Below are 72,089 nucleotides of genomic sequence, written 5' to 3' on the forward strand. Positions count from 1 at the left end.
TATTGTCACTGCTGGATGGAATGTAACTGTGCAGAGGACCAAAATGTTTAAGGTTGTTCAAAAACTGAAGGGGCTTAGACAGAAACCGAAGGAACTTAATAAGGAGCAATTTAGTGATATTGAAAACTTAACTCATATCACTGAACTCTCTCTGAAACATTTTCAAGAAATCTTAAAGATCTGATCCTCTTAATGAGATGCTCTGTGCTGCTGAGAAAGAATGTGTCAATGAACTGAAGTTTCTGATCAAGGCAAGGAGTACTTATTTGAGTCAAAAGGCTAAACTGAAGTGGCTTGACATGGGAGATGACAACACTAAAATTTTCCATTCAAGTATCAAAAGAAGGAGATCACGAAATAAAGTTTATCAAATAAAGGATATGAACAACAATCTTTGCAGCACCTATACTGACATTAAAAAAGCTTTTGAAGAGTATTATCAACATCTGTTGGGTACTTCTCAGGAGGTAAAGTCAGTTAATGGAAGGGTGGTTAGAAATGGTAGGTGCTTAAATGAAAGACACCATGCTATCCTTTTAGCACCTATTAGTGATGATGAAGTGAATGCAGCTATGTTTGATATCCCTGGTAACAAGTCCCCTGGACCAGACGGATATAGTAGTCAGTTCTTCAAAGACAGTTGGCATATTATTGGGAGAGAGATCACTGAACCCATAAAAGATGTGTTCAAGTCTGGTAAATTACTTAAACAGTGTAATAATACCATTATTACTCTTGTCCCAAAGGTTGATATTCCTGAGACAGTTATGCAATTCAGACCAATTGCATGCTGTAATACAGTTTACAAGTGCTTGTCCTAAGTCATTTGTAGTAGATTGAAGAAGATCCTCCCTGACATTATAAGTCCTTCTCAGAGTGCTTTTGTGGCAGGCCGTGATATTGTTGGCAACATCTTAATATGTCAAAATTTAATCAAGTTGTACAACAGAAAGAATTGCTCACCTAGGATCTTGATGAAGTTAGACCTTCAAAAAGCTTATGACTCGGTGGAGTGATCCTTTGTGCATGATATGTTGATCAAGGTTGGCTGCCCTGAGCAAATAGTAAGGCTAATTATGGAATGCATTTCCTCTCCTTCTTATTCTATTTCTCTGAATGGTGAAACATTTGGGTTTTTTAAAGGCAAGAGAGGATTGAGACAGGGTGATCCCCTCTCTCCTCTTCTTTTTACCTTATGCCTAGATTATTTGAGCATAGGTTGATGGAGATGCAGCAGCATGAACAATTTAGATTTCATCCTTTATGCAAACGAATAGGATTAACTCATCTTTGCTTTGCTGATGATTTAATTTTATTCTGCAAGGGTGAAAGGAGATCTATTGAGCTTATGCTAAGTGCCCGTGATAATTTTTCTTAAGTATCTGGGCTGACAATTAACAAAACCAAGTCTAGTTTTTACAGTAATTGTAATACCCGCCCTTTTAGAGACCCTTTGACCAGCGTTGACTGACCTTGAGAGCGGTAATAGTCCTTAGAAGTGCGTGCCAAAGCTATCTTGGGTTGCGAGTTATGTGTGGTACTCGATAGAGTAGAGGCTACTCGATCGAGTAGCGTGGTTACTCGATCGAGTAGGGGGTCACTCGATCGAGTATGTGGGACACTCGATCGAGTACCGGGTTTTCAGCGAGGGTTTTTAGTCGCGTTTTGTTAAATCCGAAAATCATTTCCGCCTCATTCCTTCAATCCTTTAGTCGCCTCTTTCCCTTCCCTTCACCATAAAACCTCCATGGAAACCTTTTGAAGGTCCTTGTGCCTTAGGAGAGCATAGCTTGAGTCGGGTAGCGGTCTTTTGCCGGGTTTCTCCTTGTAGGTATGTCGTCATCATCATTCGTATCCTTGTCCTTGTAATTAGGGTTTGCTTGATAGTAATAGATGATTGTGTTGTGGTTATAGGCATTGCTTGATTGCTGGATATGTCGTATGTTGGCATGGATTGGTTGCAGTTGCTTAAAGGTAGGTTCGCCTACTCAGTTTCTGTAGATGGTCTAGTGTGTCAGTTGTTGTGTCGTTGTGGTTGTATTGTGGTTGTGTTTGTTGGTTGTGTTGTATTGCAGCGGTTTGTGATTGTTTGTCTCTGCTTCTCGAGATGCGTTCTCGGCTGAGTGGAGTCACTTGCGGGAGTGGCTTCACGCCCTAGTTTCGCCCTCCGTGGAACCCGCCAAGGGAGGGGATGTGCACATTAATGGGACAGGGTTATCGCTCGGTATGATGAGCGGGGATTTGGTGGGTACGGCTGCGGTCCCCCACTGTCAGGGCTGGTCCAGTGGACAGTCGGTGACGGAGATTGATTGGAGTGGGTGTGATTGTGTGTGTGACTGATTGTGTTATGTTGTATTGCTAGATGTCGTTGGTTTTGCCGTGTCTTATCTCAGTACTGACCTTGTGTGGTTGTCTTGTTGTTTTATGTGTCTGACGTGATCCCTTATGGTGAGCAGTCTGTCTTAGCAGGTGTTGATGTCGTTGATAGCTGGAGTCCGGGCAGGGATGAGTCTTCACGAGATTTGATAGTAATAGCGAGTAGCCTTTGAGTTGTACCTTTTATATCGTCAGTTGGTTTTAAATCATTTGTAATATAACATAATAGTTCTTTTATCGACATTTTATTATTACTGTCCTCGGGCAACCGAGATGGTAATGCCCTTATATGCTAAGGAAGGCCTAGTTAAGGCTCCTCTGAATATGGGGGTGTTACAAAGTGGTATCAGAGCGACGATTTTGGAACCTGTAACAAATAAACTTAATGAACGTAGTGAGTCTAATAAAATGAACCTGGTGTATGTATAATGGGAGCCCCGCTGATGCTAGATTTTGGGTGAGTAGGCGCCCTCATTTCAAAATCTTGGCCCCATGATACTTAAGCCAGTCACAGGGTATGGGAATGTGGAGTCCGTGTGTATATACATGATGTATATGTTAGTTGTGTCGGAGTTATTTGTGGTTGAGTCTTTGCTAACGTAGAGATGGGTATATTAGTTGCGTTTGGATGGTGTGTAGTGAAGTTTTGGCATAACTAGTGAGCTTATACGATGATTACGAGAAACGTGACAAGAGTATATCTGATAGAATGCGTGAAAATGTGAAAGTGTATGCCGTAATATGAAGGTGATCATGTTAGTGTCTGCTTCAGGTTGTTAAAACGGTAATCATATATGAGTTATAATATGAGAAGTAACATATAACAATGCGTATATGCCTTACATATTGGTTGCAACTTTCCGCTGCGTGACGATCGATTTATGTAGAATGATTTGCTTATGATTGAAATTGGAACATGATAGGCCCTAATTTGCCATGTAGAGTATGCATTTATATGACATACGAAAGAATGAATTAACGTTAAATTATATGTTTCATGTTGATGTGAACACGAGTTTGGTAGTAATGTGGTAAGACAAGTTTAAGTGTGGTATGATGACGTGATTATGCTTTTGAATGACTCGGTATCAGGTAAACCGAGTTGGGTAATTGTTGTAGCGTATTAGGACATAAAACTTATTTGTTGAGACGATATGGTATGCTTGAGTAATAATGGTAATGCGTGATCGAGCATGATAACCAGTGACGAATCCGAACTTAGTTTGGAATCGACACGCGATATTGTTTTTGTAGGAATCTTCAATTTACTTCATATTTCTGACCGTGTACCTAACTATACTTGACCGAGTGCGAGTGCTTACTAGACCCAGTAGACCTCACTCGATCTATTTAGGAAGCTATGACGTCGGGATGTGGAAATTTTCTGCAGATACTCGACGAAATAGCGCCTACTCGATCGAGTAGAAGGCACTCGATCGAGTACCCAAGACACTCGATCGAGTAGGTTACTGTACAGGGATTCTGCGGGTTTCTTAAAACCCCTAATTCTTTCTATTCTCCTCATTCCTTCTTCTTTATTTCAACTCATAAGCTCTTATAATCCTCAAAAACTCTCACAACCGTGTAGTGTGGTGACTGATTTTGGGTTGTTTCCTCTTAGTTGTTTGTATTCTTTTACTTTCCTACTTAATCAAGGTATGATTTCTTCCCTATTTACATGTTTTTCTCACTTTGAACTTGTTAGAATGGTAGGATTAACTGAAATTTCGATTCATATGGTCAAATTATTGCTTTTAATTGTTGAAATATGATTCACATGCTTCCCTTTCATGAATGTTGGTGATTAATTGCTGTAAAATAGGCTAGAAATTGCCGATTTGGGGGCCGAAATTTTCTATGGTTACAAAATCATAATTTTGTTTGATTGTTTTCTACATGTTGGATGATGAAATTGAGTATTACATGTTGTGTATGTAATACTCCGTATTTATAAGTCTTGGGGTACTCTATCGAGTAGGCCTTACTCTGTCGAGTAAGGGTAAGTTGCGTTTTAGAAAAGTTTCTGACCTGTTGGGTACTCGATCGAGTAGCTGGGGCACTCGATCGAGTAAGGGGGTACTCGATCGAGTAGCCGGTTTTACGGGGAGTTTTCTCGGGTTTTGTTAATTATGCGATTAAGGTATATAAGCTTTGTCGTCATTATTCTAAATCACTTTTGCAAAACCTAAATTACTGTTTAAGAGAGAAAGCAAGCAAGTTCTTCATCCTAATCGCATTATTAGCAATACCCGGAGTTTGGAAGGTCAGTTCTTAGCGTTGATTATACCGTTGAGTTCCTTGAGTCGAGGGTAAGATCTATGTACCCTTTTTATTGTCTTTCCTTTGATTTGGTTAAACCCTAATTTAGAGATTTGGGGGTTTTATGTGTAGTATGTGATTTGGTAGCCTTTATGTGTTGTATGATAGGAGGAGGGTTCATAGAGGAAGCTTTTTGATTCGGCGGAGAGACCGTCTCGATTGTGTGCTTACGGGTAGGATTTCTACTCGGTATTAGTCCCATAATGGGATATTGGTTGATGTATTGTGTTTGGTTGTTTGATATAGTAATTGTATTGTGATCGTGGTTGTGATCGTTGTTGATGGTTCGCGAGGCGTGGCCTCTACCGAGTGGGGTCACTTGCGGGAGTGGCTTCACGCCCTAGTTTCGCCTTTCGTGGAACCCGCCACGAAAGGGGATGTGCACATTAATGGACAGGGTTATCGCTCACTATATGGAGCGGGGATTTGGTGGGTACGGCTGCGGTCCCCCACTGGCAAGGCTGGTCCAGTGGACAGTCAGTGATTGAAATGATTGGATTTGGCGTGATGGTGTGTGTGTGACAGTTAAGCTGTCTGTTTATCGTATTGTTAGTATATATTGAATTGTGTGATTAGTACTGACCCCGGTGTTGTTTTGTAAACCTGCGGTGATCCATTCGGGAATGGTGAGCAGATATTGAGCAGGTATTGAGATGAATCTTGGGATATTTGGGATGGCCACGACATGATGATAGGAGTCTTCATTGTAGGTTATTAGTTATTTACATTTGAGTTAGAAAGTCGGTTTGAGAACATGTATTGCATTTTGGTTTGGTTTTGAGAATTGTACTCTTCACTAAGTATTTATATTTAAACGTTGTTTCTTCATTGTTTATTTGATTATCATTGCCTCGGGTAACCGAGATGGTAATGTCTTCATACCTGAGTGGTCCTGGTAAGGCACTTGGAGTATGGGGGTGTTACAAATGGTATCAGAGCGACGATCCTGAAACCTGTAACCAATGAACCTAATGAACATAGGGAGTCAACTAAAATGAACCCGGGGTAAAGGTTGTAGGAGCTAATGCAAAGGCTTGGGAGACGTCCTAAAGTCGCGAACTTTGAACCGGTCACATGGGGTAGTGTCTGTCAAGTTGTATGTGTTGTTTGGTTAACTTGTGAGTGAATGTGATGAAGTGTGTGTGATTGTTGGGTGTTGAAGTAGAAAGTTGAGAATGTGAAAGAAAAGTGATGATATATGGAAACTTGTTGATGGAATGATAACATGTTGAATGTTTTACAATGTGGCATTTAATAATATGATGAAGTGAGCTCGTAGATCGTATGAAAAGATGCGTAGCATGTTTAGTTATGATATAATGTGGTTTTATAAAGTTTAGCATGTTAGCATATGACGTAGCATGCGGGTAGCTTTTATGAGTTGGCATGACTCGATCGAGTGGGACTGACTCGATCGGGTGGGTTTTTGACGATTTTAAGTCCAGAATCGTGTTTTTGGGTACTCGATCGAGTAACTAGGGGTACTCGATCGAGTAGGGGGTCACTCGATCGAGTAGCCTAGCTACTCGGTCGAGTATGTTAGAGATCAGAAGGTCTGTTTGGGGTCTGATGTTTGGGTACTCGATCGAGTATGTTGGGCACTCGATCGAGTAGCCCGTTACTCGATCGAGTGTGTTTGGGAACTCGATCGAGTAGGTTCTGGGCAGCGTGTTTTCATGTTTTGAGGTTTAGTACGTGTGTTTATGTCTACCCCTTTCTTATATATAGTTTCAAGATGCCGCCCAAGAAAAATGCTTTGTACGCGAGGGCTGAGCTTATGAACATAGATGACATCGTTAAGATGTTGGAGCATCAGGATGCTCTCACTGAGGCTTTAAAGACTGTGGGGAAGGATAAGGATAAGGATAAGGAGAAGGAGGTTGATCATTCTAAAATCAGCCTCTATATCGCGAGGTTTAACCCGAAAGAGTACAAGGGAGTTGGGGAGCCTAACCTTCTTGATAGTTGGCTGAGAGAGATGGAGAACATATTAGATTTGGTTCTGTGTCCGATGAGATGAGAGTGGAACAGGTTGCGTTCTATCCGAGGGAGGCGGTGGCAAGTGGTGGGATACAGTGAAAGTGAGTGCTAAGGAGATATATATAAACCAAGGGTTACCTGCTATACCTTGGGAGGAGTTTCGTAGGGCTGTGAGGAAGGAGTTTGTACTAGAACATGTGAGGAGTAAGTTGAGGGAAGAGTTTGACAGTTTTAAGATGATTTGAGATGTACGTGGCCGAGTACTACAGGCGAGTTCAATGAGAAGTCTAGGTATCTTTGAGGACATGGGTTTGAGTGAGGAGAATCGGCATTGAGGTTTGAGAGGGGGTTGACCCCTAAGATTATGGATAAGTTACCCGTGGGGATCCTTACTGATGTTAAGGAAGCTTATGAGAGGGCTGGGAGAGCTGAGAGGTTGGTGGAGATGGCTCAGGAGAGGTTAGGTGGTGAGAAGAGGAAGTCTAAGAGCGAGGGTGGTGGCCAATCTAATCACAAGAAAGGCAACCACAATCAGTCTAAGGGGTTTTCTTCTGGGTCAGGGTTCAGTGTTGGGGCTTCCTTTGGGCGTGTCCGTGGAAGTGTTAGTGGTAGTTGGGGAGTGACCTGCTATAGCTGTGGTGGTGTAGGCCACAAGAGACATGAGTGCACAAGTGCACCGGGATCTTTCCAGAGACCTGCGCAGAGCTTCGCGAGCAACAGACCGGCTGGATCATGGCCAAACCGGGGAAGTCAGAGTTACCAGAGTGGAGGCAACCGCAACGGCGGTAATTCTTAGCATAAACCACCAACGAACAACAACAACAACAATCAAGGGTCGGGTGCTAAGCCGACCACATCAGCCAGTACTGTCCAGGGAGGTGGGCAGAAGACCAGTGGCAAGTTATTCATGATGGAGAAGAAAGCAGTTGAGGAAGATGCGCACGTTATCACCGGTACTTTTCTTGTAAATGGTATTCCTACCTTTGTTTTGTTTTATTCGGGGGCTTCTCAGTCGTTTGTGTCTTCGAGTCATGTTAAACAGTTAGGTTTGAGGGTATATGAGTCTGTTAGTGAGCGAGTTTTTATACCTTCGGGTGAGTCTGTATCATGTGGGAGATTGTTTAGAGATGTATCTATGATAGTTGGGCAAGTTGATCTACCTGTCGACTTGCTAGAGTTTCCTTTTGACGGTTTTGAGATGATAGTCGGGATGGATTGGTTAGGAAAGTATAAAGCTAAGATAGACTGTCATCAAAAGAAAGTGTCTTTAAGAGGTCCTAAGGGCGTTAGTGTGTCTTATCGTGGGTTTCTAGTCAAACCCAAAGTTAAGTTGATTGCAGCTGTCACCTTGAAGTCTTATCTGAGGAAGGGATGTCCTTTGATCTTGTGCCATGTGAGAGATGACCGGATAGAGAGTCCGGCAGTGGATGAGATACCAGTGGTGGGAGAGTTTGCCGATGTTTTTCCAGAGGAGATTCCGGGGTTGCCGCCGGGAAGGGAAATAGATTTCACAGTAGAGTTGAAACCAGGGACGGGGCCAATCTCTAAGGCACCGTACCGCATGGGTCCTAAGGAGATGGAGGAGCTTAGAAAGCAGTTGGATGATTTGATAGAGAAGGGATACATTAGACCTAGTGTATCGCCGTGGGGAGCACCAGTTCTTTTCGTGAAGAAGAAAGATGGGAGTTTGAGGTTATGCATAGATTACAGGGAGCTGAACCGAGTGACGATAAAGAACAAGTATCCTTTGCCAAGGATAGATGACCTGTTTGATCAGTTGAGTGGTGCATCAGTCTTTTCTAAGATTGATTTGAGGTCGGGGTACCATCAGGTGAAGATTAGAGAGGTGGACATACCAAAGACAGCTTTCACGTCGAGGTATGGCCATTATGAGTATGTGGTGATGCCGTTTGGGTTGTCTAATGCACCGGCAGTGTTTTTGGATTTGTAAATAGAATCTTCAGACAGTTCTTGGACCAGTTCGTAGTGGTATTTATCGATGATATCTTAGTCTACTCTAAGACTAAGAAGGAGCATGAGGAGCATCTGAGGATCGTGTTGCAAACTTTGAGGGATCATGAGTTGTATGCTAAGCTATCCAAGTGTGAGTTCTGGTTAGAGAAAGTTGCTTTTCTGGGGCATGTGATCTCTAAAGATGGGGTAGCTGTGGATCCGGCGAAGATAGAAGCAGTGACAAAGTGGGAAGCACCAACGAATGTTGCCGAGGTTAGGAGTTTCTTGGGTTTAGCTAGATACTACAGACGGTTCGTGAAGCATTTTTGCAAGATAGCTAGACCTATGACAGCGTTGATGAGGAAAGAGAACAGGTTCCGTTGGGATGAGAGTTGTGAGACGGCGTTCCAAACATTAAAGGAGCGTTTGACCACAGCTCCTGTCTTAGCATTGCCTGAAGGGATCGAGAACTTTGAGGTTTATACAGATGCCTCAAAGAATGGGTTGGGATGTGTGTTGATGCAGAACGGTAAAGTGATTGCCTATGCTTCTAGGCAATTGAAGCCTTATGAGGAGAACTGCCCTACTCATGATCTGGAGTTGGGTGCGGTGGTGTTTGCTCTCAAGATTTGGAGACATTACCTTTATGGAGCAATCTTTAAGGTATTTTCTGATCACAAGAGTCTCAAGTACATTTTCACTCAAAAGGAGTTGAACATGAGACAGAGGAGGTGGATGGAGTTGATTGGCGATTATGACATGGAAATCATCTACCATAAAGGGAAAGCCAATGTTGTTGCTGATGCTTTGAGTAGGAAGAGTGTACATTCTCTGTGTACAGCTCTATCTTTGATGAGGCTGAGAGATGAGGTAGCAAGGTTTGGGATACATATGATGCAGAAAGGAGACACCATGGGTGATATGACAGTACATCTTGAGTTTTATGATGATATTCGAGGTAAGCAGGCGTTGGACCCTAAGATGGTGGAGTGGAGAGCTGGAGTAGAGAAAGGGACAGTGTCCCGGTTTTCTATTCATACAGATGGTAGTTTGAGGTTTGATGGTAGGTGGTGTGTTCCTAATGATGAAGAGTTGAAAAAGACTATCATGACAGAGGCACATTGCACACCATATTCAGTACATCCAGGTGGTGACAAGCTATACAAGGATTTGAAGAAAACGTTTTGGTGGCCTGGGATGAAGAAAGAGACAGCTGAGTTTGTGTCCCGTTGTTTGACATGCTAGAGAGTTAAAGGGGAACATCGACGACCACAAGGTAAGATTCAGTCTTTAGAGGTACCTGAGTGGAAGTGGGAATCCATTTCCATGGATTTCATTGTGGGTTTGCCAAAGAGTCAACAAGGTAACAACATGATTTGGGTAATAGTGGATCGACTGACCAAGTCAGCTCACTTTGTTCCAATGAAAGATATATGGACTAAGGCACAACTGGCTATGGCCTATCGAAAGAACGTGCTTAAGCTACATGGAGTCCCTAAGGACATAGTGTCTGACAGAGATGCGAGGTTTATATCGAGGTTTTGGAAGGAGTTGCAGGAATCGTTGGGAACAACTTTGAAGATGAGTACAGCATTTCATCCTGCGACAGACGGGCAGACTGAGAGAACAATCAAGACTCTTGAGGATATGTTGCGAGCTTGTGTGATGGATTTTGGTGGTAGCTGGGAACAGAGGTTGGACTTGATATAATTTTCTTACAATAACAGCTATCACACTAGTATTGGTATGGCACCGTTTGAGGCTTTGTATGGAAGAAGATGTAGGAGTCCAATCTGTTGGGACGATAGTGCTGAGGCAGTGGTTTTAGGACCAGAGATGGTGCATGAGATGGTGGAACAGATTAAGATGATCAGGGAACGGATGAGGGCAGCTCAGGATAGACAAAAGAGTTATGCAGATCTACATCGCAGGGACATAGAGTCTCAAGTGGGGGACAAGGTTCTTTTGAAAGTGTCTCCTATGCGCGGGGTTATGAGATTTGGGAAGAAAGGCAAGCTAAGTCAGAAGTTTATAGGGCCGTATGAGATCTTAGAGCGGGTTGGGGAAGTTGCATATCGTCTGGCTTTACCAGCTGTATTAGAGAGAGTGCTTAATGTGTTTCATGTATCGCAGCTGCGGAAGTATGTGAGTGACCCGTCACATGTGTTAGAGGTCGAGACCTTAGAGCTAGATGAGTCCTTATCATATCTTGAGGTGCCTAAACAGATTCTAGACCGAAAGGTTAGAAAGACTAGGAGTGGTGAGACAGTTCTGCTCAAGATCCTTTGGTCTAACCACGAGACCGAGGAAGCTACATGGGAGCCAGAGGAGGCTATGAAAGAGTTTTAGGGAGGTAGGAGATGATCGCGAACAGTTTCTAAGAGTTTTATACCCCTTTTGTATGTTGTGTCGGGATGTTTGTCGGGATGAGTTGGGTTTGTAACATGTTTTATGTTGAATGTTGTTGTGGTTGTTGAGTCGGGAATGTTATGGGAGTACCTTTGTTTAGTAGTGGTTTGAACTTCGGGGACGAAGTTCCTTTTAAGGAGGGAAGACTGTAATACTCCGTATTTATAAGTCTTGGGGTACTCTATCGAGTAGGCCTTACTCTGTCGAGTAAGGGTAAGTTGCGTTTTAGAAAAGTTTCTGACCTGTTGGGTACTCGATCGAGTAAGGGGGTACTCGATCGAGTACCTCGGGTACTCCATCGAGTAGCCGGTTTTACGGGGAGTTTTCTCGGGTTTTGTTAATTATGCGATTAAGGTATATAAGCTTTGTCGTCATTATTCTAAATCACTTTTGCAAAACCTAAATTACTGTTTAAGAGAGAAAGCAAGCAAGTTCTTCATCCTAATCGCATTATTAGCAATACCCGGAGTTTGGAAGGTCAGTTCTTAGCGTTGATTATACCGTTGAGTTCCTTGCGTCAAGGGTAAGATCTATGTACCCTTTTTATTGTCTTTCCTTTGATTTGGTTAAACCCTAATTTAGAGATTTGGGGGTTTTATGTGTAGTATGTGATTTGGTAGCCTTTATGTGTTGTATGATAGGAGGAGGGTTCATAGAGGAAGCTTTTTAATTCAGCAGTAGAAACCGTCTGATTGTGTGCTTACCAGGTAGGATTTCCTACTCAGTATTAGTCCCATAATGGGATATTGGTTGATGTATTGTGTTTGGTTGTTTGATATAGTAATTGTATTGTGATTGTGGTTGTGATCGTTGTTGATGGTTCGCGAGGCGTGGCCTCGGCTGAGTGGGGTCACTTGCGGGAGTGGCTTCACGCCCTAGTTTCGCCTTCTGTGGAACTCGCCACAGAAGGGATGTGCACATTAATGGACAGGGTTATCGCTCACTATGTGGAGCGGGGATTTGGTGGGTACGGCTGCGGTCCCCCACTGGCAGGGCTGGTCCAGTGGACAGTCAGTGATTGAAATGATTGGATTTGGCGTGATGGTGTGTGTGTGACAGTTAAGCTGCCTGTTTATCGTATTGTTAGTATATATTGAATTGTGTGATTAGTACTGACCCCGGTGTTGTTTTGTAAACCTGCGGTGATCCATTCGGGGATGGTGAGCAGATATTGAGCAGGTATTGAGATGAGTCTTGGGATATTTGGGATGGCCACGACATGATGATAGGAGTCTTCCGCTGTAGCTTATTAGTTATTTACATTTCAGTTAGAACAGTCAGTTTGAGAACATGTATTGCATTTTGGTTTGGTTTTGAGAATTGTACTCTTCACTAAGTATTTATATTTAAACGTTGTTTCTTCATTGTTTATTTGATTATCATTGCCTCGGGTAACCGAGATGGTAATGTCTTCATACCTGAGTGGTCCTGGTAAGGCACTTGGAGTATGGGGGTGTTACAGTGTATACCTTGTTGAAAGTTGGATTTTGGTGATTTTCGTCTTAAAACTTGCCTTAAAACTCCGTCTGAAAAGTGCCCCAAATTGAAATTCGTTTGTTATATATGAAATTGGTGTTGCACATGATTGTTTAAGTAAAGGTTCAACTTCAATGTCATAGTGACGATGTTAATTGATGAAGAATATGTCAAAATCATTACAGCTGTAGAGACCGTCTGACAAGTCTAAATGAGTTGTTTGTTTCTAACATTGAAGGTTGATGATTATATGTTTTAAATTAATTTTCTATGAATATGGAAGAATATTTCACATGTCATTGAGTATGCACCTAGAATAGCATTTGAATCATGCTAGGATGTTAGAATTGGTTGAGTATATTGTGTTTATCATGCTCAACTTTTCACAACTAATGAATATGAGTTGCTACAAACTGAATTTGCATATCAAATTGGGAACTTGTTGGTGAGTATGTGTACCTAGCTGAGTATGTGAAGTTCAATTGCGTGAATTGTATGCCTTACATGTTTATGCAAGCTTGTTTAAGTTATATGCTGAAACAGATGCCGAGATTGAACATAGGGACCGGACAAAGCAAAAGGGGAAGGGCTTCACAGCCTGAGAAGGGGGAAGGGAGTGGACCCGTGGTACCCGCGGTACCGGAGTACCCTTCTGTAGTGTTTGTAGATTTTAAACAGAGAGAGCGTTTTGTGGCTTTGCAAAAACGCAAAATGAGGCCAACTCGGTGTGTGGATACCACACTTCTGACTGATTTGAGAATAGAGACGGATGTCCGACACATATTTGAGACCTTGGGCTTTACGGGGTTGTATCGGCTGAGGAAACATTCCTACCCTTTCCTTACTTTGGAGTTTATGAGCTCCTTTAGTTATGACCCAGCTGCCCAAGGATTCTATCACTGATATTTCTGCTGAGTGTGGTGTCTGCCGCCTAATGCCTTGTCTTACCGGAAAGCCAGCTCCCACCTCAAGCAACATGTTGATTAATGATGTTCAACATGTTACCTTGAGGATCTTTCTTCGTTCTCTTTCGAACCTCCTTTATGATAGACCGGATATCAGTAAACTAAACAATCATGAGGTGTTGCTTCTGATGTCTTACTTGAACCCGGAACGGGCCAAGAGGGTGATCTTTAATGCTCCTGCCATCGTCTGCGCTAGCCTTGCTTTGATGGCTACTGCCACTTCCCGGTACCTGAGTTGTGCCGCTGTCGCCACTCGGTTAGCTGAAAAGCTAACCTCCTTTGAGGCTTCTTCGGAGTATGTGCCTCTGGCTACACCGGTGCCTACGATGGACCGTGACTACTATCTCGACCTGAAATGGTTGAGAACTTTAGCTGACGGTAGCCTAGCCTGGAGAGTGTGGGGGATGAGTTGGATGGGGATCCCGGCTCCTGAGCACCTTCCACCGACCGAGCCGTTAGAGCCGGTGGTGACAGCTGTTGACTCCGACGAAGAGGAGGAGGATGATGACGTACCCCGCCAGTTGCAGACCTACCTCATTGATGACACGATTCTCCAGGTGATGCCCGAGCCGAAGAAGGGGGAGAACGCGGCGGTAGTGGAGGAGAGACCCAGGTTGGGGAGAGGACCCCGTCGAGTGAGAGAGAGGACCGCTGAGACTAGACCAAGGCCGGTAGCACCACAACAGCAGCACCCTTTTCCGTGCTACCCCTACCTTGACACCCCGGAGACGCGATCGAGTTACTTGGCAGAGATAGTGTCATCTACTTTGACACTCAGGAATATGCACGAGATGGCGTACACTCAGGGGATTGGGACAGGGGGACCACATCCGGTATGGTGGAGTGGAGTTGGGGACTATAGTGGGGGTTTCCACTCTTACGGGGTGGATCAGTCAGCTTGGGGAACGCCTCAGTCCTTTGCCTTTGGCGGCTTGACCCCGTGGTACGTGAGTCCTGGAGCTGGAGCGGGGGTTGATGCGGGTATTGGGTCATCTGGAGCGGGCACATCAGGAGGCGATGGTGGTGGTGATGAGGTGATGGAGGAGGAGCAGCAGCAGCAGCAGCAGCAGGAGTGATACTCCTATTTCTTTATCCTTGTTATGATCGTTGATGTTGGATGTTAGTAGTTGTTGGTTGTTAGAACTTCTATCTTAGATTTGTATGGTTGGCCATAAGGACGGATTTATTAGCTTGGTTTGATTGCAGGGTTTTGTGAGTCGGGAAGTCATCCCGACTCAAGCTATGTGACGATTATGTATATATACATGCGGGTTATGATAGAATTTTCCATGAATTTGACCTGTAGGTACTCGACAGAGTACCTCATACTCAGTCGAGTAGCTACAGGTGTGGCAGATTTGAGGCATTCTTATCTCAGGGCTACTCGATCGAGTAGCCAAGACACTCGATCGAGTAGCGGGCACTCGATCGAGTACCACTACATACTCGATCGAGTAGCACTGTTACAGGAACTTTTCAAAAATTAAAAATTGTTTAAAGATTACATAATCGCATGTTTGATGTTTAGCATGGTTATTGATGCTTGGTAACACCTTTGAACCGTTAATTTAATATGTTAGAAGTCGCGCTTGGGTTTTACATGCATATTTGTAACAAGTAGTGAAGTGGTGATTGTTTCTTGTTGCTTTAATATTACATCCGCCATATTTACTATCTATTCATCGGAGTTACATCTTTTCTTACACTTGTGCATATGATATTACCATGCTTTCTCGACGGCGGCTAGTTATTCGGGTGGGTTGTGTATGTTTTCTAATTTAATGAGTATATGATTAGTGAGTAATGTCCATAATAAATAATATGGTTTTAATTTATGGCCCGATACAAGTAATAAGTAACATGTGTGATAATTTGGTGGTGAACTTCGGAGACGAAGTTCCTTTTAGAGGAGAAGAGTAATGTCGCAAAATAAAAAGGCTGATTGTGAAATTATGTTGTTGTTCGTTTAAAATGTTTTGTTGTTTATTTACAAAGTTCTCTATTACTTTGGTCACGTTGCTTGTATGAAGTTTGTAATCGGTTACTTTAGTTCGTTGAGTAATTCATGCGTTGAAGTGGAAGTTGATAGTATGTTTTAAAAAACGGTCATAAAGAGACAGTTGTGGTGCCATGTGTTGTAATGGAATCGCGTTGTTGAGTCACAGGGTGGTATAGTCGTGCGGCATGAAGTTGATATGAGATATGTTTCGTGTTGATAGTTGTTACTAGTGAGTGGGGTAATCTCATATATGATGGGTGATCGTTGTTTGTGCTGGTTCGTATTGCGGGATTGGTGTTTTATATGATAGTTGTAAGGGTCTATATGAATAGGGTGTTAGAAAGTGATGATGATGACATGGGGGGGGGGGGGATTTCAGGGGAATAGTGAACTGTGTCGGAAGAGTAGCGATGTCGTTGTGTTCCCGTGTCTTGTGCTTTGAGTTAGATGAGTTGAACTTCGGGGACAAAGTTCTTTTTAAGGGGAGAAGACTATAATACCCGCCCTTTTAGAGACCCTTTGACCAGCGTTGATTGACCTTGAGGGCGGTAATAGTCCTTAAAAGTGCGTGCCAAAGCTATATTGGGTTGCGAGTTATGTGTGGTACTCGATAGAGTAGAGGCTACTTGATCGAGTAGCGTGGTTACTCGATCGAGTAGGGGGGTCACTCGATCGAGTATGTGGGACACTCAATCGAGTACCGGGTTTTCAGCGAGGGTTTTTAGTCGCGTTTTGTTAAATCCGCAAATCATTTCCGCCTCATTCCTTAAATCCTTTAGTCGCCTCTTTCCCTTCCCTTCACCATAAAACCTCCATGGAAACCTTTTGAAGGTCCTTGTGCCTTAGAAGAGCATAGCTTGAGTCGGGTAGCGGTCTTTTGCCGGGTTTCTTCTTGTAGGTATGTCGTCATCATCATTCGTATCCTTGTCCTTGTAATTAGGGTTTGCTTGATAGTAATAGATGATTGTGTTGTGGTTATAGGCATTGCTTGATTGCTGGATATGTCGTATGTTGGCATGGATTGGTTGCAGTTGATTAAAGGTAGGTTCGCCTACTCAGTTTCTGTAGATGGTCTAGTGTGTCAGTTGTTGTGTCGTTGTGGTTGTATTGTGGTTGTGTTTGTTGGTTGTGTTGTATTGCAGCGGTTTGTGATTGTTTGTCTCTGCTTCTCGAGATGCGTTCTCGGCTGAGTGGAGTCACTTGCGGGAGTGGCTTCACGCCCTAGTTTCGCCTCCGTGGAACCCGCCACGGGAGGGGATGTGCACATTAATGGGACATGGTTATCGCTCGGTATGATGAGCGGGGATTTGGTGGGTACGGCTGCGGTCCCCCACTGGCAGGGCTGGTCCAGTGGACAGTCGGTGACGGAGATTGATAGGAGTGGGTGTGATTGTGTGTGTGACTGATTGTGTTGTGTTGTATTGCTAGATGTCGTTGGTTTTGTCGTGTCTTATCTTAGTACTGACCTTGTGTGGTTGTCTTGTTGTTTTATGTGTCTGCCGTGATCCCTTATGGTGAGCAGTCTGTCTTAGCAGGTGTTGATGTCGTTGATAGCTGGAGTCCGGGCAGGGATGAGTCTTCACGAGATTTGATAGTAATAGCGAGTAGCCTTTGAGTTGTACCTTTTATATCGCCAGTTGGTTTTAAATCATTTTTAATATAACATAATAGTTCTTTTATCGACATTTGATTATTACTGTCCTCGGGCAACCGAGATGGTAATGCTCTTATATGCTAAGGAAGGCCTAGTTAAGGCTCCTCTGAATATGGGGGTGTTACAGTAATGGTGTGGATGAAATGCTCATAAATAGTGTTGCAATGGCTACAGGAATGAATAGAGGAAAGGTTCCATTTAAATACTTGGGTGTAAATGTTTCCTCTAAGAGACTATCAGTCCTTGATTGTGCTTGTTTAATTGAAAAGGTGGTTGATAGAATACGTGGGATGGGCTCAAGACACCTCTCTTATGCTGGCCGTATAGTCTTAATTAAGTCTGTACTTAGTTCTCTGCATAATTACTGGGCAAGAATATTTATTTTGCCTCGAACAGTCCTTAAGCAGATTGAGGCTGTGTGTAGGGACTATCTATGGCATGGGAAAGAGATCAAAGGTAGTCCAACTCTAGTGGCATGGGAGAAAATTTGCAGACCTAAGAGACAAGGAGGTTTGGGCATAACTGATCTAGTAACTTGGAACATTGCTGCTCTAGGAAAGTATGTATGGTGGGTGGAGAAGAAAGCTGACCATGTAATACTCCGTATTTATGAGTCTTGGGGTACTCTATCGAGTAGGCCTTACTCTGTCGAGTAAGGGTGAGTTACGCTTTTAAATAGTTTCTGACCTGTTGGGTACTCGATCGAGTAACTACGATACTCGATCGAGTAGGGGGGTACTCGATCGAGTACCTGGGCTACTCGATCGAGTAGCCGATTTACGGGGGTTGTTTTCTCGGGTTTCGTTAATTATGCGATTAAGGTATATAATCTTTTCGTCATTCATTCTAATCACTTTTCTAAAACCTAAATCACTGTGAGAAGAGAAAGCAAACTACGTTCATCACCTTAATCGCATTGTTAACAAATCCCGGAGCTTGGAAGGTCGGATTTCACTTGTCTTTACACCGTTGTAATCCTTGCGTCGAGGGTAAGACCTTTATACCGTTTTTATTGTTTTTCGTCAAAGTTAGTTAAACCCTAATATTGGGAATTGGGGATTTTGTTGTGTTATGTGCATAGTAGTAATTATGTGCTTGTATAATTAGGAGGAGGATTCGTAGAGGAAGCTTTTTACTTGTTTGTGAGATCGTCGACAATTGTGCTTTCCGGTAGGGTTTCCTACTCGCATTACTTACATGTGGTGTGGTGTTGTCTTTGTAATTAGTATAATTGGTTGATTGACGATGTTGTGATTGTGATTGTGATTGTTTGTCTGTGGTTCTCGAGATGCGTTCTCGGCTGAGTGGAGTCACTTGCGGGAGTGGCTTCACGCCCTAGTTTCGCCCTTCGTGGAACCCGCCACGGAAGGGGATGTGCACATTAATGGGACAGGGTTATCGCTCGGTATGATGAGCGGGGCTTAGGTGGGAACGGCTGCGGTCCCCCACTGGCAGGGCTGGTCCAGTGGACAGTCGGAGACGGAGATGGAGTGGAGTGCTTGATCATATATGATTGTTTGAGTTGTGTTGGTTATTGTATTGTTGATTATACCTCTTGTGTAAATAGTATCGACCCGGTGAATGTTTTGAAAACTGCGGTGATCCCATTCGGGGATGGTGAGCGAGATATTGAGCGGGTATGACATGAGTCTTTGGGATATTTGGGATTGCCACGATCAGATGATAGAAGTCTTCCGCTATAGTTTAGTAGTTTTCATATACATTTCAGTTAGTTCAGTAGACAGCAGAACATGTATTAGTATTTGGTTTGGTTTTTGGATTGTAACCTTTCGCTAAAGTATTACTATTTAAATATCGTTTCATTATTGTTTATTTGATTATCATTGCCTCGGGTAACCGAGATGGTAACGTCCTTATACCTGAGTGGTCCTGGTAAGGCACTTGGAGTATGGGGGTGTTACAGACCACCTGTGGGTTAAATGGGTGCACGCTATTTATATTAAAGGGAAGGATTGGAAGGACTATCAACCTACTAATAGCATGAGTTAGACATGGAGAAAAATTTGTCAGGTGAAAGATATACTTAAGGATTTTATGTATGGCAATTGGAGACAGGGTAATGTTCAATATACTATCAGGACTGGCTACTCTTGGTTAAGACCTGAAGTTGCAGCTGTGGACTGGCATCCTTGGATCCTTAACAGATGGCTGATTCCAAAGCATTGCTTTATCAGCTGGCTCATCATTCAGCAGAGGCTCCTCACTCGATAAAAATGCGAATTACAACTTCTCAGAATTTATGCTACATATGTGGTTTGTATCCTGAAGATCATAACCACCTCTTTCTCAGTTGTGCTTTGTTGGAGTTAGTGTCCTCCACAATAGTGCGTTAACATAATAAGTCTCATTAATGGAATATCATCAGATATTTAATTATTTGATCCCCGTGAGTTGATTAACGTAAATCGATAACGGTTGGCTGACTAGAGTTTAACGTTATTGTCGTGAGACGGCGGTGATCAACTGACCCCTTTCGGTCACACTTAAAGGAACAAACCCCAATTGATAACTAATTAATTGTATGAGATACAATTTGTTTAGTCCCTTGATTTATAGAATACGAGATTAGTCGATTATTTTTAGAGAGATTTCGAGTTGCGAACTCGAAGAGCGGCAGTTATTATTTAATTATGCGATAATTAAATAATAAGTTTTGGGAAACGGGTTTTAGTTAATTAACTGTTAATTTGCTAAAATTGTACTAATTGATTAATGTGATTAATATTAGTACGTAAATAATATGTGTAGTGATACACGTATATTTACGGAGTGAATTGGACGAATTAATTATGGAAGTATTTAAACATGATACGATGTTTAAAATAATAATTACACGGATTTGTGCGACAAATATAAGAACCAACATGGACCCGTAAATGGTCAAGTGGACCGTGTAAAATAAGTGTAGTTGATGATTACTCACATAATCATTTACCTTATTTTGTATACTACCATAATTAATCTTATACAACATTTTGCATGTGATGTAAGATAAAATATAAGACAAAATCCTCCACTTCCATACTCCACCCACCCGCCACTTTTCCTCCATATACTCCATCATTTGTTCACATTTTTACACTACCTCATTTTACACTCTACATTTTGCATGTGAACTTTTCTCTCTATCTCTCTACAATAATAATTCATCAACTAGTATACATTAATAATATTACTAAGATAAGTTAGTGATATTACTAATATTTATCAAGGAAGCAATATTAACAAGTTACTAGTACAAACTTGTTATTATTATTGGGTTAGTTCTTGGGTGCAACTTGAAGGAGACTTTCTTTTTGAAAATTTTTCAAGGAGGATCATCCATATCATTTTAGCTCAAGAACAAACTAGTAAGGAGAACTAGTTTGTGCCCATTTTACCATATATTCAATGTAAGGAAATTGTTTTTCCTTATACCTTCTTTTTATGCTTTCATATTAGCATGCATGTTACATAGATCACCTAAATAGCAATTTATGAGATAAATTAATTTTATTAGAGAGTCTAATATGGATCTATGATCTTTCAAGTGGTATCAGAGCTTAGGCTTGTAATTTGCATGTTGATTTTAAACATTTTAATGAATTATGAGATAATTAGTAAAAACTCAAAAATTGTGTTAGAAGAGGTTTTAGCACGAAATTTTTGGGACATGCATACCTACTGATCTCAAAAGGTTTGTGGAATTTTTTCGTGATTTTTGAAGTTATTTTGCTATTTTTAATGTTTTTTGGTAGAAAACCGAGTCAAAATGTCGCATTTTAGTGAAAAACTGACTAAAATTAGTTAAAAGTTGATTCGGTGCATGGATTTTTTATGGTAGTTCATGCATGTTTTCTACTGATTGTATGCAAAAAGTTGAAGGTTGGTTCGGATTTTTGCATGTTTATTGATTTTTTGAGTAAAAGGTTGGTTTTAGTAGTAAAAAGTCCATTCTGGGAACCATAACTCCATTGCATTAGATCAAGCAAGTCAAAGTTACTGAGAGACAAATGCTACTCATGGTATTTGGATGGAGAGAAATAGGCGCATCTTTATGAATCAGGAAGGCTCAGTTCAAACAGTGGTAAATAGAGTTAAGTATACTGTTGCAGTCCGTTTGTACATGAATCCTAGATTTTCCAAATTTGTTTCTCAACTTAGTGATTAGTTTGCTCCATTGAGGGTGCTCATTTGTTAGAGAATGGTTTTGCTTAAGTTTAGTCTTAGGCTATTATCTAGTGTGATATTCTTGCAAAAAATTACTTGTAATTTCTTTCTTCATTGAAATGAAATGATAATCTTTTGCAAAAAAAAAAATTAATCATAATTTCAAAATTTTTGATTCTGCCCATGATAAATTTATGTACATTTAAGAATATTATTTAAATGTCAAAAGTGATTTTGCATGTGTTTTTTCACTTTGTTTTGATGTTTATTGGTTTTAGTAGTTAAAAACCAATAAATATCGATCTTTTTCTTCACAAAATTTATCCGGACCTTTTTGGGTATTTTTCTGACTTTTTGGTGTTCTTGGGAGTGTTCCAGAATACTAAAAAAATTTGTTTCAATTTTTTGGGTAATTTTTCAATTATTTTGGATTTTTACTTAAATATTATGATTTTACCGATTAAATTAGCAAAATATCACCAAATCAAACTAATTATTTATCATAAAATTAGTGAGGACTAATTTTGAGGTTCAAAACAGTTTGGACAATTAGTTTGGACTTAAATGAGATTTAAGAGTTAATTATTGATTTTTACATGTTAAAAATCGATTAAATCCACAAAAACCGAGATGAATACCAACGATTGATAGATAGGGCGATTTTGGAATCATATTTACAGCATTTTAAGCATATTTATTTAAGTTGAATGAACGATTGTCATTTATTTAAAGTATTTATCTTTTTGTACCTAGTATGGCCTAGTTAATTTTAATCGTTATTACCCGAAATGAATGGGAATATCGATTTGTTTGTAATTAAATACGATCTCGTATCGTCGGTTTGTAATTAATTAATAGTTTCATTTATTTTATTAATTAATATATAATAGGAATAGCTATGTAATTCATTTATAATAGTTATTTTACCGGTGTTTCCAAAAGACGGATTACATCGAGAGGGAGTCTATTTTTGGAAGGTGTTCCAAATCCCACAAGGAAGAGCCACTTATGGAATGAAGAGGCAAGGGACCAAGGAGTTGGTTTCTGAAATGTAATAGACTAGTTTTTATTAACTAGGTGGCCATACTAGGATTTATTCATATGCTTACATGTTTGCTTGTTTTATTTTCGCGCATGCCAAAATCGCCATTCACATGCATTTTATTTTCGCGGTTGTCAATTCACGTCATTTACATTCACCGAATTAATTCACTTATATGGAATTTATGACTAAATTGACAAGATCCCTCACATAACTAAAATTGAGATTAGCCTTACCAATTAGTAACACCTATGAATCTCTTGTTCATTAGAACCACGCTCGCCCAAGCGGAGTGTTCTCTTTTTACCTTGGGTAAGTAGGGTGGTAAGCGGTTATCACACGCCAAAATTGGTTGGACTCAACGGGATAAGACGGTCTTGTGTTCCGGGGCTAGTAGATGAATTTGAGGAAATTCGTCGACCAAGAGTTCTAGAGGTAGAATTAGTCAACGTGACTTACCGAATTTACGCAATTATGGGATGTTTTGCCCAAGCGATGCTCATTTTTATTTAATATTTGGGTCTTGGAATCATTTATATAATTTAGTGGGAGGTCATTATATAAATGCTAAAACTTGCTAAACATGTTTTTTACAAGTAATTTTTAAAACAATGAATGTTAATTTTTCCTTTTTGTTGTAGCATTTTAATTCGCAATGGCAACTTCATCAACTCCATCGACTACTTCATTAGGCAAAGATTCATGGCTAAGGTCCGTAATGGACAAATGTATTTTAAAAGATGACGGTAGTAACTTTCTTGAATGAGAATCCAACATCAAAAGTGTCGCGTTGTCCGATAATGTGCTCACTTACTTGACTGATGCTCCTCCAATCGAGCCCGGTGCAAGAGCTTCATCGGCGGTGCGGACCGCCTATGATGACTATGTGATGATGTTGAATGATATCAAGAATGTGTTGATATGGTCAATATCGCCAAAGCTCAAGCTATCATGCATTTCTTTAAATGCTTACGAGATATTCACTCGTATGATCACTATGTTTTCACAAACACCTAAAGTCCGTCAATACGATGCGGCGGCACGCTTCTTTGAAGCTAAGCTTGAGAGGGGCCAAAAGGTTGGTCCCCATGTACTTAAATGGTCGAATATGTTGACATCCTAGAGCGTCTAGGGTGTAAGATTCCTAAAAATAATGTGGTGGATCGAATCCTTCACTCACTCCTCACCAAGTTTGCCCACTTTAGGGTAAACTACAACATGAATGACATGGATAAGAGTTACCATGAAATTCATGCACTCCTCTCCCAAGCAGAGAGGGATATGGAGGCTAGTGGGAGTGAAAAGGGAGATGTTTTAACCATGAAGTTAAAGAACATGTCTCTTGGAGTCAAGAAAGGAAAAGGGAAAGAAAAGTCCCAATTCAAGAAATCGTCAAAGAAAAATGACAAGGGAAAGGGGAAGGCCGTTGAGAATGGCAATCCCAAGGCAAAAAGTGTCAAGCTCTCCGAGGCCGAATGTTTCCATTGTAATGGGAAGGGGCATTATAGGAGGAGTTGTCCCAAATACTTGGAGGATCTCAAGGAAGGGCGTGTGACGCCTATTGGTATGATTTCCTCTCTCTATGTGATAGACATTAATTATGCGTGTACTTCCACTTGGGTACTTGATACCAGATGTGGCTCTCACCTTTGTAACCATTTGCAGGGTATAAGGGATGTGCAAGCACTAGGAAAAGGTGATGTGGATCTCCGCATGGGCAATGGAGCTAGAGTAGCCGCCGTTGCCGTAGGGACCTATGTGCTCACTTTAGCTAGTGGTTTAGAGTTATATTTAAATAAGTGTTATTTTGTACCAACTTTAACTAAGAACATCATCTCCATTTCCGCGTTAGACGCGGAAGGCTTTTGTTTTATGATTAAGGACAAGTGTTGTACTTTTTCTTTAAATGATGTGGTTTATGGTAAGGCCATTTCAATTGGAGGCATTTATGTTTTAAATGATGTTAATGACGTTTATCATATGGAAACTAAAAAGCTCAAAAAGGGTGATCCAAACGAATCCTACCTTTGGCATTGTCGTTTAGGCCACATAAACGAAAGACGCATTAAGAGACTTGCTTCATCAAAAGTGCTCAAACCATTTGGTTTCGAATCTTATGGTACATGCGAGTCTTGCCTTCTAGGCAAGATGACTCGTGCACCTTTTGCGGGAAAAGGGACACGAGCTAATGAGGTTTTGGCTCTCATACACACGGATGTGTGTGGACCATTAACCATCACCGCTAGAGGAGATTTTCACTACTTCATTACTTTTACTGATGACTTAAGTAGATATGGGTATGTCTACTTAATGAAGAACAAGAGTGAAGCTTTTGACAAGTTCAAAGAGTTTCAAAAAGAAGTAGAGAACCAATTGGATAAAAAGATAAAGACTCTACGGTCCGACCGTGGTGGTGAGTATCTAAATATTGAATTTGATTCACACCTAAAAGATTGTGGTATAGTATCACAATGGACTCCTCCTGGCACACCGCAATTAAATGGTGTGGCCGAAAGGAGAAACCGAACTTTACTTGATATGGTTCGGTCAATGATGAGTCTAACTGAGCTTCCTAGTTCATTTTGGGGTTTTGCCCTCTTGTCTGCAGTATTTTCATTAAATCGAAGCCCGACTAAAGCGACCGATAAGACTCCATATGAGATATGGACAGGGAAAGTCCCTCATTTGTCATTCATGCGTATTTGGGGTTGCGAAGCATACGCTAAAATCAAGTCTGACAATAAGCTTGTACCCAGGTCTGACAAATATCTTTTTGTAGGATATCCAAGGGAAACACGTGGCTATTACTTCTACAATAAACACGAGAACAAAGTGTTTCTGGCTCGTGATGCTGTCTTCCTAGAAAAGGAATTTATTTCTAGGAGACAGAGTGGGAGAAAATTTGAACTTGAAGAAGTTCGAGAGCCACAAACCGAGAATGAGGTAGAGGAGAGCATGGAGGAAAGCATTCCCTCTTCCTCTAAAACGGTAATTGTTCATAGAAAGTCAAGTAGGATTTCTCATTAATGGAATATCATCAGATATTTAATTATTTGATCCTCGTCAGTTGATTAACGTAAATCGATAACGGTTGGCTGACTAGAGTTTGACGTTAGTGTCGTGAGACGGTGGTGATCAACTGACCCCTTTCGGTCACACCTAAAGGAACAAACCCCAATTGATAACTAATTAATTGTATGAGATACAATTTGTTTAGTCCCTTGATTTATAGACTAAGAGGTTAGTCGATTATTTTTAGAGAGATTTCGAGTTCCGAACTCGAGGAGCGACAATTATTATTTAATTATGCGATAATTAAATAATAAGTTTTGGGAAACGGATTTTAGTTAATTAACTGTTAATTTGCTAAAATTGTACTAATTGATTAATATGATTAATATTAGTACGTAAATAATATGTGTAGTGGTACACGTATATTTACGGAGTGAATTGGACGAATTAATTATGGAAGTATTTAAACATGATACGATGTTTAAAATAATAATTACACGGATTTGTGCGACAAATATAAGAACCAACATGGACCCGTAAATGGTCAAGTGGGCCGTGTAAAATAAGTGTAGTGGATGATTACTCACATAATCATTTACCTTATATAATCATTTACCTTATTTTGTATACTACCATAATTAATCTTATACAACATTTTGCATGTGATGTAAGATAAAATATAAGAGAAAATCCTCCACTTCCACACTCCACCCACCCGCCACTTTTCCCCCATATACTCCATCATTTGTTCACATTTTTACACTACCTCATTTTACACTCTACATTTTGCATGTGAACTTTTCTCTCTATCTCTCTACAATAATAATTCATCAACTAGTATACATTAATAATATTACTAAGATAAGTTAGTGATATTACTAATATTTATCAAGGGAGCAATATTAACAAGTTACTAGTACAAACTTGTTATTATTATTGAGTTAGTTCTTGGATGCAACTTGAAGAAGACTTTCTTTTTGAAGATTTTTCAAGGAGGATCATCCATATCATTTTAGCTCAAGAACAAACTAGTAAGGAGAACTAGTTTGTGCCCATTTTACCATATATTCAATGTAAGGAAATTGTTTTTCCTTATACCTTCTTTTTATGCTTTCATATTAGCATGCATGTTACATAGATCATCTAAATAATAATTTATGAGATAAATTAATTTTATTAGAGAGTCTAATATGGATCTATGATCTTTCATGCTTATAGTTCAACTTGCTGCTAGTTACTGGCGGATTGGTGCAAGGTACAATTGCCTACACAGAATTGTGTTCATTGGTGACTGCACACTCGGTTCAGATCTTCTTGTAAAAAGAAAGTGATAGGGATTATCTTGGTTGGCCTGCTTTACCACATCTGGTTATGCAGGAATAGATGTTATGTTGAAGGTGTTCTCTTGCGTCCGGAGAAACTAGTTGATCAGGTTAAGCCTGATATTTGAAATAGGCTTAGTTTGATTAAATTAAAAAGTAAGAAAATGAATGTAATAGATTGGGTTATGAAACTTAGAACCTAAGGGATTACCAAAAAGTAAATTCCTAGGTTCGAATAGGTTGTACGATCTTTTTTATATGAAAGCTTACATTCCCCCCCCCCCCCCCCCCCCCCCCCCCCCCCCAAAAAAAATATGTTCACATCATTTTGAATAAATATTAATTTATTTGAGACAGAAAGTATCGTGAAATGATATAATTTAAGAACTTATTGTTGATTGTTGTATTATTCGAATAAATTTTATTTTGATTCATATGATATTTCAACAGTCACAAATTTATTTATAAAACGTTGATCATGCATAATTAATTATCACTTATTAGTTTTAATTAAAACTCTTATGTATGTTATTTTAAAACATTGAAGTTAAACCTAAAAATATTAAATTTGAGAAAAACTTATTTATAAGAGAAAATATTGAAGGCCATATATGAATTACTCCTTCCGTCCCGGTCAATTGTTGTCCTTTGGTTTTGGCACAAAGACCAATGAAAGAGGAGGGCCAACAACTAAATGACAAGTGTAACAAATTGAATGAGAATGATCAAATTACTCATCAAGTTCATTCTTAAAATAGAATGGACAACAAATGACTGAAACACTCAAAAATGGAAAAGGACAACAAATGACCGGGACATAGGGAGTATATAATTTTTCTTCAATTATAATCATAAAATATTAAAACAGGCCGCGCGAGGCGCGGGATACTATTTAATTATTATTTAATCCTAACTATTTTTACCTCTCTCCAAACACCAAACTCCGCCCACATTTTCGCCCTTAATTCTTGTGCCCACAAAAGAATACTCCGTATAGTGGATGGAGGGAGTATTAAATTCGGCCAGGACCTAAAGTAACCGGTCTTGCACTGGACCGGATCGATTGAAAACCAAAACATCAAGAATTGAGGAATGAGGACCAGATCTAAATAAATGTGGTTCGGGATCGATCTTGACATATGATCTGGCTGGTCCATTTTTTCGGTACGAAATTATGCTTGTTCACCCCTATGTGCAAACAAATGCACACTTATATATAGCACTTGCCTCTTAGAAGTTAGAACTATGTTGTAATAACATAAGCAAGGCCAAAGCCAACAATAGAGAGTGCCATTGTATAATAATTTCATGTAAACCCAATCTAAGAGGAGAACATTGCATAATAAAATATCAAGGTAGGAATCTAGCAACTTGACAATCTAGTCACAAAAAAAGTGGATTAGTTTATTCTCTTCCTCTTTTTAAGTCAATAGGTGGAGCTTCTCTATTGAAAAGATGGCAATAGAAGAAGGTTTAGATGTGCAATAATATACTCACAAACGACATAAATTTGGTCAATTCATTCACTTTTGTTCTAGACATGCAGCCGTTTGTGGCTGCACAAAACAATTGCAGGTGACTTGGTAATTTATATTATATACCGAACACTAATAAAATTTATGTATGTATACTATTTAGCAGTAGAGATCACCTATTTTATTTTTATGTCCCATTTTATGTCTCATCCCCTTAAGATGTTAACACATCACTCTTAAAATAATAAAAATGATAATATTATATCTTAAAGTGCTAATGTGTCATTAGGAGAAATATTGGGACACAAGATGGGACATGAAATGGGACAGAGAATCTGCTCTGACTGTTTAGACTCAATAAAGCTGAATTAATCTGAATTGAGATGAAGTAGAATTGAAATTAGTTGAATAGAGCTATACTGAATTGAACTTTGTTAAAATGAATATAGCTGAAATAAGTTGAGCCGAACTGAAGTGAGTTAGATGAAAGCTGAAAATAACAGGGCCTTATTTATTTGTATTATGTGAGTAATTTGTACACAAAAAGTCATTAGTTATGTTAAAGTTTACTGACATTGAATCCTGATTTCGAAACTACATTCATTTATCATGCACGAAACTTAATGGATTTAGTTGAATATAATCAAGAAAACTATTGATAATAGAAATGAATTGCCAACCCACAAATCCACAATTCAACCCTTTTTAATTTCTCTTTGTCAAGTTCATATCAAATTGTAAATGGATAAGACATAAGGTGCTTGAAGAATAATCAACCAACTCCAATATGAAGCACTAGTGAAAAGTAATACAAATAAAAAAGACAGTGAAAAGTAATACAAATTAAAAAAATAGAGAATAGAATCGTATAATTGGCACAAAAGTGTACTAAGCACAACTATTCTTTACATAGGACAGACATGTTCATTTTACCATTAAAATCGTTCTAAACTTACATTACCGCACTTAATGATAGTAAAGATAAACTTTGATTAGTCCCTACGCAGGTGACCCTCCAAAAATGAGATCTATTTAATCTAGATTTTGTTAAAAACGATATACTCGTCTTAACCTTTCCTTTGTTCGAATGGGTCCCCGTATTCATAGCAATAATCTTATGCAACGTTAATGGAGACAAGTCATGAAAAACAAAAGAATAAATGCTTGAATGATCTTGTGCACTTACTAGTTGCTATATATGTTGGTAACTATCTCGATCATTCGACAATTCTTTTTATCACCCAAGAAATTGCTAGAGTATCTCATTCCTCTTGTGTCTCGTAAAATACGAGTTATGCCGAATACGAGTATTTTTTTTTTTTAACGAAATCTCTTAAACAAGACCGTCTTATAAGCTATGACGCTCAACGATATTACAATCATTAGTCAGCAGCCCATGCACGACACAAGTGAGGGACCAGGTTGGGCCGGGCTAGTACTGGGTTGGTTTTGTCCAGCCAGAGCCCAGCTCACTTAGCAGCGGGCCAGTGTTGGGCCGATTTGAACCCCATTAGACTCGAGCTCGTTTTGCACCCGGCACAACCCATGATCAATATGCACTCAAATTGGATCCAACCCGGTCTTTCACCCGGTGATGACTGATGACCGACTTGAACCCCAGTAGACTCGAGCTCATTTTGAACCCAGCACAACCCATGATCGATATGACCCCGGATCGCTTTAACTTGGCCCACTACATGATGCTTAGATCCCTTTACCATTTACATAAACAGTTGAGAGCCATATATACAATGCCTTGACTTATAGAGATCCGTAAAGAATCCGAGCTCAACTCCTTTCAATTTGATTGACAGGTAAAAACGTGTAAGCTTTCAAAATATCAAACACTATATTATGCCTTTGAAGTATGGACATTTTGGATAAGGGCATCAACATGAACAACATTATTCTTTCCAGGGAAACAAAATTAACAACATTACTTTCACTCGAACATCAAAACCGATCGAATTCGAACCTTAGCTTGGCTCATCAAATAGGCTTCCTTAAACACAGTAGAGGAGAATATGTGGGAAACATAATTTGTGGCTACTAATTATATGATTCTTTCGTAATGTCTCGGTTAGTCGATATACACGAACAATTAAACCAACTTTTCGGAGCAAGAATATATGCAAAAATCATAATCCGGTCATCACTGTTAGAGTCTTATCCAATACCTTTTTTTTTTTGTAGTGTAAAGAGAGCCACAATGATAATTTTGATTCTAACGGAGTTTGAACTTAGGTCATGAGTACCATGTCTTATGAGTTATGACACAACCAACTAAGCTAGTTGAGATATGCGATACTGTCTAACTAGTAAATGTTGATCTAGAGTCTAGACTATTAGGCTCAAATAATGCACGAGTACAAATTGCATTAGTTAATCAACAACAATAATTATATGTAACACAAAGTTCGTCATCTAAAGTAGCAATTACAATTATTATTGCTTCAGATAAAGTATAATACATAGTATAATACATATTGATTTACTAGGATATACGTAGTAATTAAGTAATTTAACATATACTATCAAGTATAACTGTACATAATAAACCGATCACGTAGAATCGGAGATAATCGCTCAATTCAACAAGCGTCAAAAATAAAATACTTTTTGACGCTTACTCGTGCATATTTTTCCCTTACATAGACTAATTTTCATGAAATTATATTATTTTTAATATTAATATTAATATTGTTATTATTATTATTATTATAATTATATTAGCTACTTAAAACTAAAGTCATGGTCTCTTCACTTAAGAACTTCCTTTGTTTCTCAATGAACTCTTCAACCTTCCTATTAAACTCATCATTACTCAACTCATCCTCCTCAAACTTCCTCCTCCTTCTCGCCTCGGCCGCCACCGCCGTCGCAATCTCTCCACCTTTGATTTTACGACGAGGCACCGTCGCGGACCGCCTGAACTCTCTCCTGTCAACCGCCGGCGTTATCTCAACTGCCGCCGCAGACTGACTCCTCCGATAGACCTTCTCTACTACCGCCGGCGGAGACACCATCGCGTCGACAATGAGCTCCGCATTTTCCGGCGGAAACTCGCCGGAATTAAGACTTTCTGCGACCGTGTGTTCGCTTTGGTCTGATTTTTCGGCGAACGAGGAGTTCGCGAAGAGAGTGATTATTATAATGTTACCGATAACGAAGACGAAGTGAGGACTGAACAAAAAAGTCGATAATCGCCGGAGAAATTCGCCGGTAAATTGAACAATCGCCGGAATATACGACGAACTCCAGGAAATACAGATAAAAGTTAACAAAATAGCGACGAAAAGTTCGAGAGATCGGAAAATGTTAGCGATCTTTCGGAATGTTTTATATCGTCGCATCGCTTTCGCCTTTTCGATTTTGATATTGTCGATTTCGTGTATTGTCTCCATTTTGTTTAAGCCGCGAGGGAGTGAGACGGTAAGACGGTTTTATTCTATAATTTGTTACTGTAAGAAAGTAAGTGTCTGTATGTGTGTTTGGGAATTTGTGGGGGGAAGAGGGAGTGATGAAAGGGGGAGTGTGGGGAATTTTATAGGCCTATCTATTAGAGTTTGTAACTAGTACACTTGTACCAATGGCTTTTTGTGTACATGATTGATAATTTAATATTTTTAAATTGAAGGAGGATATTTTTACTACACAAATTCTCATTGTAGACGGATATTATCCGTCTATAATAAAAGACGGGTCAAATACAATACCATTTTTCTAATAGGACAAATAACAAGTGGGGTGATGGGGGCAAAAAATGTCACCACTTTCATTTTATTTGACCCGTCTATAGCAATAAACGAATATACTCGTCTATAGCAAAACTAATTGTTTTTACTAATGATTAATAATTGGATGGTCATAATATTGTTCAAGAAAGTGCCGTGCCTTAATTTTTAAGTTTGAATAATAAAATTTTGAAAATTTTACAAAATTTGTGGTAGAAGTATTTGATTCCTTTTTATTATTTCTCTACAGGCAATATAATAAGAAGAGAATTGACTAAAACAATTGACTTCATATTCAAAATGAGTTTTGGGGAGTAAGTCTTGCTTAAAACGGGTTGGATTTTAAGACGGGTCGTTGTGTGAGAGGAAATGGGTAGAGGGGACAAAGGTGGGACCTCCCATGTGCTTCTCCACTCACCCTAAATGGGTATTTTGTGAGAGAATATGGTATCCGTCTTATTAATAAGACGGATACCTTGGTCTGAAATAAGAATTGGTGTACAAATATTCATTTAAAAGTTGTCATTTCACATTATTAAATAAACAATTCTATACTAGAGCTTCTTTTTTTCAAGTGTCATATGAGAAGATAGACTGAAATACAAATTTGTCTAGAATAAAGATATTGTATAAGAGGACAATTTTGCGAGATTTTAAGTTTAGTTCTGTTTTTTATTCGGTTTTATTTACATATACTTGTAGGGATTGTAATAAGCTGGCTCACTTAGTAGCTCATGCTACGCCGTGGACCATAGGTAGAAGATTTTGGGTGGATGATTTGCCCCTGTCATTTGTGAATGTTGCAGGTCAGGATTTAATTAATATATGATAAACCGCATTGGTTTATTTCAAAAAAAAAAAAAGAATAAAGATATTGTGTAAGAGGACAATTTTAGTGTAAATTCCGCGTGAACTCATTGTGGATAACTAGTTTCAACATATCCTCAGTTTAATACTCGTAATTATTACTCTGTACCTAATTTATTAGGACCAAAAAAATTCCATTATAATATTACAAAATCTGGTTCTTCGATGATAAATTATAAGTAGTAATTTAAAAAGAAATTATTGAGATAACTTTAGTAATTACTCCGTAAATGTAAAACAAATTTTCATGCGTTGAAATATTAGGACTTTGAATCTTTGATGAGCATATGTGCGAGGAGTTGGGATAAAAGTTCGGGATTAAGCCTACGACGTTACCCTATCCTGTTTGAACATTACAAAGTTAAAAGAATATGTGTAAGGAACAACAAAGTCGTTGTAGTATAGTGGTAAGTATTCCCGCCTGTCACGCGGGTGACCCGGGTTCGATCCCCGGCAACGGCGTTTTCTTTTTAATTTTTACTGTTTGACTACGTTCTTCCCCCTTTCTTTTCATCGTGATTATGTTGGTTTATCCAACTACCAGCGTCCGCCTTTTTACTTTACCTAAGTGAAAAAGTTACTAAAACAGAAGAGATCCTTATGAAATCATTGAATGCCGCAAAGAGGGTAAAAGTGTAAAACACAAGTGATAATAAAGTGAACACTTTTTACATGGGAAATCCATGACTTGATGAACCTTCTACAAACACAAATGATAAAAGTTTCAAACTATACATAACGTAATGTTAGGAAATATTGAGAATATCTCGAGATAGGTCGGTATAAGGAAATAAGAATAATACTACGTATGAATTAGGAAATTTATTGTATTTTTGGTAAGCATAGATCTAGCAATATTATCTTCTTGTTCCCTAAAATGTAAAATCAACTTATACGAGCGAATTTGTGAAGATTAAATGTATGGTGAAATGTGAGAGGAGGACATAGTTGTGGTGCATGCATGTCACAGCAAATAATAACATCAGTATATGGAGTATATATGTTAAATCATCTCGACGTATATTACTTACATTATATTAGTTGTTAATTAGTTAAAGATGTCTGTAAACTGCCACATACACGGACTTTTCAATGCAAGTCGAAGCCTAAAATCCTCTAATGGTGCAAAGTACTCCCTTCTATCGAATTCAACGTACTCGGAGGCTCAGGAAAAAGTTTTAAGAAAAGTATTTCACAGATGGTAAAAAGTTGACGTAAATGTGAAAAAGTGGTCTGATAATGTGAAGTACGTAGAGTTCAACACGAGTACACAAAACTGAAATGAAATCAAAGTAAGAAGTTAGTTGTAGTCAGTAGTCGTGTTAAAAATGGCAGAGCTACTTCAAAAGTCAGAGCACATGACAATATGAGGGTACTTACTTTTTTGGTCATCTAAAGAAGACGCCCGTCAAACACGGGAACCGCCGTGTGGTTTCAGCTCCTTTTTATTTAGATCCATCCAATGGTACCGTGGAACAATCAACTAACTAATTTCTTCGGTTTAATTTCAATTCTTATTCAGTTCAACTCAGCCCATTTTAGTTCAGCTTACTGCAGTTAAGCTCGGCTTATTTCAGCTATATTCTTCCCATCAAATTTTAATTCAGTTTAGCTTTATTCGGCTCAAAAGCTCAATTCAACTCTATTAAGTTTAGTTCAACTCAATTCAGCTCAGTTCAATTCAGTTTTGTTCAACTCCTTTCAACCCAAAACAACATGGTCTAATATAGTTTTTTTTTTCGACAAATGGAAAGAAAGTGTTTTACACCTCGCTAATATAGCTCATGATATAATAAATCGATTTTATCGGAAACTGACATACTCTTAAGGTGTGCAATGCAAAATCGAGGTTCTTATCAACAACTGACGTATTATACGTATGACATATTGTATTTATTATGTTTTTTTATTAATTCTTACTTAAGATGTATAATAGAAAAAGAGGTCTTTCTATAATGGTTCTATATATACTTCTATTTAAACTTTTACAAAGCCAGTTAGATTTTTTTTTTCTGTTTAGTTGAACTTCATTCTTCTAATCGCTCGTAGAGTTGTAATCCTTATACCGCAGTTTTTTTTTTATTTTTAAAGGTAAGTCGTGACACAAGGATGTACATATTATCCATGTTTACTAGTTACTACACAGAAAGGTGAGAGACTAAGAGTAGTTTTAATTAACGCTAGTTTATTTCTTAAAGTGAGATTACAAAATTAGTATGATTAAATAAAGCTACAACATAAATAGTTAATCCAATTTCGCTTATATTTTATCATGACTCGCGAAGTCATGAGCATGAGCTCTAAAAAAATACGTTGATGACATTGTTATTACATACATTAAATTAAGCATTGCATAGAAAATGCCATAATCAAAAGATCATACATCACAAATAAAGTTGATCCATAGCCCGACCTTTAGTTGTCAATGCTTTACTTTATGAAATACCTTAATATGCACCATATTCAGGGTCATTTAACAATAAATTTAAAACAATTTGAAAGTCGGAGTCAATTTTGAAGTCACAAATAGACTTTTCAGGATTATTTTAGACCTAATTTATAAACTATGGTTGTTTTCCTTATTTTTAGGATTTTTTTTATAACACGATTGGACTTTTAAAACCGGGCCTCTCTATTTTCATTAAATGGCCATGAACAAGCTAAGTCATACTCCCTCCATTCAACTCAACATTGCATATATCATTTTTGCACAAATATTAAGAAAAGTATATTATAGTAATAAAAGTACAACAATTGGATGGAAAGTATTAGTATTGTGTGTAATTTGTGTTGAAAAAGTGGGCCTTAATAGTGACATTATATTATTATAGTATTAAAAGTACAACCAAATAAGAAAAGGTGTAATGTGGAGTTGAATGGACCAAAAAGGAATATGTGTAATGTGGAGTTGAATGGAGGGAGTAGCATATTAAATTTGAGTTTGAATTATCAACACTAAACTAGTAGACTTACAAGTCAAAATGTCAAATATAAAGTTCTAAATCAATGGATAATTTATTTCAAACATCTTGACTTGCAATTGACTTTTTAACTATGAGTTTAACAAGAATCTAGAACTTATCCCCAAAACTAATCATAATCATAATTAATTAATCATGAAACTCATGATTATAATCCTTTGACACTTAAAGATTAACACCTAAAGACAATAAAATATATTTAGGTTATAATTTTGAAACATTGCACCAATGATGGCTAGAACGCCTACTAAGCTATGGTGTACTTACAAATTCTAAAGAATGGCCACAAATGTTAGGGGTCTAACACGTCGAAAGGTACGATGTGCAATATGGTTGTAGGGTTTAATCGAGAGGACCTACCGCAAATTTATAACCCTTTCAAACAGAGTTCTTATGCAGAAAAAAGTAGTAGAAAGTTAATTATTGAATCAATCATATTTTCTTTGTAATCATTATGCCTTCCATTACAATTTTTAAGTGGGTTTATGTATAGGATTGTAACTAGCTATTTACCTATATTGACTGAGCAAGAGAGTTTATTAAACCTTAATAAATCTCTCCTAAAATGACACGTTGAAAACGTTATTCATTTAGAATTATCCGTGTTAACTAAAGAAATAATTCAGGTAGAGTACACTGTTTAAGAAATTTATTGATAAAAGTTGAAATGACTAGTGCTTAAAAAGATATTAGTATCAGCAAAATGTCATTTCTTTTGGGGAAGCTCATGATAAGAACTACGCGTGCTTGTTAGGGAGTAACTTAGGATTTGTGACTTCCTGGGAGAGTTTATAGGATGCGCACGAGTGAGCCAAAATGCGCTGAAATGGGCCAAGTACATAGCCTGACGATCTATTGTAAGTAACCACTTCTGGTCCACACTAGACCGAGATATCAAATCTCTTTTTGGGTCAGTAATAAAAAGATGTAATTATTGCGTAATGTTTTGGCTCTCAATCAAATGCGTAGTACATCCAATGTTATAATATATATACATAAAAACAAACCGTATAACTAAAACTAGAAATAACTAGCGCAAGAATATTACAACGTCGTGCCATAAAAATATGTAGGCGGATTACAGTAAATTAGACACGAACTCCATTATCCATCGTCAGTAATACTAGCAACTCTCATAGGCCATCGAGTTGTTTGAGCCCTCGAGAAGCCGTTGATATCAAATCAAAGAGAGTGAAACCTATGAAAACAACAAACTAATGCCTATAAATAATCTATAATAGTGGATTTATATCAATGGATCATATTAACCATGCAATAAGGGTTAAAAAGACATTAATGCAAACAAAAGAGTATTCTTTTTAACCTCAAATCATAACAAAGTAAATTAAAGTATGAAGGGCAAATAAAAGACAATATTATTGCAACCATAAAACATAGAAAAAGGGTTGCTTGGGGGGCGGTGGGAGTTGTAATAATTAGATAGATGATTGATAATGAGATCAATTACGTCTTATTATGCTTAGTTTGTCTTAGTCACCATCTTGAGTGGACTGCGTTATTTGTATTCTGTGTATTCACCTATTTTTGCGCAACTAACCACTGCGTAAACCAAAACTATAACTATTCATGGATGGTCTTCTACAGTCCTACTATTCATTGAACCCGATTCATCCGACTTATAAACATCGACAATAATAATGCACTAGCATGAATTAAGGCTAAGAAAACGATTATAAACCGTTCTGGCATAAAACTACATCCGTTGTAAAAAGTTTCGAAAAAATTGTAGTCTTAGGTGTTTTAACAATTTTTTTTTTTTTGAAAAACCCGTAGTCTTAAGGTTTTGACAATGGTGCCTCAACACAATCGATGTCTTATGTTTTGCATAATAATTTTTGTACAAAACATTATGAGTTTATGACAACGGATCCACAATATAATTGTTGTTGTAAACTTATTTATTATTTGATCAACCAAACACTATCGTCTCTATCGATCGAACCATATTTAAATGCAAATTCTAAATTAGTTATTCTCATTGTCATAACGTACTCATAAGCATTCTTGTCTAGAGATCCCAAGTAAAAAGAAACGAGTAGTTATATCGGGTTGGGGCCGACACAACTATATTTTACATATTTCAGTATAAAAATTATCTTAAGCTCCCTCACTTAACTTAATGATTGAGTCTTAATTCTTAAACAATAATTATATACAAAATTAATAGTTTTAATCTTGATTCCTCTATTTGTTTATTCCAAGATCTGCCACTAAATTAACATACATAGTCACTCAATTATGACATGCAACAGAAATGAGAAGAAAAGCATATTAATATCTCCAATTTTGTGGCAACAACAAACATGAGAACGATAGGACTTGTGAAAGGCAATAGGGCGACCAACCTTAGACTTTAGGGTTAAATTATTACCCATATGCATGCAAATTTAATTCAATCAAAAAGCATGTTATTGCTACAGAAAAGGAGTAAACGTGTTAATCTTTGAAACCTCAAGATCAAAAGCTCCTATTCTTTTCAGTAATGTGGTAAGATTCATGTGACGATTCTTTTAGATTTTCGTTTCAACAGTTGAAGAATGGGGAAATGTAATAATCGAAACAACAAATTACAATGACCGTTGAAAAATAGAAAAAGAAAAATGGAGGTACAAAGACAAGTAGTATAATTGCGGTTAACAAGATTCGAATATAGGACCTAATGTGTTACTGATACGACTCGATCATTTAGCCTTAGTTATTTGAGGAGAATTAGTATGGTTTTTTAAAGTAGTGTTGTGGATATATGCTTGGCTCTAAGACCTTTTTAAATCATTTGATACACCGAAAGTCATTAGCTTTATTACTTAATTTGCATTATCTATTCATTTTAGTTCGTCATATAATTAAATCAAAATCCCCCTGTTACTACGGTCTCTAATTACATTAGAGACTTGCTTTTCCTACATTATAATTTATATAAATTGTTAATCTGATTCCCTTGGGTTCGACCCTTATTTCCGCTTTACTACTGTTTAGTATTTGGATTTAAATGATATAAATTGTTAATTTGAGGCATACGACTTTAGCCTGTCGAATTTTGGCACCGTTGTCGGGGAATTGGCATTAATTACTTTTTGTGTTTTAGTGTAGGTTTATGCATAATCCAGAGATTGATCATACTCTTTTCAGGTTACGGAAGAACAAACGAGGTGCAATAGCAATTGTTCCTGAAGGCAGCGAGTTTGACGATCTGCATTCCGATTCTGATAATTCTGAAGTTTCTGAAGAATCCGAAAAGTCTTTGAATATGGCTAGAGAGACCCGCACATTAAAGGAGCTTACAACTCCAAATCTTGAGGTTCAACCACTGTACATCACTTTTCCAGCATTGGCCGATAGAGTTACTTTTGAACTGAAATCGGGTTTGATACATCAATTGCCAAGTTTCAGTGGGACCAGTATTGAGGATCCAAATAAGCACCTTTCGGATTTTCATATTGTGTGTACCGGTATGAAGCCACCTACTGTCATAGTTGAGCAGTTGAAATTGAGAGCTTTCCCTTTCTCCTTGAAAGGAAATGCGAGAGACTGGTTAATAAACTTTCTACCGCCTGCGAGTATCACTACTTGGGTAGGTATTAAGAAGGCATTTTTGGAGAAATATTTTCCTCCCTCTCGATCAGCGCATCTGAAAAGAACTATCAGTAATGTTGATCAGCAAGACGGATAAACTATGAATGAGTATCTTGAGAAATTTAAGCAGCTCTGTGCTAGTTGCCCCCACCATGGTTACTCTGACCAAGATCTCATCATGTATTTTTGTGGTGGACTGAACCAAGATGACCGCCAAATGATTCACTCTGCTTGTGGATGAAATATAGCAAACAAAAATCCAGATGAGGCTTGGGAGGTTATCACAGAGCTAGCTGAAACCTCTAGACAGTTTGAGAGGAGACCATCTCTAAGAGGAGTAAGTGATATGGGTGTTAGTCCTGGCTTGGAGGAAAAGGTTTATAACATTGCTTCTACCCTCCGTGATATGTTATCTGGGAGACAGATGGCTATTGTTTGCGGTATATGTTGTACTGAGGGTCATCCTTGCGATTTATGCCCTTATGTACAAGGAAGTGGTCCTAAAGAAGTGAATGGTATTTGGGAGAGTACTACAAATAATAGGAAATGGGATCGATTTTCCAAGACCTATAATGAAGGATGTAAGGCTCATCCCAACTTTCGTTGGGGGGAAATTCTTAAGCTGGTCCATCATCTGACCCTCCTAAAGGTCAATTTATCCAGCGACCACAAGGACAACAATTTACTCAACAAGTTTCACAACAAGCAGGAAAACAAGCACCACCAAGTTCATCAATGTCCACGGAGGAGATGATCCGGGCTCTTACTCTCAGTGTTACTCAAGATAGAGCTGAAAACAAGCAAAACTTTAAGAATCTTGAAAATCAAGTTAGTCAGCTAGCTACTGCTATTAATCGGTTGGAGGCTAGAGATTCTAATGTACTACCATCTCAAACGGTGGTGAATCCAAAGAATATGAGTGTAGTCTCTTTGAGAAATGGGAGACAACTAGTGAAAACTGAGAAAGTGAAAAGAAAGGACAAGGAACCGGTGATTCATGAGATAGAGGCCGGAAGAGATAGTGATCAAGGAAGGTGAAGAAACTTTTATTGTTAAGGAGAAGGAGCAGATCCCCTCTTTTATACCGAGGGTGGAACCGAAGGTACCCTTTCCTGATGCACTTAAGAGGATTCACCACTTTGAGCACGATAAGGACATTTATGAGGTATTTCAAAAATGTGAGGTAAACATCCCCCTTCTTAATCTTTTGAAATGTATTCCTAAATATGCAAAATTCTTAAAGGAGTTGTGCACTATTAAATGGAATAATAAATTCAAAGGGGTGAAGAAAGTGTAGGTTAGTGAACATATGTCCTCTATTTTTTAAAGAAAATTGCCTCCTAAATGTAGTTATCCGGACATGTTCACTATTCCTTGCACCATTGAAAACACTAAGATTCAAAAGGCCATGCTACATTTAGGAGCTTCTATTAATGTGATGCCTTACTCCTTATATGAATCTATGAAACTTGGTCCTTTGCATGCTACTAGTGTTGTTATCCAGTTAGGTGATAGATCGAATGTCTAGCCGAAAGGGATTGTTGAGGATGTGCTTGTTTTGGTTGATAATCCTATCTTTCCTGCTGATTTTTATATGCTAGACATGGAACATGATAAACATGCGGCTCCTATTTTGTTAGGTATGTCATTCTTGAAAACTGCTAGCACTAAAATTGATCATGTATCTAGTGGATCTATAACTATGGAGTCTAATGGTCAGATTGTGCAGTTTAATCAAAAGTTGACAAACTACATTACAAGAAAACAATTATAAATAAGATAATGGTAATAATAATATACATATATATGTATTTATACCTTCTCTGACCTAACAAATTTGTATTGCTATTATTTGACTTCAATTTTCAAATTTTCTGCTATTTATTCATACTATATATACAATAGTTATAACTTCTTTTTAAGTTAAGAATCTAATTAAACATTGTTGTTATTTTGTGTTAGAAATATGTGCCTTGAATTTGCGTCGAAAACGGGTTAAGTTAAGACAAGAAGCAAAAGAAGCGTCGAAGGAATGGAGTAAGCCTGACGTGCGGGTCGCATGAGTTTCTAATGCCAACTGATTCTTGTACGTGTGATGTTGGCTATATGTCAGGCGTTGCATGCTATATGAATTGGGTTTGTTTTACACGTTGACTTGCTTTGGTATAAGGAGTTAGTAGGACTCTTATAATTAATTAGTCTTGTCATTATTTATTCCTTTGACGGCTTTGTTAGTATTTAGAAATTTAGTTATTAATTTCCTATTATTTGTATTTTCTTAATTAGACTAGATATTTTATTTTGGGTGAAATAAATATATAAAGACCCAAGTTTCATTCTAGGTTAATTAAGAGAGAGATTTGAGAGCACAATAAAGAGGGTCGATTTGTGAGGTTCCTTTTGAAGAAGAAAACTCAGTTTGTTCCGGGCTCTATTATTGGTGTTCGTCTGTTTTTGAAGATCGGAGGAGTTTGTTCAGATCTTGATAGGCCTCAAGATTATTTGTCCTTCATCTTATTGAGGTAGTCTCTTTTGTGCCTTTGAGACTACTATATTTGTTGGTAAAATGGGGTATACTTTTGGCTCATATTGAGCGCGTGTGTACCGGTCTACTGTTGTACTATTTTCTCCACATAGTGAAATTTGATCTCCTCGCAAGGTGGACGTAGCCAGTTATTTTACTGGTGAACCACGTAAATCTTTGTGTCAACTTTATTTACATTCGTTATTTATTATTCTTATCGCCTTATCAATTAACTATTTGGGTAACGGGACGCCTCCGTTACAACAATTGGCACCAGAGCTAAGGTTCTGATTTGGGATCTGCTTCCGCGTTAATTGTGTTTTAGGCGTTATTTGAGTTTCTTGATTTTCAGGTGAAAAGATGTCTACGAATGTTTTGAATGTTGAAAAGTTCACTGGGAGAAATAGTTTTGGGCTATGGCAGTTAAAGATGAGAGCTTTGCTTAGACAAAGAAGGCGATCGGGTCCGTTATCTCAAAGGCAAATTCAGCAGTAGTTCTGCGATGCGGAAAGAAAGATGCGAGATGTAGTCTTGGAGGAGAAGGCTCATTCTTTAATTCTGTTATGTTTATCTGATCACGTTATGGTTGAGGTTGCCGATGAGGAAACTGCTATAGGTTTGTGGTTGAAGTTGGAATCTTTGTATATGACAAAGACTCTAACCAACAAGTTGCTTCTTAAGCAGCATTTGTTTGGTCTTCGTATGCAAGAAGGTACGTCTCTCAAGGACCATCTAGACCGTTTTAACTCTATTTTACTTGATTTACGTAATTTAGATGTTAAGGTAGATGATGAGGATGCTGCCTTAATTTTGTTAGTTTCTTTGCCAAGTTCGTTTGAGACTTTTGTGGAGTCTTTTGTTGTTGGTAAAGATTCTTTGACCCTAGAGGAAGTGAGGTCAGCGCTTCACACTAGGGATTTGCGCCGAGTAACGTCAGGTGGTGTTGTAGACAGTAGTCCTATAGGGCTTGTTGTGAATTCGGAGGATTCTAGTAAGGGTAAAGCCAAGTCTAAGGGTCCTCGTAAGAATGTCTGCAATTACTGCAAGGAACCCGGTCATTGGAAAAATCAGTGTCCTAAGTTGAAGGAAGCTGGTGTTTCTGCTGTTGCACAAAAGGTTGCTAAATATGATTCTGAGGAAGATTATGCTCTCGTTGTTGATGTTGTTCCACGTTCTTCGGATAGTTGGATTTTGGATACGGGATGCGTTTATCATATGTGTCTTTGTAGGGAATGGTTTACTTCTTATGAAGCTTCACATGGGGTTAATGTTGCCATGGGTGACGGGTCTATTTGTGAGGTGCTTGGAGTTGGTACTATTCGGGTTAGGACATGTGATAATGTTGTTATCTTTCTAGACGGTGTTAGGCATGTTCCACTTTTGAAGAGAAATCTTATTTCACTTGGAATATTAGTTGATCAGGGCTAAAGTTTTCAAGGTGATGGTGGATCTTTATGTGTTGGTAAGGGTTCTTCTGTTACTTGGAGAGGTGTTAAGGAAGGAACTGTTTATGTCCTTCAAGGCACCGTGCTGACTGTTGGAGCATCAGGTAATCATTCTTCTGTCTCTCTCAAGTCTAAGTTGGGGCATATGCAACTTGGATATGTGAATGATACTTTGAAGCACATCCAGTTTGGGTCACTTGGATCACTTGGTGATATTCTGGATAATTCGGGTTTGGATAGCTTTAGTGAGAATGGTAGTGTTGACAGTAAGGTGGAGTCTATTCCGGTACAGGTCAAGCTACAAGGTTCTCAAGACAAGCTACCTAGTTTTGTCTCTTCGCCTCAATGAGGCGGCCTGCGCCCCAAGAGGTGGGGCGGTTTGGGGCTCCAGGTGGAGCTGTTTGTGGCTCTTGAAAGAGAGCCGTTTGGGACCTCGTAAGGGGTCATTTGAAACTTCGACGGGAGTTTATTCTTTGGAGCTTTGGGTTGGACTATCTTATCTAACAATTTGTACCTTTGATGAAGGTAATTTGCGCTCACTTAGAATGTTGTTTTTGTTTGGTTTCGACTTGAGGTTTGTTGCCTTGGTGTAGGCATTTTTTGTGGTGATCATGACACCTAGTTTACTCAAGTGAGACATTTGTTTTGTTCATGGCGTTTGTGTTCTTTTTTGGGACAGTTTGATACGACGGTACATTTGACCATGTAGTTTGGAGGAGTTTTTTGTTTGGAATCTAGTGTGTGTTGTTTTGGCACACTGTTGCATCATAGTGACATTGAGTATCTTATATATTTATGTTGGCGTTTGGTAGCTTTTGTCCTCTTCGGAGTTTGCTACGTTTGGCCTTCCTATTGGTATGAAGATATGTTGGGTACTTAGTACAATTGGTAGTTTTCAGCTTACTACATTGGGTACTTCGTATGTTGGTCACATTTGTTGCACACTTGGTTCATTTGTCCATTTTGGGAGTTGTGTTCAAGTTAGAGTGGAGACTACCGGGACAGGTAGTGACTTGAGGATCGATTCTGTTGAAGTTGTTTTGGGTTTGTTTCTTCTTGGTTTGGTTCGTCTTTGGGTAATTCAAGTCAAGGTGGAGATTTGTTAGAAATATGTGCCTTGAATTTTTGTCGAAAACGGGTTAAGTTAAGACAAGAAGCAAAAGAAGCGTCGAAGGAATGGAGTAAGCCTGACGTGCGGGTCGCATGAGTTTCTGATGCCAACTGATTCTTGTACGTGTGATGTTGGCTATAGTCAGGCGTTGCATGCTATATGAATTGGGTTTGTTTTACACGTTGACTTGCTTTGGTATAAGGAGTTAGTAGGACTCTTATAATTAATTAGTCTTGTCATTATTTATTCCTTTGACGGCTTTGTTAGTATTTAGGAAATTAGTTATTAATTTCCTATTATTTGTATTTTCTTAATTAGACTAGATATTTTATCTTGGGTGGAATAAATATATAAAGACAACCAAGTGGTGTTAGTACAGTGGTAGCCGGGTTAAACCTTGAAGCTTGCAGAAGTGCAGGAGTTGAGAGGTCCCGGGTTCGACTACCAGTTGGGGCGATGATCACTTGGCCACTGCAGCCTCCGAAGGGGGTGGCTTACATGGTCCATGTGGTGGTGCGGGAATGCATGGACCCGGGGGGATTCAACCCCTCATTAAAAAAAAAAAAAAATAACCAAGTGGTGTTAGTCCAGTGGTAGCTGGGTTAAACCTTGAAGCTTGCAGAAATGCAGGAGTTGAGAGGTCCCAGGTTCGACTACCAGTTGGGGCGATAATCACTTGACCACTGCAGCCCCTGAAGGGGGTGGCTTACATGGTCCATGTGGTGGTGCGGGAATGCATGGGCCCGGGGGGACTCAACCCCCTCGTCATCAAAAAAAAAAAAAAAATATATATATATATATATATATATATATATATATATATATATATATATATATATATATATATATAAAGACACAAGTTTTATTCTAGGTTAATTAAGAGAGAGATTTGAGAGCACAATAAAGAGGGTCGATTTGTGAGGTTCCTTCTGAAGAAGAAAACTCAGTTTGTTCCGGGCTCTATTATTGGTGTTCGTCAGTCTTTGAAGATCGGAGGAGTTTGTTCAGATCTTGATAGGCCTCAAGATTATTTGTCATTCGTCTTATTGGGGTAGTCTCTTTTGTGCCTTTGAGACTACTATATTTGTTGGTAGAATAGGGTATACTTTTGGCTCATATTGAGCGCATGTGTACCGGTCTACTGTTGTACTATTTTCTCCACATAGTGAAATTTGATCTCCTAGCAGGGTGGACGTAGCCAGTTATTTTACTGGTGAACCACGTAAATCTTTGTGTCAACTTTATTTACATTCGTTATTTATTATTCTTATCACCTTATCAATTAACTATTTGGATAACGGGGCGCCTCCGTTACAACATTTTGATAAATTAGGCCTGACAAATTTGATGTTTATCTTTTCATATATTCGGATTTAGTAAAAGAAAAAGTTGACAAACTACGTTACAAGAAAACAATTATAAATAAAATAACACAAAATCTCATTTGTGACGGCATGTATCCGTCACTTTGGAGTGACGGATACCATTTTTCCTCACAAATGACCCATATGCCACTTTGTCCCCCCTATTTGTTTTGTGAGTGGCATTATCCGTCACTTGCTCCGATCCGTCTTCAGCCAGACTTATTGATAAAATAAAGGTAACAATACTTAGCAATTCTTTTTGGATAAAAGGGAAAAGTAGTCGGTATCTATCTTGTGAAAGTATTGATCATGTAAAACCACAAATAAATGACAATTATGAGTAGGGGTGTTCATTCGCGGTTCGATTCACAGAACCTCTAATTTAATTCGGTTCGCACACGGTTCGGTTCGGCAAAACTCCGAACCTAAACCGCACCGTTAGAAACGGTTATAAACGGTTCGGTTAACCACTTTAAACGGTTATTACCGGTTCGGTTACCGGTTAACCGATAATCGTTCTATATTACTTTTTTTTCAGTTTTCGTTAATTTTTGGGAAAATTTTCTAATAGTTTAATTAAATTTTCATTATATATTATACCCAACAATAAAGTTAATAAGCTAAACTTTAGCATTAATCAATTTAAGAACTTTTATATTTGGATACACTAAGAAAATTAAACGAACGAACAATTTTTTATATAATATTTTAATTTTCTGCTTACTTTTTTGTGAAACGGTTCGGTTCGCGGTTAACCGGTTATCTAAAATTGCGAACCTTAACCGAACCTTTTCCATAATAAAGTTAACGGTTCGGTTCAAAGAACCGCTTTGTTGTAACAGTTTGGTTAATCGAACCTTAAAAATCGACGGTTTTTCGGTTTTACGGTTCGGTTATTGCGGTTCTATTTATTCTGAACACCCCTAATTATGAGTACCTAATAATAACTTGGATAGTTATTTAAAAAAATTTATTAAGGTCAATTAACTTGTTTAAACAAATATTTATGTAAAACCGTTTTACACAAATACTAGAACATTACCCCTAACGAGAATTTACGTTATACGGAGTATAATGTAAATGTAACCGATTTTCCATATAATTAATAATCAATAAATTCATGTAATGCCTTAGCAATTGTCAATGGGGGAAGTTGGGAGTTTGTAAAGTGATGAGACGATAGAGAAAAAATGGGGAAAAGGGTGTATAAAATATGCTATCCTTAAATGCTAAGACAATGAAGAAGTGGCTAAAGTTTAATTTACATACTTGTATACATGATCTTTTTTTCCCTTTTTTAATATTGGTGTGTTTGCTTATCACCATCACTTGTTGGGACAAAAGTGCTCCTTTAATTTATTCTCTCTCGACCTTGAAAAATGACTTCAAATTAAGATGCCATCTGTTTATTTTTCAATTTTTGAAATTCCACTACACTTTTTATTTCATTTTGTAATTTAACTTTCTATAAATTTATATAGATGGGAGAACCTTACAAAATAATAATATTCCCGTTAATAATAAGCGATTTGAAGATACTTCAGTTTACAATTGACAAAGTGGGTCAAATGTACATTAATCCAATGTGGAGAGACAAAATAAAAAGATCAACAACATAATCGAGTTGAGGTTTGCATTAATCGACTTAGACCCTGTTTTTTTGGACTTAATTTCAGTTCTTATAAGTTCAGTTCAGTTTAGTTCAGCTCTATTAAGTTCAGTTCAGCTCAGTTCAATTCAGTTCAGTTTAGTTCAGTTCAGTTCAGTTTATTTCAACATTAATAATACTATTCTTATTTTATATTCTTATTGTTATCATTATTATTATATTAATCTATTTAATATTTTTATTATTATATTAATATATATTTTTTATATCACTATTGTTTTTATTATTTTTTTATTTATATTTAATATATTTATTTATTATTATATCATTATGATTAATGGCAATATTAGTAATATAAAGTATTACTCCGTAATATTTATTATTTTTATATTATTATTATTATACATATATAATATAATAATTATATAATAATTATTATTATTTTATATAATAATAATAATTATTATTATTATTAATTGTTAAAATTATTTATAATATTTATATTATATTATAATTATCGTATTTATTTTTTTGTTATTATTATTAATATATTGTATTATTTAATATTATATTATTATTAATAATGTTATCATTTATATTACTAATATACTATTATTATTATTACTATATTTATTATTATATTACTATTTTTTTATATATATTATTAGATTATTATTAGATTATATTATTATATTAATAAAAATGAATAATGAATAATATTGTTATAATATTTATTAATATTATATTATTATTATAATCTTTTATTTTTATTTCAGGTCAGTTCAGTTCAATTCAGCTCCATTAAATTCAGTTCAGTTCAGTTAAGACATTTTCAGTCCAAAAGAACAAGGCTTTATACATGAAAAAGAAAGAAATATTGGTACGCTTCTTCTATTAAAATGGTAACATTTCAACCAGTAATACTTTAATAGAAATCATAAAATTAAAATAAGATTGTTGTATACGACATAAAACACGCAAATTCAATATTAAGGTACAATTCTCTTGCATGCAAAATGACCTGCTTGTCCTACAATAAAGCCAGATTTTTGCACTAATGATAAAACCAAATTTGTAGGTTAGTTGACAATAAAACCTACAATGCCAAATGATAATCCATTTGCATGTAGAAATAATGTAGAATGACTAACTTATCCTATTATTCTGTAACGCCGGATGTGAAGAAAGCTCAATTTTTGCACTAATACGTAATTTTCATAAAACAACTAAACAAGTAGCTAATGAAGTTAACTTTGTGCCAAAAGTCAAACTATTTCATATGTAACATGATCAACTTCACTTTCAAAGCCCATATATTACTGCATGATTGCAATTTACAAATTAATAATTTATAATTAGACGTAAAAGGTAAATAATTCCCACAAAGTAGACAATAATGAGGTGAAAAATGTAGCTTTCGAAGGCTTAATGCTCAACTAAATTAACAAATGATGTGCAAAACGCAGAAAGTTGAAATCATCATATATATTTAGAGATGGAGTAAGTCTTGCTTAAAACGGGTCGGATTTTAAGACGGGTAGTTGTGTGAGAGGAAATGGGTAGGGGAGACAAAGGTGGGACCCTCCATGTGATTCTCCACTCACCCTAAATGGGTATTTTGTGAGAGAATATGGTATCCGTCTTATTAATAAGACGGATACCCTTGGTCTGAAATAAGAATTGGGGTTAGAGATGGCATTGATTTCCGAAATCATGGCATACATCTTTCCGGCTCTATTGACTCTTTGCTTCATTAAAGTATGCCTCACTTTCTTCATTATTTATCCCCACTTTATTACGTTCTCCTAACAAAAGACATTGTATAAAGTCTTCAACTATAACCTACGAGTACTTTAGACACATAGATGTGTTTCATATATGACCGGGTAACATATTAGACCATCCCCAAGTAAAGATCGCGCTAATTAGGTCGCGACCCGGTTTTACTTTTAATCTCACCTTATTAACCTTGACCCATTTTCACCCTTCCAAGCAGAAGGTCACGACCTGGGTCAATAATCCAATCATTTTTCACTTTTCATCATCTCCAATCATTTTCTACTTTTTTCTACCCCACCAAAATATCTCTCCTACCTTTCAATTATTATTTACTAAGAAATTATAAATAAGTTAATTTTGTGATTTTGTAAATATTTTAATAAATTAATAACTAGTCCAATATGATAAGTATTTTAAATTTATTTCGTACTTAGAAAAAAAAAATATCTCTTCATCTTAATATATTTCCCTGGTTTCATCATTCATAATGTATTTCCCATCTTAAAACACAAATTCCCAGACCATAAATTGAATCGCCATCATTCATAATGTATTTCCCAGGCCCAAATCAATTGATTTTGCCAAATTTATCATTCATCTTCATCATCGATCTTCTTCCCCAAACTCAATCGTGGCTCATCACCATCGTCAATCGATCTTCACTATCATCAACCGATCTTCACCACCAGATCGACATATGGATTTTTGCCCATCAGATCGACATAGGCATTCTCATCTTCCCCAAATTAAGTTCCTTCCCCTTCGATCTTCTTCATCTTGGACCATCATCATCGCACACCAGGTAACTCGAGTATGTTTGATAAGGAAGTCGATTTTATATGTACTTAAATTTCAATTTAGACAGCTTAGATGTGAAATTAAGCAATTAAGGAAGATTATAAAAAAAAAAATAGCACAAAATATATCAAAATTGATTTCATTTTATAGACAATTGATAAATTAACTCGTTTTTTTAATTCTCATATTTTTTTGTATTTTGATTTAGTATTTAACTTTCATTTTGATTTTTTATTAACTATTACTTTTCTTTTCTCACATTTGACAGAAACTAGTGCCCATCAATTCAAGCATATGTGAAATTATTGCTTTCTCTTGTCCTGTTTTTACTCCAACCAACCAGGTGACACCAAAGAGGTCACCAACTGGGTCAATATGGGGAAGAAGAGGTCACAAATTGACCTCTTTGGCAAAGAGGTCACAAGGAGGTGACACTAATTTGCTCCTTAATCATGATTAAGGTGACCCAAGTAAGGTCATGACCTTGCAATTGACCTTGCTTGGGGATGGTCTTATACTATTAGCGTAGTGGTTAAGATTGAGGTATCGTAATAATAGATCACAAGTTTGAATTTTCCTCCCTTTTATATTCTACTGACCTTGTATCTTATTTGACACCCAAAAAAATATATATAATCGGGAACATTAATTTTAATATCAGTCACAGAAAATGTAATTGGTTTAAATTTTATTATTTTAAGATGGTTTTTTGTTAGAAACTACCTTTTATTTAGGGTCATTTGTGAACAACTACCTTTTATTTTATTTTTGGCTTTCAACTACCTTTCATTTCTTCATTTTGCGAAAGACTACCAAAAATTCAGTTCCGGCGAAACAAAAGTCAACTTTCCGGTGTTGACTTGCTCTTTTCTCCCTTTTTCACACATATAACCCATATTTCTCCCTTTGTTCACCCAACAAAATCCAAAAAAGCTCCTCTCCTGCCCAACACCTTATCAAAAGTTTGTTCAAAGCAATATTAACGCATAACCATTATTCAACCAGCTTAATCACCATCTCCATCTCCGTCGTCACCTTTACTACCACTTTCACCTTCACCCTTACATTTTAACAACCTTGATTACTCATGATTCATCAACCTATTGTCCATCTAAGTCATACTCCCTCCGTACCAGACCAAAGGTAACACTTACTATAAACGGACGTACCACACCAAAGGTAACATTCCTTATTTGGCCCACAACATTACCAAGTTATCCTTATACCTATTTGATATTTACACAAAATGTCATTACATATCCCACCTATTAACCCACAATTAAACCCACAATTACATACCCCACCTATTTTCTCCTCTTTACCCTTACTTTTTCCACTTTTTCTTAAATACTTCACTTTTCCCTACGTTACCTTTGGTGTGGTACGGAGGGAGTATTAAAGTACCTTCTTTCTCTCTTCATGATAAGATGATGGCTATTTGAAAACTAATGAGATAGTAGCACACAAGTGATCCTAAGAGTGAATCCATAATTATTTTCGAATAGTTAACACTAGGAGTTAATTTTGCGAACAAGGCCATAATAGATCATTATTTATTGTTGAAGAATTACTTACCATGTTAAGATTAATATTAATGATGCTTTTGTTTCGGCGATTAGGACTTTGATTCGGGTAAGAGATAGACAAATTGGGATGATTAATGTTGGGTTTAATCAAATCTTTATCATCGATTATTAGGGTTATGAAGTAAAGAGTAAGATTCAACATGAAATGGTAAATCAACGCCGGAAAGTTGACTTTTTTTCGCTGGAAGTGGATTTTTGGCATTCTTTCGCAAAATGAAGAAATTAAAGGTAGTTGAAAGCCAAAAAAAATGAAAGGTAGTTGTTCACAAATGACCCTAAATAAAAGGTAGTTTCTGACAAAAAAACCCTTTTAAGATTGAAAAATTCAAGTGATAGTATGGTATACCTAAGATTTTACCACCTTGCATGTGATACTCTTCTTTAGGATTAAAATTTTGTAGACTAACAATATAGCTCGTGTTTACGAGTTTAAAAAGAATGACAATTTTTAAAACAATCATTTTAATGAGAATTACAAATGAAAAAAGAATGCCCGCTTTTGGAACTTTTGGCCAAGAGATATGGTCAATCTAAGTCCCATGGGTTCAGAATGCATCTATTTATCGTAGTTTTCGTAAATCACTAATTGTTATATAAGACTATTTTATGTGTAAGACAAGTCCACTTATAAAAAGCCCAATAAAATAAATTAATAAGTTAGTATAAAAATATTTTATTTTGATAACCTAATGTTTTATATTAAAAAATTACTAATTTAAATGTGTCAGTATTACTCATAAGATATCGAGTTAATAAAATAAAATTAAAATACAAATATAATCTAATGATTTGTTTGAGCTATTCTTTTATTGGGTCAGTCCTATACTATAGGACGGTCCTATAGGAGAGTTGTTGTTCGTAAATAGGATAGATTGTGAAAAACATTTGTTTCTAAGCTCGTAAACACGAATTAAGGTCGGTCAATGTGAGTCCACTGATCAGGCCTATCTACTATTCTTTTGGGCCGCTCTCAGAGTCTGACGGATCTTGTAGTGCATTTTTTACCTAGAGGCCCATCTGGATTGGATCTTTTTCACTTAATTCTCCATTCAAGAAAACAGGCCCAACAAAGTTATTAGATTGCATGTACTGAACTACTGATGTACTAATTCTCTCCGCTTATAATTGCTCTGGTTCACTTAATGGCATCGTAAATCCGCGAGTACAACCGGCGAAACTGAGCCGACCCAAATATCAGATCCGGATTATTCGCCCATTACCCAACCTGCATCCGTACAGAGGACCTCAAATTTGACCCAGAACTCCAATTGACATGATCACATCTGATCCGAGATGGATGTTTATTACCACATACTGATCATTATCCAAAATGACTTGATAACAAGAAACTCGTATCTCAGTCGAAACCGAAATGACACGAATCGACCTGAATGCTTGCAAAACGAAAACGACCCCAGCTACCCAACCCTATTAACTCGCTTGCAAGGTCAAGTTTCTATGTATGCCCTAGGGCCTAGGGTAAGAAATAACAAAACTGATGATGTACTGTCGTAACTAAAACAAATCAAACACCATCCTCAATATCTCGAAAGTTGTGTATTACGAGGCAAGGGGGTACATATGTACGCAGTCTCACTATAATGTTGGAATTACGGATTTCTTCAGGATGACTCGGAACGAATATTCCATGATTGTTGCCTCCTGTAGTGGTACTTATCAAAAAAACATCAATGTAGTCACACACAGCAAGCAAGCAACCCTTTGCAGTGAACCCGAAGCAACATTAACTAAACCATTAGACGTTTGTCCCAATTAAGCAGTGGGATATAGAAGATGTTTCGCCCGTGAAGTTGTGTCTGTGGCACCCATCCCGATTTGGAGTGGAGTAAGCAGAAAAAGGCGAGGAAGGAAGGAATGAACAGAAGCTGAGAGATTCACCTGCAATTGCAGGGACACGCTCCCGCAAAGCTCGACCTTTTAAAGGGAGCTATGTAGACTGATCTTTTGATCTTTTCTCTCGTGTTTGAAGCAGGGGATTTTCAGGACCAGAGAGACAGGAGGGAAGCGCATGCTATATCACTCAGCTTCTGCCACAAGTGTCAAAGCGTTCTATCTAGTGGAGAAGTTCAATATTTTGTTTAAATGAAGTGACGACTGACGAAGTGTTGCCTTGCGGTCATGACAGGATGACGGAGTATACATGGTTCCAAGCATGAAAATTACCCGGATCATAATCAAACAAAATACATAGTAGTCAGTACTGGGAAGGGAAGCACATAGTTACGACACTGAACCAAACAGCCATTCATATAAACACTTCCATAGTATGCGTACGCACGTATTCAAACAGGCGTAAAACCTGAGGCATTTCGACATCTACAACGGCAGTACACCGTAGAGTCAGAAGCGCTTTCTCTAAACAGAAGATACAGACTGTAAACTTCAAGCTAACATATGTTAAGCAAATGATGAGTTTACTCGGAACCTGAGCACTCAGACAATCACAACTCACAACTCATTGTACAAAATGTCACTAATTTCGCATATCATCGCAAAAACTCAGATAACAAAAGAATGTATATATCAATACACAGCTCCATTCTTTCAATCTATTCCTCAAACTCACCAAAACTCTATATATCAATACACAGCTCCATTCCTTTAAACTAACAATTCACTAATCATTGCTTTCGAGATAATCACTCAGTTGCGACTTGCCAGTCCGAACACAAGACCCGGCACCACTTAATGGGATAAAGCCATGTTGACTACCATATCCACAAGCTTGTGACCGTCACATGCAAGACGGACTGATCATTAAATGAACCACATAGCATGAAAAAAAGACGGTCTGAAACAAGATTTGCGAAGCTGAATAACAAATTTTCCAAACATTCATTAAAATTCATACAAAATTAATCAACCACAATCATAATAACAGCATTATACTTCAAGATACATATGATCCAATTACGAAACACAAAACACAAATTAAACCAAATAAAATCACTTCTTCTTCTTGGCAGATTTCCGTTTCGGGGGTAAAATAATCTCACCCTTAAGAGTCGGAATCTCCATAATCTGGGTCAATTCACCAAACTTCTTCCTAAACTTCTCAACTTGGTCAGCATCAACAAGTACAGCAGACCGATTCCCGAGGTAAAACGGATGATTACCCGACCAAACATCGATAGTGTAGTCTTTCTGGGTCCCACCTGTCGTCATCACTAGTTCTCCATTACAGTATACCTTCGCGTTGTCGTAGAATTCTGGGTGCAGGTCTTTCTTGCGACAGGTTATTTGGAGTGCGTTGGTGGGTGTGGATTTGGGTCGGGTTGTGGTGGTGGGTCGGGTTGGAAGGAGGTTGGTAAGGAATTGGTTGGATAGGGTTGCCATGGTGGTTTGGGATTGGAAGGTTTGAGAATGTGGATAATGAAGTGGTAGAGATAAAGGTTGGGTGTGAAGATGGAGAGTTTTGGGTTATAGTGTGTGGGCTTTGTGGGTGAGGGTGTTTGGAGTTGGGCTTATTTGTGCGCTAAGTGAATTATACATCCGATCTGTTACACCAATTGCTTAGTTTTTGAGTTTTGTTTTAAAGTTTTTGAGTTTTACTATAAAGTTTATGAGTTCATTTAATTAGACATTGAGCTCAAAAAATTACAATATAACTCAAAAAATTACATATAAGCTCAGTTAAATTTGGGTTTTGACGGCAAAAAAATAAAATGTAACTTATAAACTTTAAAAAGCTCAGAAAAAATACACATAAACTCAAAAACTAATAAGCTCTGAGGTAGTACATCCGATGTATGTTCCTATTTCTCTTATTCGGGTGCTACTAAATAAGGGTGTTTATTCGCGGTTTGGTTCACAGAACATCTTATTTAATCTGGTTTGCACACGGTTCGGCTCGGCAGAACTCCGAACGTAAATCGCACCATTTTAAACGATTATAAGCGGTTCGGTTAACCACTTTAAACGGTTATTAGCGGTTCAGTTACCGATTAACCGATAATCGTTCGATTAACCACTTTAAACGGTTATTAGCGGTTCAGTTACCGATTAACCACTCCGAACGTAAATCGCACCACTTTTTTTTTTCAACTTTCATTAATTTTTTCTAATAGTTTAATTAAATTTTCATTATACTATATTATATCCAACAAAAAAGGTAATTAGCTAAAGCTTAGCATTAATCAATTTAAGAAATTTTATAATTGGATACACTAAGAAAATTAATTGAAAGAACAGTTTTTTTATATAATATTTCAAATTTTTTTGGTTACTTTTTTTGTGAAATGCTTCGGTTCGGTTAACCGGTTTTCTAAAATTGCGAACCTTAACCGAACCGTTTTCATAATAAAGTTAACCGTTCGGTTCAGCGAAACGGTTCATTTAAGCGAACCTTAAAAATGCACAGATTTTCGATTCGGTTATTGTAGTTCGGTTTAATTCTTAACACTCCTACTGCTAAATATCGTCAACAATTTTAGTGAACTATTCAAATTACACAATTATAGTTAGGGGCTCAGCAAAAATATACGAAATGGTTTTAGTATATGGATATGATACGGTTTACGGTTTTAAGTACACGAATTTCTGTATATACAATAGGGTTTTTTGAAAATTGTATATGGTCCGGGTTGGGCAAAAAACAAAACCGGATATACGTTTTTGATACGATTTTTAAAAACAAATAAAAAAAACAAATTAAATCTCACATGAACTAAATAGTATTACACAAAAACTCCAGAGAGACCATCTCTCAATAGCGTTATTGAGAAACCTCTTACATGATGAGTGAGAGACCCACTGAATTTCTTTATTCTCTATTATGTCTCCCACTAAATTAGTAATTAGTGGAAGACGGTCTCCCATGAGACCTATTGTATTACTTAAACAATATCACATTAATTTGCCCACTTGTTTTTCTTGATACATTTAAGGAGGCGTATCCGCGTATGTATATACGGTTTACGGTTTTAAGTACACGAATTTCTGTATATACACGAGGTTCTAATGAGATTTAGAATCTATTCCATAATTGTATGACATTTCAATGCGGATTATAACTCCATTTCAAAATGGCTCAACCGTACCAAACATTAGAATTGATTAAATCCATTTTATTCCATTTCCTCTCCCAACCAAACACACTCTTAGATAATGAATACAATAATTTTGCTTATTTAAACATGTAACGTATTATTAAGATTAAGTATTAGGTTTATGAGTACTCGCTTTATCACGAATGCAAGATATTAAACATCGAACATTTGAAATCCACATCCGAGTATACGAAAACCGGGTATACGATTAACCCAGATTCCGTATCACCAATTTTGTGATTTGAAAAACCGTATCACATATACAATTTCGCTCAGCCCTAATTAGAATAGCCAAGGAAAAATGAATATCATTATTAAATTTTCCATCATTGATTAGTTTTATTAGAGTCGAGTGTTGAGAAAGATTATCGTTGGTATTATTCGTATATGTTCGTAGTTCGTTGTTGTGTACTACATCGGGCCAACACCTCTATTCTGACCTTTAATTTTTAGGTATAGTATTACAACGATATAAGGAAATTAGGACGATATAATCCTATGCTTACTAAAGATCGGTCGTCGTCCTCCTAATCACACAATATTTCCTATCTTCAATACTGTCCTAAAACCCGTAATAAATTTCGAGACAAATTATCACTGAGAAAAAAAAAAAATTCTGTTTTCCATCAAATATTTTGGTAAAATTGTATAATTTCATAGGAAGGAAAGTTTCCATAGGGAATACTATTTGTGTTATTAAGTTGTGTTGCCCATCTCAATTGAATGACTAGTATTTATAATCCCCTTACGAAGAAATTTTATGTACCAAAACCCTAGTGACAATCCTCGTAACGTAGCCTAAATGGCCACCATTTCCATAGACGTACTACAATCATGCATACTAGCTAGATTACCAGTCAAATCCCTTCTTCGCTTTAAATCCGTCTCCAAAACCTGGCAAACGGTAATATCTTCCCGTGAATTCATCAACCTCTACCACCAATACACCATCTCATCGGACGCTGACAGCCTCTTTGTACTCGTGGATAAGGATTTACAACAAATGTTCCACGTTTATGAACTCGACTCTCCCTTGTCACCAGTTGTACACTGGTATAACCCTAAACCCGCTAAACCCGAATCTACTAAAAATATGTCCATCCTCGACTCTTGCGAATTTTTCCTATTAGTAAACATCAAAGGCATCCATGAACTCGTCTTGCTGAACCCATCTACTGGTAAAAACTACAAAATTCCACACCCGCCTTTCGACTGTGGGTATAAACAACGCTATGGGATGTATCTCGACGAGGCCAACAATGATTATAAAGTCGCTAGAATAACTCAAAAGTATCCTTTAAAGAATTCCGCCGTTGTAGAAACTAACACGGAAATTACGGTTTACAGCCTTAGAACGAACACGTGGCGATTAATTGACCGAAGGTTTGATATACGTTACAGTATATGGTGCAATGGTACCGCGGCTGTAATCCGAAATTTACTCCATATGATTTTCGTTCCTTTTTCTTTTAACTCGGAACATGAACTTGTCTATGGTAAAAAAATTATTATCGCTTGTTTCGACATTCTGGCTGAAAAGTGGACTAATGATGTTCCGTTCCCTCCTGTAAATAACCTTCGTTCGATCAATTTAAGCGTACTTGACGGGTTACTATGCGTGACGGGAGTAGACACGGAAGAGAATGGATCAGAGTATTGGAATGTATGGGTTATGAAAAAGTACGGGGATAAAGATTCTTGGTTCAAGTTAATGAACATAGCTTCTAATGATAGTTTGTATAAAAAGTTTTATCCGATTGCTTTCCGTAATAGATCACGAGACGAGGTATTATGTAGCGGATTATCTAACGGTGAATATATTTGGTACGACATTAGAAAAAAGAAAGTTGTTTCGGCTGCAATGAAAGGTTTTTATGGTTATATTTGCAAAGGAAGCCTTGTCGATTTTCCAGGTGTCCAACACCACCTCGATTGAATTGACGTAGTTTAAATCATTTTTTTTCTGGTTGTTCTAAATTTATTTTCCATATGACTTTATTCTAATGAGTTAATTTGTCTTGTTATATATTCATAATAATAAAGTGCACTTAATCAAATCTATAACGCTAATTATTTTGTTTTTTTCAATCATTTATTTACTTTTGATTGAAATTCTCACAAAGAATAAAAGAGTGAACAAATGAATGGAACAGGGTGAATATATTAATTATCGATAATTAATTTGTCCAAGTAATTTGACAATTTGTTAACCAAATTGAAACCCAAGTTCAGAATCATCCTTCTTTCGACGTGAGGCCGAATTTGATAGAAAACCCGTCAAATATTTGTAGCATAAATACAGAACAAAGTTGCCACCAAGCTCATGTCAAACATTCAAGACAGAGTCCCCGTGTCTCAAATATTGAATGTCGTTAGACACACTATGATATGTTTACCTATCCGACAACCAAACTCGAGACAGAGTGGCCCGAGCTCTAATTGGCATGCCTCTAATCCGGGAACACTATATCCGAGTTCGATCAGCAATAAGCGTAACAACTCCTCGGTGTTGTCATCACCTTGTTTAAATCCAGTCGATCCTATTGATGCAAGTCTTATGTTTCTCAATTGTAGCCAAAATAGTGAGGACGAGTTTTGGGTTATGGGTTTTGTGAGTGTTGAATGTTGAAGAGTTTTGGGTAATGGGTATCTCAAATAGTAGCCCAAATAGGAGGGTATGAATGTTGAAGCGTTTTGGTTATGAGTTTGAAGAGCTAGCAAACAGGTCAACCGGATCGAGTTCCGGTCGGTCGATTTCAAGTTTGCAAACTTCGGATTGGATTGGATCGGACCGAGTTGTTACGGATTCGGGTTATTTTCCAGTCAACTATTATCTAGTTATTTATGACTAATATTTTTTGTACAACAATAAACATTCGGGTCGGGACAATTCGGATTCAGATCAAGCTCAGGCCATGAGATCGATTGTCGGGTTAGATTATACAAGTCGAGTTATTCGGATCTGACCAATTTTACTAGGTCTATTTGTGAGCGAGGGTGTGTAATGGTTGGGCTATTTAGATGCATCTTAATGGATTGGTTGGGTTTAAATGATCATCATCAAGAGTCTAAGAGTAATCTCCTTTAAAAAGTCAAGTTAATTGGGTAAATGATAAACCGGAATAAGAAGAACAGAGAATGGTAAGGGCCTTGTGGAGTTGAATGAAGGGAGTATTAATTATAGAAACTAAGCGACTTCAATGTAATTAAATAAATTTATACAAATTAATTATACTATATAGTTTTTAACCATAGTACTGTGTGATGGATCCGACCAAGTGACTTCAATGTAAATATTATATAGTCTTTGTTGAATTATAAATTTAGAGAACACTATAATATGGTGATTTTCCTTAAAATAACATGCCCCACTTATGATATTAATTAGTACAAAGATGTTAATTACTCCGTATTTAACATACACGAATATAATATAATATAATATAATATAATATAATATAATATAATATAATATAATATAATATAATATAAATATTTTATATTTTGGAAACTATTAAAAGTTAAATAAATCAATCTAGATTTCCAAAAAATATAATATTCCATAATTCATTAGATTTGTAATTTAATTAGTAAATAATAATGATTGCTCTTAAATAATATTCTAATCTAATATTTCATATTTATTTAAATATATAACTCTAATACAATTAGATAATCAACTACTATGATATGATAGTAACCACCTGTGTGAGTAGTAAAAAAAACAATAATAGCAACCGGAGTAGTGAAAATCATATTAGCAGCAATGGGAGTAGTGAAATTAACAATAATAAATGTGGGAGTAGTGAAAGAAAAAATTATGACGACGGGAGAAGTGAAAGTAATAGTACTATAGTAGTCGCAAAACATGTAATGAAAGTAACAGTAGCAACAACGGAGAGAGTATGAAAAATCAACTAACAATTCGATTTTAAGAAAATATTAATTTATTTAAATATATGAGTTTGATAAAACTAACGAGTTAACCGTAAAAATAGCATGAATAATTAAACAAACAATAGTAACCAAAGAAGTAGTGAAGATAATAGTATTAAAATAGGATGCAGTCAAAGTAATAATATTGACAGCGGGAGTGATGAACGTGTCACATAATTTGTTGATTAATTTTACATCTTATCATAATTTTAAGATATAAATTGTAAATGCATGTGTTAATCAAATTTAGCGAAACAAATTTCATATAAAATAAAATTTAAATGGTAAATAAAGGTAGCTCGGGCGTAGCTGGGCACCAAACCTAATATTATATTAAAGCGATAACCGGCTACCTCTTTAATCGCCGCGTGTCACACCCTAATTTCTTGCCATGTGTCATCCAAATATTTAAATGCCCAATACAATTTACAAAACATTTGACAAAAAAAAGGTCGTACTTTTTCACATACGAACTTTACTCTTCCACATACGCTATGTACAATTTTACCCTTGCCATTTTTATCATCCCTCACTCAACCCAAGAAAAACTCCCATCAACCACCACCCCCTCCCCAGCCCCGCCCTACCCCACTTACCAGCTTCCCCACCCTTCCCCGACCCTCCCTCCCCTGGACCCATCTTCCCCAGTTCTGATACTGCGGTTGAACCTTAAAAAGAGGCAATATATATGCCAAATTAGGCTAAAACGCAAACAAACCAACAACTTGTTGCATCATACTTGCACATGATTTCTGTACTTACTATCATCATTTGCCAAAATATGTCCCCAGGCAAATCTTGTGGGTATGCCTTTAGTTTAATAGTTCATCGACGGCCGTAAGTAGAAAATTTACATTATGCAGTTCTCAATAACTAATAAAAAATTATAAAATTGTAACGAAGATAATTAATTAGAGCATGTTTGGCCTAACTTGTTGAAAATGAGTTTTTGTTTTTTAAGCTTAATTTTCTAAAAGTGTTTTTTAAAAGCAGAAGTAGAAAATTGTTGCTTCTATTTTTATTGGCAAAAAGATGATTTTTTGGTTTTTGAGAAAATTTGCTTTAACTTTTAAATAATGAAGTGTTTGGCCAAAAACTATTTTTAGGGCCAAAAACACTTTTAAAAGCTAGGCCAAACACACACTAATATTTGATGAACAAATAAGTTACTTTATTAATTAGTCAATTAAGATTTATTGTTAAACCTTTAGAACAATTAAATTAAGTTTTTGGAAAAAGGTAAAAATAAGAGTTAATTTGATTAGGTTTGAAAGTTAAAAGGGTATTAGATGGAAATTAATGACAATATATATGTGAAAAAGTAAAATCCGTATGTGAAAAAGTAATTCCGAAAAAAAAAAAGATGTGAAAAAGTCTAAGATATTTAGGAGATATTTACGAAGTCATTTTAAGCTAATCTTGGAAACAATTTTGACGTGATTTTAGAAGATATTTATAGAGTCATTTTATATTTTAGGAGAAATTTATGGAATCAATTTATATTTTTTAATTTGTTAACTGTTTTATCATTTTACGCTAATCAAATATAATCATATCTTTACCATATTATTGATTGATAATAATAAAAGGAGATTGTTGGGTTCCTTATATTGATGATAACATGCCCATTTGATTTGTGTTATCTTAGTTTACCTTTTCAGGATTAATGATTTAATCAAGCATGGATTAAGAAGTGTTGAAGTTGTTAATCATCCCATTGTATTGAGTCTTAGTGTCATCTAATGTACAAGCAAGAAAGTAGAGTATCTTAGAGTAATAGAAACAGTCAAGACGACTGTTGCTTTCATTAGTAAACAGCTGCTTGGATTGTTGCCACAATTCGTAACACTTGAAGCCCTTTTATCTTTCGAAAAACCTTCACGTGTCTCTCATTTTTCAAAGATAAACTTCAGATTTTTAATAGGAGTTGACCTTCAATAAAGAGTGGTTTGAATTATTATTAATTTCAAAATATTTCCTCTTTATGCAAATTTGACCCTTTGGTCCTTTAAGAAAACAAGAAATGCTTTTTGCCATTTTAGTGTTAACTTGTCATCATGTGACTTGTCTTTTCTCTCTCTGTTTTCTGAATTTGCATGAGCTTTTAAGGATATCTTTCAAACACTATTTCCCTATTCTTGCCTTTGCAAAAGAACCTTCTTTGGTGAAAGTTTTGAGTGGTTGCTAAAGCTCTTCACATGTGTGGTCTTTGACCCTTCAAAACCCTAACAACCTCCTCACCCTTTCCCTCTATGAAAGGCGAGCCATCTCCCTCATAAAATCCCAAGACTTTTCTGAAATATTTTTCCAACTTTGCAAATTGTTTTTAAAAGCTTAAAACCGTGTGTCTTTGCAAAAACCTTTAAAAGTCTTCAAGTTGTTACAGTCGTGGCTACTGTTACTTTAATATACTAAACTCTCTTGCTTAAGAATTGTTGATCTTGTAAAAGTTGTCCATCTCTATTCTTTGCTAAGAATATGTTAGTGGAAACTTGATCCTATAACATTCTAAGTGTGTTAGTAGAGTTTAGGACGGAGTAGTCTTTAACTCTTGGCAACCGGAGTAGGTTGCGAGTTGGCTTGTCATAAGAACGGAGTAGTTCTTGGACTCGCTTTACAACCGGAGTAGGTTGGTGTCTTTTATTGTACGGGTCTTTTAGTAGTCGGAGTAGATCACTAAAAGAAATCAATAAAAAGGTAGATTGGACGTAGGCACTTGAGTATTTGCCGAACCAATTCAAAATCCCGTGTTTGATCTTTCTTTTATTTCCGCTGCTCTTTTATTTTTGTTTGTTTTGCTTTGCTTAACCTTCGAAGTAACAGTTCATCATACTGTCACATTTGGTCTGCAGTCTGTACTCCATAAACTGAGACAAATAGCTACAGTTAGAACAATTGTTACTTTCATACTTCAGCAAACATTCATTTCAATACTCGTTTAATCTTGCAATATTATTCGAAGTATTCTCTCATCTCTTTTGTTCTTATAACTCACTTTAAATCAATAAAGTTGAAGTTAAATTTTTAAATAGTACCTAATTCACCCCCTCCCCCTCTTAGGTACTTGAATCCATAAACTCAACAGAGATTAACTCAGTAAGTCGATAGCTAAAAAAGATGTACTCTCAAATTTCACTAATAGACATGACAAACTAATGTCGTTAATAGTCATTGTTATATTTATGTCTTTAGAAACTATGAACGAACATCATCTACCACCACCAAGTAGCCATCATTCATGGACAATACCATATGAGCATTTTTTTTTTTCAAATTTAGAAATATAAACTGATTTGCTAAAATTGGTGATTAAATAAAATAAATTTGTTTCTAGGAAATGATCGAAGTTAATCGCGGAAACAAGTTAACTATGGAATTTTTAGGGTAATAATAAATCTCTTAATTGTCATTTATAAGTAATTGACCAACCCATTTTGGGAATTGGAATTATTCGAATTTTAAAAGAAGATATTCGAATTTTAAAATCAGACGAAAGATTTATATACAACCACATTTGACTTTAGTAGATTATTATACCATCTTATCTATATAAAACCAAAAATGTTTCAAGCATTCTCCTTAAGCCACATCATCACAAACACGTTTTTATTTTATTTTTTAAGTATATGTGGAACCCACAGAAAAAAAAACCTTGAATTAATTGTTGAAAACCCACTATTTTAAGTTTTAGACGTAAATGTTTACGTTTATATTTTCTACACGTAAATATTAGTGAATAATAACGAAAAATAAATAATTTAAAACGTAAATAATTCAGCCCAAAATTTTACTAATAAATTACACCAACGGTTAAAAATTCAATCCAAATTTTTACTACAATAATAAATTACAATAACAATTAAAATAAAGTACGAAAAATACATCAACTGATAACAATCAATATTGTTAAAATACTAAATTTAAGTTTAAATTAACCGTAAATGGAGTAAGAAATTAAAGAACAACATATTAGAATTTCCTTTCTAAAAAATTAAAAGAAAAACTATTATCTCATAAATATATTCAGTCAGATATAATTTTTCTATATGACATGCATATTGTTTTATATACATTGCAGTTAATATACTCTATAGCATATTTTAACACTGTATTTTTGCAGTGTTTTAACCTATTATCATTATAAGAGAAATAGAGTATAAAATATTCATGTATTTTGGTTAATATTTTTAAATGTTAATTATTTACGACAATGTTTTTAAAAAATATACCCGTGCAGTTTTGCACGGGTTGAAAACTAGTTATACTAAATTGGCATTGCATCCGTCCAAATAAATCTTAGAAACTAAAAAGAGACAATTATAAAACGTTAATCAATTAACAAAATGGAATCCTAAAATCTCGCTTAGCATAATTGAATCAACTAATATAAGACGTTATAAATTACAAAAGATAACGCCCCAAAATTAAATCCTATAATCTTGCCTAAAATAAAGCGTTATCAATTATCAAAGACGTTCAGTTGAATCCGTGATTACGTAAATTAACCTCCATATGTAACAATCATTAACAAAATAACAGCAAAAGCAATTTAACATTTTGTTATTCAATCCCTTTACAATTGAAATATCATGCAACTTTTTTCATTTTATATCAAATTGACATTCAAGTGTCGATCAAGTAGTGATGAGACAGTAACAAACGTACTCCCATGGGTATAGGTCATTATGGGTCCTTATACTTGAATCAGTGATTAAATTGGTTTGAGGCCTTTTATTATGTGTGATAAGTTGTAGTATAGACTACGATAGATGAATGAAATGATTTTTTGGTTCCATTTTGGCTGGAAATTAAAAAAAAAATGGATTTAATTTCTTTAACTCAAAGTTACGAGGCCAATTCACTATATTTGAAACTTAAGAGGTTTAATGTCACAACTGGCCAAAGTATTGGGTCTAATCGTTATTTTCGCGCTATCCTAATATACACGACTCTTTTTTCTTACAAAATATTTAAATTTTATAAAATACTTTTTTCATAAAGAATCTATATATTTATAAGTTTCGTCTTTCAAAGTTCATGTTTTTAGCAATATTTATGGTCAAATTTTCGAATTTTGTTTGTCGAAAAGTGAATGTAACCTTTAGTTTGGATAGAAGTGAGTAATAGTCATCACGAATTCTTAAGTGATATGGTATTTCATTAACGATAGTGAATAGTCATAATGCGTTCAAGTAAGCGAAATCCAATAAGAATAAGAGTTGTCAAAGAATCAAAATTCAAAGTTCGCGAGAAATATAAATATTTCACCCAATGATCATTTAAACCAAATTAATCAATATAAAAATTAAAAAAAATTCAATTTTACGTCTTTTGTAATAATGTACAAATAAAAAAGTGTTTTAATAATGTTGATAATTTGTAGACCATTTACATCAATGTAAGAGTTTTTCATGAAAATTAATCAGATTTTTATTTTGTCTATTATAGAAGGATGTAAATTGTTCTCAGATGAATAATATTGTATAGTAATCAATAATGTTGAAATAATTACAAAAAAATTGCTACAAGTTTTATAATATCAATATGAAATAATTTTTTGCGATAGTTCAATGAGAAAAAAAAACTGGGTTGCATTTTACTCTTAGTTAAATTTATGGGCGTTAATTGTTATAAATGAAACTTACAAAGTCTAATTTCACAATTGTTCAAAATTAAGGGGTAACTGTCACTTTCAAGAATTTAAAAGAAAACCATAATGACTCAAACTCGACTCACGACATGGTGACTTGGTGAATGGTGGGCCGTGAATCGTGACGGGTGACTGGTGACTGGTGGGAGGTGGACATGGTTCATGACTGGATGGTCTTTGGTGGGTCACAGACGCAATAGGGTTGGAAGATGGTCGGTCATTGTTAGGTAATTATGGGGTCTGTTGAGAAAGTTGGAGGAAGAGAAAATCCGATTTGGATCCTGAGTAATTGACTGTTAGAGTTTGCAGATTTAAGGAATTAGAAGAGGTGTAATGGTCAGTTAGGACTGATATTTTGGATTTAATTTTAGTTTTTAGAAATTCAATTTAGTTCACTTGAGATCGATTCAGCTCAATTATAATATATATATATATATATATATATATATATATATTTTTGACAATAGTGAAGAGAATGTTTTACATTGTGGTGGTACAGCTCACTAAGCCATACCTATAAATAACAACATAAAACACGAAAGTACTACTAATAACATAATCTAAAACAACAAGGTAGGTGCATCGCCCGGCAATATCGTGTTGGTGGCGTGCGACGGCAGTCTGGCCACAGACTTCAACTTCAAAACCATCCACTACTATCATCAATGAACGAGCAACGCTGGCCAAAGGAAAACATCCATCTTTACTTGTCTTGATTGATGATGCTTCGGAGAAATACCTGCAACAAAACCCAATGAAGAGTCTCGGAGATTCATCTCCTTGGTTGTGACATACTTCCTCAGAAGACCAACGGGCCCCCATAATCTCGTCTTTACTCGTCTTAAACGATACAGCTTCAGAGAAATACCTACAACAAGACCCAAAAAAGCGTCCTGGAGATTCATCTCCTTGGCTGTGATACACATCTTCAGAAAACCATCGAACCCCATGACTCAACGAGAGTGAACAAAGTGTACTTACGCCCCAAGAACGTAGAAAGAAAAGGTGGAAAACAGACCACGAAAATCTGTCTCCGGGGAGAGTAAACTCCTACACTTTGAAACACAACCCCCGCTAACCCGGACCTCGTAGCCTAGAAAAGCAGGTAAATAAACGGGCAACAAAAGAGCCAACCACTTGAACATCATCCCCCTCACCAAAACCATCTCTGAATAAGATAAAGAGTTAGGCTCAACACAGACCGCATGCAAAGTATCATTCGTCCTACATAACCCATTGATAAGAAGATAGGGCACCCCAAACCAACAAAAACTTATTATTTGAAATAACAAAAAACATGCTAAAAGGGAAATAACCATTTGTAAAGGAGGATCCACCGCATCCGACCCAACCAACGCCACAACCAGCAAACCGACTCCACCTTACCCATTACGCCTCCACGACCTCACCTTAACCAAAAACGACACTCCAGCCAGAGAACGGAAACGGAACCCACATGCCATCCACAAGACACGGCAGACCCAACGAACACCCACCACTGAGACTCCAAATTCCAATCGACTCCCCCAGGACCATCGGCTACATGCAACAATACCACCCAGAACGACGACACAGCCAGACATAACCCGAAGAGCCAGTCACATAAACCATGAAAACAAAAGGCTAAGGACCGATTGGTGGGGGAAATGGGGGGATCACCAATCAGTCCCTAACCGACTCGACAAGCAAAGCTTAAAGACAAACATGATGCAGCCCAAACACCAACGACACAAAAAAACTGTCCCAAAACAAAGACTCCAAAAGTATCCCGCAACTAACACCACTAACAACACCAAAGACGCCAAGAAGACGGGAGAACGACGACGGCCACAAAAAGAAAACGGGACCATACCAGAACGGGGCAAGGGGCGAGGAAGAGGGAGAAACACTCCCGGGTGGCAAGCAAGTCCTTCGATGACAGGACAGGAGAACGGAGGAACGGAACGACCTCAGCAACAACACAAAAGACCAAACCAGTCTACCGAAACAAACGAGATGGAATCACGATCCGTCATCGGAAGAGGAGTGATCGCAGGTCTAAGAGGACCAAAAAGCAAGAGGGGGCGCATGCAATCGCCGGAGATAGGAAAAAGGGAGAACCCATCTCCGGCGATCAGGTATGGGGCGAAGGGGAGGAGGTGTGTGGAAAGGAGAGGCGACGGCTCAATTTAAATTAGGGTTTTGATCTGGTTTTTTTGGGGAAAAAAGAGAGAGAAAAATTTAGAGAAAGAGCTGATTGTTTATAAATATTATCTATCATCTGATGTTTGATATACAAATAGTTATTTGTCTGTACTCGATTAAATGCACATAAATGAGTCCATATATATAAATTATGACAATTACAATTGTTCCGGGCGTAATTCCAGAGCAGATGTTCGTTACCACTCGTAGCTAGTAGAGTGATGTCCTTGCTAGAATCCTCCTTGCGGTCTCCTGAAACGATGAACAAACTGAGGGCTCGGCTTTGGCCGAGCGTACTCACTCCGACGCTCAAGTCAGTGAACTTAGAGAGAAGTTGTTGTAACTTGGCTAAGAGTATATTGTAGAGAGATAAGGAAGATATTACCAGATGAATAGTGGTTATTAGGTTAATTTGTGCATCCTTTCCTCAATGAAGGTTGAGGAGTATTTATAGGCATTCACCTTTTGTCACGTAGTGGCCAAGTGGCCAAGTGGCTATCAGGTGAAAAGACCGTTGTACCCTCGGCCGATGGACTGTGGCCAGGCTCGCCGAGGGTCTTGGATATGAGTACGCGGATTTGTGTCCCGGTGCAGCTAGTTGTCCGGCCGAGACCGGGTGACAGCCGATGGGCTCCATCGGCAAGACTGTCTAAGTCGTTGACTTTCCTTGTGGATACCCTTGACCTTGCTCAATATGTTGACTTGGTCGGCGGTGCAGAATATGCCCCATCAATTTGCCCCAGCGTAGTCTATGCCGTGGTATGGGCTCCGATGTATGTTGAGCGTATATTCTGCGTAAGTATTTTTGCAAAATTTCAGTATCGGCTTCTTTCAAGCATCGGCGTGGTTCTTGTTAGGCCGTACCATATCCCCCTCCACATGGATGCGTAAAGGGCATCCGATGTGGAAAAGAAGGTGACGCTGGCCGAGACCAGGGCTGAGAGTGCCGGTTATTTTTGATTGCCCCGCCGTGCTTCCGGCTTGGTCGATTATGTGGCGTGCGGCGGAGAGCGGTACTTAGGAACTTGTTGAGGGAGATGAACAGGCGAAGAGATGTGAATGGGCGTGTTGAATACGCTTGGTAACTGTAGCATTGATTTGACATTTAACTGTTGTGTCGATTGACATTCCGTGGTTGCATGTCTGACACGTGTCTGCTTGCTGATTGGTTGACGCTTCATGGGCCGTGTCCTGATTGGTCCTTCTTCATGGGCTTTTCCCTATAAATAGGGCAGTTATTCCGTGATTTTGGCCATTACTTTCATTTCCTCAAATTTTCAAAAATTTTCTCCCAAAATCTTCCTCTTTAAACTTTCAAGGGCTTTCTTTTCTTCCAATCTTCGGTCTTCGATCCGGCGAGTGTTTTTCTTTGAGGTAAACAAACAAATTTTCTTTTATTTCGTTAGTAATTGTTGCGAACATGTCCTCTGTTGATGCCGGGGCTAGTACTTTGGCCAGGGGGGTTCCCCATCGCGCTTTGACGAGGAGGGGATACTAGAAGCCGTCCCGTTAAGGTTTGGGGGCCCTAGGTCTCCCTCTCCCGTGGTCGATCCGCCCCTCCTGGAGGAGTTGGAGGATGAGGATGATGCTGATGATGAGGGGGCTCCTGTTGATGGTGGAAGGACGACTATCCCGGATCATGGTGAGGGCTCGCACGATCGGCCTCGACCGTGTATTTACAAATAAATTCGCAAGCAGTTCCGGAGAGACTCTTTTCGGAGATCATTTCTCCTTCGGTGAGGGGTATAAGATTGTTATCCCTGAGGAGGGTCAGGCGGTCTCTTTGTCCTCCCGGGTCATATCGGCGTGCATATTAGGCATCCGGAGTATGGGCTCCGGTTTCCTTTGAATGAGCACGTCATGGCCATCATCAAAGCTATGAACGTTGCCGTGGCCCAACTGCATCCGTTGGCCATGAGGACGATAGTCAGCTTTGTATGGATCTGTCTCTTTAGGGGTGAGGTCCCATCAGTTAACTTGTTTCGCCGCCTCCATAGTCTTCGGCCGTCAAAATCCGGCAAAGTGGGGTGGTACAGCGTACGAGACGGAGCGGGCTACGTCTCTCGTGAACAAACTCACTTCTTGCAAAGATCGGCAAGGGCGATGGGTGTACGTCCAGTGCCGGATGACTACCCATTGCCTCGGTCTTTCCGAGCCCCGTTCACTTACGGTGTGAGACCCGGGAAGAGTATGAGAAACACATCTCCCGGGGTAGCAAGGTTAAGATGGACGCTTCGTTTGTTCCCCTTATCGTGGATGAGAAGCGGGCGTGCACTGCTTGATGATCTTTGAGGAGGGATGGCTGCCCCGACTCGGATTATTATCCAGGATGAGCTGCTATGCGCGTCGGCCTCATACCGGCCCTCAATGGGGGTGAGTGGGGTCGGTGTGAGGCCCATCTTTGCTTGTTGTGTTCCTTTTTCAGAGCCTTGTTTTACTTCCTTTATGTAACTCTTGTTTGATTTCTTGCAGATCGGTTTGGGCGGGATGCATGCGAGAAGGACTTGAAGAGGCTAGGGCTTGACAAGGACGGGAAGGTTGTCAATCGGCGTCCTGGTGAGTTGAAAGATCGCAGGCTATCCCCCAACGAAATCATGGAAAAGCAGACGAGGGGGTTGGATCAGGAGACGGCCCATGCACGGGTTCTTGTAGGCGTGCCGAAGAGATCGAAGAAGGCGGCGTCCAAGTCGGCGGCGGTTTCAACGCCAACTCCCTCTTCGACCCCGGTGGTCCAAAAGGATCATGTGGAGGTGATCAACATTGCGAGGAGGAGGTGACCGTTGCTAAGGTCCCTTCTCCGAAGAAGAGGAAAGACCCACCGTCCGCCTCCACCGCCGCCGGGAGAAACCGCTCCACCCGACCCTCCAAAAAGAGGGTCCAAAGCGGTACGGATCTAACTGCGGTTCGGATTTAGCCGGTTCGTTGGACGTTCGATGAGAGACTTTCTGATGTGTCAATGCACGGTGACATGGATGCTCTGTGTAAATTTTTTGTAGATCCATCATCGGCAGCCGGCGTTCTCACTGAACGGCAAGCAGGGAAGCAGCCTGAGAAAGCGATTGAGAAGGCGGGTGACAGGAATGTCACCGTTGACTCCTCACCCCAGAAGGCTACTCCTACCGAGCTCGTGGCGGAGGGTGAGAGAATATACAAGAGGTTGGGGAAATGGAGCCGTCTAGCCGCCTCCCTCATCATGGAGCAGGAAAAGGCCGCGGCCCAATCTGGGCCACTGATTGCAAAGCTCAAGCTTGATCTCTCTGCTGCGAGAGGGGAAGCCGGAAAGGCTAAGCTGGATCTTCGTGTTGCCGAGAAGCGTGCGGAGGAGGCTGAGAAGCTGCTGAAGGCCGAGAGGGCCAAAGTTGAGGAGGCTGACGGCGCCACGGCCAAGATGATGGATGAGCTGGAGAGGTATAAGGGTGCCTACGACGGCGTGGTTGCCAAGAGGGACGAGTGGGAGGATCTGCATTCCGAAGCGGCGGAGGTGCTCAGGAACACACAGGCTATCCTGGCTCAAAAAGAGAAGGATATTGACATGCTTCAAGATGATCTCCTCCCTAAAATGTGCGTTCAATTCCGGGACCAGGCCGAGGAGGCGGCTAAGGAGGCAATCAGAAGGCTCGACCCCGACGGCACTTTCCCGTGGGATAAATATGACCAGCTCCTGGATGAGATGGCTGAAGCTGCGGAAGCAGCGGCTGCTGAGAAG

At 37.7% G+C, this 72,089-nt stretch overlaps 5 protein-coding genes and 1 non-coding gene across 6 annotated transcripts in view; 4 read left to right on the forward strand and 2 right to left on the reverse strand.

Moving 5' to 3' along the window:
* The window catches only part of LOC141594754 (uncharacterized), a 642-nt gene extending 458 nt beyond the window's left edge, over positions 1-184 (forward strand). The window contains exon 1 of the mRNA XM_074414747.1: positions 1-184. This exon is cut by the window's left edge and continues 458 nt beyond it. Coding sequence (XP_074270848.1) covers positions 1-184 — 184 coding nt within the window.
* Positions 185-30,881: 30,697 nt separating this feature from the next.
* On the reverse strand, positions 30,882-31,556 carry LOC141594756 (uncharacterized). The gene has a single exon (XM_074414748.1). The coding sequence runs from the start codon at positions 31,554-31,556 to the stop codon at positions 30,882-30,884; it is 675 nt and encodes a 224-aa protein (XP_074270849.1).
* Positions 31,557-33,143: 1,587 nt separating this feature from the next.
* Positions 33,144-33,215, forward strand: TRNAD-GUC (transfer RNA aspartic acid (anticodon GUC)). The gene has a single exon. It is a non-coding gene; the product is annotated as a tRNA-Asp (tRNA).
* Positions 33,216-39,428: 6,213 nt separating this feature from the next.
* LOC141594757 (uncharacterized) lies at positions 39,429-42,347 on the forward strand. The gene is made up of 7 exons (XM_074414749.1): positions 39,429-39,483; positions 39,577-39,843; positions 39,951-40,362; positions 40,679-40,836; positions 40,930-41,043; positions 41,291-41,365; positions 42,205-42,347. Exons 1-7 carry the CDS (start codon positions 39,429-39,431, stop codon positions 42,345-42,347), a joined length of 1,224 nt encoding a protein of 407 aa, XP_074270850.1.
* A 12,010-nt stretch (positions 42,348-54,357) lies between these two features.
* Positions 54,358-54,980, reverse strand: LOC141596478 (large ribosomal subunit protein bL31c). The gene has a single exon (XM_074416655.1). The coding sequence runs from the start codon at positions 54,899-54,901 to the stop codon at positions 54,512-54,514; it is 390 nt and encodes a 129-aa protein (XP_074272756.1). The 5' UTR covers positions 54,902-54,980; the 3' UTR covers positions 54,358-54,511.
* Positions 54,981-57,415: 2,435 nt separating this feature from the next.
* Positions 57,416-58,549, forward strand: LOC141594758 (F-box protein CPR1-like). Its single transcript, XM_074414750.1, has one exon. It carries the CDS (start codon positions 57,416-57,418, stop codon positions 58,547-58,549), a length of 1,134 nt encoding a protein of 377 aa, XP_074270851.1.
* The last annotated feature ends 13,540 nt before the right edge of the window (positions 58,550-72,089 follow it).

This window comes from Silene latifolia, chromosome 8 (genome assembly GCF_048544455.1).
Source record: "Silene latifolia isolate original U9 population chromosome 8, ASM4854445v1, whole genome shotgun sequence".
Taxonomy (NCBI): Eukaryota; Viridiplantae; Streptophyta; class Magnoliopsida; order Caryophyllales; family Caryophyllaceae; genus Silene; species Silene latifolia.

What these genes read in the sequence shown, in the direction of transcription:
- LOC141594756 (XM_074414748.1), bottom strand. Translation starts at nt 31,556, where the DNA reads ATGGAGACAATACACGAAATCGACAATATCAAAATCGAAAAGGCGAAA.
- LOC141594757 (XM_074414749.1), top strand. Translation starts at nt 39,429, where the DNA reads ATGAATGAGTATCTTGAGAAATTTAAGCAGCTCTGTGCTAGTTGCCCC. An exon ending in AGAGATAGTGATCAAGGAAG is followed by an intron (nt 40,363 to 40,678) that starts GTGAAGAAACTT and finishes TCCTAAATGTAG; the next exon opens with TTATCCGGACATGTTCACTA. An exon ending in TATAACTATGGAGTCTAATG is followed by an intron (nt 41,044 to 41,290) that starts GTCAGATTGTGC and finishes ATTTTGTGTTAG; the next exon opens with AAATATGTGCCTTGAATTTG.
- LOC141596478 (XM_074416655.1), bottom strand. Translation starts at nt 54,901, where the DNA reads ATGGCAACCCTATCCAACCAATTCCTTACCAACCTCCTTCCAACCCGA.
- LOC141594758 (XM_074414750.1), top strand. Translation starts at nt 57,416, where the DNA reads ATGGCCACCATTTCCATAGACGTACTACAATCATGCATACTAGCTAGA.